The sequence below is a fragment of the Enhydra lutris genome, unplaced genomic scaffold (assembly GCF_002288905.1).
Source record: "Enhydra lutris kenyoni isolate GAN:26980312 unplaced genomic scaffold, ASM228890v2 scaffoldscaffold11, whole genome shotgun sequence".
Classification (NCBI taxonomy): domain Eukaryota; kingdom Metazoa; phylum Chordata; class Mammalia; order Carnivora; family Mustelidae; genus Enhydra; species Enhydra lutris.
This window is the reverse complement of record NW_019154095.1, coordinates 18412186-18484274: the sequence shown is the minus strand read 5'-3', so window position 1 is coordinate 18484274 and position 72089 is coordinate 18412186. Positions and strand designations below refer to the sequence as shown.

The following is a 72089-nucleotide window of genomic DNA, read 5'->3' as shown; positions in this document are numbered from 1 at the left end:
GTGCCGTGGGACTTTGAGGGCGGGGCTCAGAGCAGCAACAGGTGTCCCAGTAATGGTGGGACAGAGTTGTGACCCTCGAGATGGGGTTTGCACAGAGCAGTAGCTGCTCTGGTCCTATATGTGGCAGGTCACTGTGGCATCCCGATCTCTGAGAATGGGGCGTAGCCACAACTGGGGTATCTGGGGACAGGTCTCACTGCAGCCACCACACCACCCCCGAGGAGGAGATGCAGCCGCTGGAATCCGCATTGGTCAAGACTGGGGTCCTCAGTAGCCAAGGCTGCAAGTGTCCACAGCAGTGAGGCTCTCTGGGGTTCCCCTCTCCTTCCTGTGGGGTGAAGTCTCCGGGAATCCCTCCCGGCACCCTGCCGCTCTGGAGAGGGAGAGGAGCTGCAGCTGAATGAGTCCTGTGGCTCTCTAGGCGGCTTCCCTTGGTGTTTCAGCTCTGGGGGGGTTTTGCTGCTGTTTGGCCGTCCAGAGTTTTCCCTGTTTCAGGGAAACAGAGCTTTCCTATTTTTGTCGTTTTGTAGTTGTTTATCATTTTTGTTGTTTTTTGTGGAGAGATGAGCCTGGGGCTGCTCCTGGCCCTCCCGGCTTGCACACACCACCCCTTCCTAACCATTTGTAATTGCTCTCTGGTCAGTCTCCGCCCTCCTCCCCGGTGTGATACTCCTCCGATCAAACGGACTTTTTGTTTGGATTTTGCTGAGACTAATCCTGCCTCTTCTGGTGAGATGTTCTTAAACACCAGGAGTACTGCTTTCCACTGTTTGAGTTTTGTTGTGTTCTGTTGTCTTTGAGGTATTCAGTTTTGCTAATTCGTGCAAGGAAAATGCTGAAGAGGTGAATGCCATTTAGTATTTCCCCAAATCAGCAATATTAGTAGTATTTTATTCTTGTCATTTTATTGTTAATAACATTGTTTTAATATATACTGTCATGATATTAATATTTATTAATAATTATTATTTACAAACAACCCTGTGTTTTTTCCTTAATCGTTAGCTATGTTCATTTCTTCACTTTCTGATTTCCACTTGTTAGGACATATTGCCATACTGGTTTCTGCTATATTATTCCAGATCCACAGTCTTTAGAACTGAGATATATGCCAGAACAACTGTATTTTGTGTTTTATTTGTTTCATGTTCTTTTGGATAAAACACTTCAAAACATATGCTCGAAAAAGTGTTTTTCTGAAGTGTCATTTTTGCCTAATGATAGTCCTGTTTAATCTGCCTCCTGGGGACAAGTTGTACCTAGACTGAAATGAAAAACCGTAGGAGCCACTAATGCATTACCTGTTAAGAGGCAGATGTATCAGTGAAGACTAGGTTAAGCTGTCATTTTTTATAAAGATAGGACCAGTTGACTTGCCTTTTTTAGCACATCATCATGACTGTTAGCCCCAAAGTGGTCATGCAAAACAGTAACTGGGGGGAGAGGGACGGGGTGGGGGTTGAAATTATTGAGAGGAAGCAGTAAAGACAACTGCCGTTTGGTGCGGGCCGCAGGAGGGCCACTGAAGAAACTGCTTGCTGGGAGCGCTGATAGGATGTGTTGTGGTTTGAAGGCAGACTTTCAGTTTGTAAGCTACTGTGGAGAAGTACAAACTCCTTGAGAGCAGGGACTGGGACGTCTCCATTTTTTATTCCAACACAGTGGGATCCCACAACTGTTCTGCACATAGTTGAGTCCAGTGTTAGTGAATGGCAGCATTCGTTTTTTTTTTTTCTTTTATTATACTTAGAAGTCCCCTCTTTCTTCTGCATCACAAACCTGTATTTCAAAGCTCCTCACCCCCACAAAGCTTCCAAAGCCCATAAACTTATGAGCCTAGAGCAGGGGTTGGCAAGCTACCATCCATGGGCCAAATTCAGCCTGCTGCCTGTTTCTGTATGGCCGATGAATTGAGTACGGTTTTTACATTTTTAAATAGTTGGGGAAAAAAAATCAATATTACTTTGTAATGTGAAAATAATAGGAAATTTCGGTTTCTGTAAAGCCTCACTGGAACACAGCTACCATGCTCATTTGTGTCCATATTCTCTCAGGTGGTTTTCGTGTTGCACTAGCAGAATTGTTAAGTAGCTGGAATAAAGGCCATCTGGCCAGGAAGGCTGAAAATATTACTGCCCGGCCCTTTGAAGAAAAAGTTTGCCAACTCTGCCCCCCTGTTCTATAGAAATGTGTACATTCCATCAGTCCATAAGAAATCAGCTGTGGTAACATGACAACCCAGAGCTGGATGGTCAGGCACAGTGAGAATTGCACCTACCAGTGACCACCGTGAAAGCACTTTAATCCATTGTTGATAAGAATCCTGTAGGGTAGTCGTGATCATCTCCATTTTACAGATGGAAAAGTTGAGGTTTAGAGAGCTTACGTTGTTGGCCAAGACTAAGTAGCAGGAATTTCACATTTAGGCATTCCAACTACCCCTCTCTCTCTTCTATGCCACCTCCCCTTAGAGACCTCAGCTCATTTGAGATTCTAAGAACAGAAAGGTTATCCTAGATAGTATGAATGTCCCCTTGCTGCCGCTTAAACTAGATGTTTTCAATATTTCCTGATAAATATTACATGTCAGGAAATAATATGATGTTCCTTTTGAATGGCATGTATGAAATACTGTTAACTTCAAAGGTAACAAGCTTCCAAGGCTTGTTAGGGATGGGAGTCAGTGGGGGAAATTAAAGGTTTTATTTTAAAAATTTTTCAATGTGTTCTGAAGGTGAGGGCTGCAATGAGGCTGGCGAGGGGCTGAGAGGTAGAGGTAATTTTTTTTATGGATCCTATATTAGTACTTGAGTAAAAGGCTGATAATTCTGAGACTTAAGTTGAATCTGCTTCTGAACTTCTAAGTGAGTGTTATCAGGGAAAATTTATCTGGATTTCTTTAGGTGAATATGGAAGAATCATTGTGGAGTCACATAGTATGATCAACAACAAATTTAGAATGAGTCCTTTTTTCTCCTATTGAACAAGAAAATAAAATAGGGGGAAAGATATGCTTCTCTCTGTAGCCAGTGATGGCAGAAGAATCGGGGATTGGACCCTCTCCTCCATGTCTCCATTTCTGCTTGCTGACCCTGCTCCTTCGAACATAAACCTTTCCTTTAGGATTTATTGTTGTCAGCAGGTCCATGATTCTCCCAGTCATGTAGGCTTGAAGCCTTGGAATTTCTTGTTTCCCCTCCCTACTTAGCATTATGTCCTTTGAATATTTTCCTGTCACTGTATCCTTACCCCAGTCTGCTTTCCTCCTGGCTACCCAGACTATTGCTAAAATGTAACAGACCCTTCTGTCTTGCTTTCTCTTCCTCTGTACTACTGTCATTAAAAAAGCTTCCTAAAATGTTGCAGATTGATCTCAGAAACCTTCCCGTGTCTCCTAGGGTAAAATGCAGGTCTCCACTGGCATTTAGGCCCCTCCACAGTGTGGTTTCCAGCTATCTTCCAACTCTTTTAGCAGCCATCTGCTCTGGACTAATCACTATTCTACTCACCATCATACCTGCAACACACTTACACCAGCCTGCTTCAGTCCCCAGCAAATGAGCCCATCAATCTTGTGCTCTCGCTTCTGGTTTTTTTTAAGACCTACCTTGATTCCAGCCTTCTCCTTCCCCCAACTACCCAGACCTTTGGCAATAAGTTCCTCTATTCGTTCACTCATTGCACAGATTCATATTTATCTCCACGTTTTTTTCTGTTCCTCCAACAAGATAATAAATTATTCAAGTGCAGGTTCTTACATATTGTAGCCCCAGAACCTAACACATAAGGGATGCTGTTAAAAATAATGAATGGTGGTAAACTGCATTCCATAAGATCAGTAACTTTTTCTGAAATTGCAAATGGTGGAGAGTTTAAGTGTTGACTGTTCTCTGAGAAAGGAGTTGCTGTGTAGACGCAGAGTCAGAAACATGAGCTGTTCCCTTCCCTGTTACTATGCACCAGAAATACATGTTCAGAGACCGACTCAGTAGCAGTAATGCTTAAGCCCTGTCTATACTTGGCTTTCCCTCTAGGTGCCAGGAAAAGCAAACGAATGTTAAGCTGTCCTTCCTAGTTCAGACCATGCACTGCTGATTAAAAAAACGTGCTACTATCTTTGGCTTTGAAAAGGTCATTGCTTACTTTTCCTTTGTCTGGAGCAGTGATTTTTCAAACTTTTATGCACAAGCACTCCCTAATACTTTTTTAAAAGCTAGTTTTAAAAGGAAACTATTAACACTGTATATTTAAATCTGTCCCTAAGTTTAAATGTTGGCAAAGGTATATAATTTCCAGTATAGTATAAATATTGACATTTTAAAACAAGTGTTCATTACTCTTTCAGAAATGCCCAATGGAGTGGAGACATAGAAATTCAGTACCATCAGCCACTACAGTAAATACACAAAGGAAAATACACAAATATTTAAAATTTTAAATCTTTCTTTTTTCTTGAACATGTGTCTTCACTGCAATTTCCTCACAAGATTTTATCATAATGCAACACAGCAAAACCCTACCACAATACCTAGATGGGACCCCAAAAAATGGAATTGTGAAAGTGTGAGATCATATTATTGCAATAATAATGGGTGTAGGGGGAAGTGCATGTTTTAATCTGTACTGTCACACAGGACAAAAGTAAAAGTAATGAGACTTGTACAAACTGCCCCATCACTAAGCGAAGTCCCAACTGATCACAAGGCGATCGCTTTCTAACCACCAGCACCAGCACATGCCTTCCCCAGAGCAGCTTAGAATGTTTGGGAATAGGAGGCTGGTTTGAGGAACAGGGGTCAATTCCATTAGATCAGATTTTCATATTCCTGCAGTTGGTTGGTTGCCTTAGAATTTTACTATATATTCTTAAGCTTGAAAGTCATATCAATCACACTGTCACATATCTTTCAACAAAAATAGGTATATATGCTTAAATTTTTATTTTCTTATGATCTTAAAGCTGTGCTAAGTTTCTTCTGTATTGAGTTTAGTTTATGTAATTGATCAAAATATAAATACATTTAAAATTTGATACTTATTTAATGTAAAGTTTACGGAAGTCCTCTTTTAATGAGATGATTTTTCTGATTAGTTTGTTTATCCTTGGATAAATGGCGTTGCTAGAATGAAGGAGGGTTCACCATTAATTCTATTTCCGTCTTTCATTTCTATGTCAATGCTGAGAACAGCCCCTAAATAGATGTTCTGGAAATAAATTTCCGGAAATAGCTTTATTAAAACAATGTCACTCAGTTTTTAAAATTCCATGCTGAAAATCACATTGTGGTTTTATTTACTTATTTATTTTAAAGATTTTGTTTGTTTATTTATTTATTTATTTATTTTTAAAGATTTTATTTATTTATTTGACAGAGATTACAGGCAGGCAGAGAGAGAGGGGGAAGCAGGCTCCCCACTGAGCAGAGAGCCCGATGTGGGGCTCGATCCCAGGACTCTGGGATCATGACCTGAGCCGAAGGCAGAGGCTTAACCCACTGAGCCACCCAGGTGCCCCAGATTTTGTTTATTTATTTGACAGAGATCACAAGTTGGCAGAGAGGCAGGCAGAGAGAGAGGGGGGGGGGGAAGCAGGCTCCCTGCTGAGCAAAGCGCCCAATGCGGGGCTCGATCCCAGGACCCTGGGATCATGACCTGAGCCAAAGGCAGAGGCTTTAACCCACTGAGCCACCCAGACGCCCCACATTGTGGTTTAATCATTCTTCAGAACTAACAGCATGATTAGTTTATTGTTCATTTTTTTTTGTTGAAAACAGAAAATTGTTAGCTGCCTAACATTTAAAGGAGTTTGTTATTCTCAAATTTGGGGATATAAACCCAGAAGGCTTTACCAAGACTATCAAATGACTGTTAACTGTAATTTTTACTCTTTAATTTAGAAATATTTAATTCAGTATGTTTAACCTCGTTGGGAAATCCAGCCTGTTACTTTCAAAACACCTTTCAGATATATTCTTTTGATAGAATTAGTGCTTTAAATATATTTTCATTTCATATTTCATTATGTTTCATTAAATAATATATGTTTCATTAAATATATAGTTCATGAAGACCTTGGGACTGCAGATTTAATCAGTTTATGGTGAATGTCCACTACATATAAATTCAAGTCAAAGATCTACCATTTCATCATTAAATCAAACAACCAAATCAGACTTCCTTTCTGTCTGGAAAAGTCTGACTTGAAAACTCAAATGTTGTGTTAATGAATTTTGAAGACTATTATAAAAATTATCAAGAACATCACTGAACACTTATTGTAAGAGATTACTAAAAGTGGTCAAGGCTTAAAGTCATATAGATTTAACATAATTTTTTAAGAAATAAGATAAATATACTATTTCTCATTATTTAACTTGTAGAATCATAGTTATCTGTAAGCTAAAATTAAAAGTTATACAAAGCAAGTAGGGTGATAAGATATTCTTTCAATAAACTGTGTATATTGAACGAAGGTAGGTGTTTGGCTTTTGGTAAAATTAGGAATCAAAATATAACATTAAATTTATTAGATAGGATCCGACTTCTCCTGTAAAATGTTAATAGTCTGCTAAAAACTAACGGTGTGGCAGCTAGAACATATTTTGTGTTACGGGTGGTAGGAAATAATAATCATCTCATGAGATTAAATAAATTGAGGTTTGACTATATTTGGAGTAAATATTTCATGATATGATCAGGAGAAGTTTTCTTTGCAGTCTTTTATTCAGTGCATCGTGAAAATTCTAGTCATCCTGAAAAATATTTCAAGTTACAATTAAAACGATCAGCATCACCAAACTATTCTTGTTTTGACTTCTCAAAGGTACTTTACTTTCCAGTTAGTGATTGTTCTAAAGAAGAGTATTTTAAATAGCAAGAAAAGTTACTTGTGTGAAAATCTGTAGCATTCAGTGTTTCTTACGGGTACTTCCTGCTTTGCTGGTGGGGCTTCCTAGAAGAATCTGTTTCTTCCTTGGCAAGAATCTGAAGATAGAAAATGGCCAATTTGTTAAATAAAAATCCTCCTTACTTTCACTGGACCCCGCTTTTCACCACATATCCAAATTTTGAACACATTCTAATTACCCAAATGCCCTGTCTCTCAATCTCCAACTGGAATATAGAATAGGAAAAGTCAGGAAGCCCCAAGGACCCTCACTGTGTATGCCTTAGACATTAATGCGTCGGGCGGTACAGCTTGGAGTAGGTGGGGAAGGTGAGCGGTGTGCCTCTAAATGGAAGAAATAGAGTGAATATAGTGTTTTGCTGTTTTTCAGACTGCTCAATTTGAGAGGAGAGAATGTGGAAGAAGATTCCTTTAAATTACCCTTGCTCAAGGACCCCTTGAGAAGTTTTAGGGTACCCCTCTTCAGGTTAAACATAGCCCGTATGAAAGCCTCTGGTCCAGAGTGTTGAAAAGTTCTACCCTTCTATCTATGTGTTTATAAAATGTTTCCATCAGTGATACTGTGGGGTTTTTTTGAGTCCACATTTGATAAAAGTTCTTATTTAAGACTTTTTAGTGAGCCCTGAGAAAACTGGGTTAATCTTTTGTTAGGGGTGTAGAACAAACCAGCCTGCTTCTTGCCTCATTAATGTCATAAAGCTTATCCATCAACCAGCCAACACCAAGCCTTTTGAGTTCCCTTTATCAGATAATGTCAAGAACACCTGGGTTAGCGTTCTTCCCACCTCAGTCTAGTGCTTATTCAGTCCTGAGCTGTGTTGAAACTGCACACACACTAGGTAGAATGTTATGAAACAGTTTTCAGTGCAGACAGCTGAAACCCGATCACTTTCTCTGTTGAGTGTTTGAGCGATTACACTGTGCTTCTGCTCGCTTGCTTAAAATGTATCAGGGGCCCCTCAGGGAACAATGACCATGACTTTTGTTCATTCTGTGTGTAGAGCGAGAAAAATGTGGGAACTACAAACAGTCACTTAATGATGATTCAAGAAATTCAGGAAAGACAGGTAAAATGTAACAAATTAAACATTAAGTCTAACATTTGTGCTAAATCCTGCATTCCTTGTATAGGCAACTTCCTTGTGTCCTGTCAGGGTTTGGGGAGACATCATGGGAGGGGAGCTTTTTGAAAATTAGGTGTAGTAAAGTTCCAACTTGCAATTTAAAACATTCACGTAAGCGATTTTTTGCTCAAATTATAAGATCAGCGCAATAAGAATCTTAAACACTGTCTCAGATACCATAGTTCTTTCTTCTTGAGAAAGGTTATTAATACATTCAAACACTGCCGTCTACTACAACATTTTTTATGGCCTTGCTGAGTAAAGTCATTTATTGCAAGGCTCTATTTGACTGTCAGGTTTGGGGAGAAAATTTACTACTATTGCTCAAGGTAGAAGGGAAGAGAATAAGAGAAGCGTTAGGAATTTCTCAAGGCTAAAAGGAATCTCTATGCAAAGAAGAGGAAAAACTTGGGGACCGTACAACCAGAGTGCCTCGGCCAGTGTCTATTTCCCTAAGCTTGTGTCCTTGGTCCTCACCTTGCTTTACTGCCTCCTGGAGACGCACAAGATTTTATCACCTCCCCACAAAAAGTTCCTAAAATCTATTGCCCTAACCCCTCCTTTGAGTTCCAGAAGTTCTTTACCAGCTTGCTGGGTATTTCATGAGTGTCACCAGCGTCTTAAATCTAATACGTTAAGACATAAAACGTGGTTATCCCCCAACTCTAGCTTCCAGCCTGTGCTCCTGTCACCTGCTCATCACCCACATTCCAAATCGGCAAAGCTGCCGGTTCCCTGTTCTTCATGCTTGTGGGGATGCTCCCCTTGTCGCACTGCAGTGTGCTCTGGCTTTCTGCTCTGGGAGGAAGCCTAGATCTGATTACCCTTTGCATCTGGAATGAAAAGTTTGCTAACAAAGCTGGAGGAAAATGTTATGCTTTTAGGAGGTGGCACCAGAGCCTACTTGAAGCAGCCCTGCCCTCTATTGCTCCCAAGTATACAGGGTCGTGTATCTGTCTCGTGCATCTATCATCTCTACAAGTCTCTGGACTCGTTCGCTATAGCCCCTGGCGAGAAAAGGCTTGGTCACGGACTCCTTGCCACCTACGTTTCATCTCATTTGCTGGAATAGATGGGCTTTGTCTCTACTCTTAAGTTTTTGTTTAAAGTCTACTTAGAGGCACCTGGGTGGCTCAGTCGGTGGAGTGTTAAACTTGATTTTGGCTCAGGTCATGATCTCAAGGAGGTAAGGGCTGGTTGTGGAATCGAGCCCTGCCTGGGGCTCCACGCTCAGCGGGGAGTCTGCTTGAGATCTCTCTCTCCCTCTCCCTTTCCCTCCATCCCTCCCCCAGTGTGTGCACGCTCACTCTAAAATAAAATATATATATATATATTTTTTTAATTCCAGTTAGTTAACATGCAATGTAGTATTTGTTTCAGGTGTGCTTTATGTCCAGTGCATCTCTTGCTTGAGCATGGAGGTGGTACATAATTCTGATTAAACTTTCTTTCTACTTCCTCAGGTATAATTAGAGCAAATGCTTTCTGATAGCCCCTAGAACTCTTGTGTCTTCTTCTCAATCCCTCCTTTAAGTCAAATGATGCTTGTGCTCTTGTGTGGGCTGTCTGCTGTGTGGATGGTATGTTTGGGGGACCTGTGTATGCAGTGCTCTCCCCTAATGGCCCCGTTTCAGGCTTGGCTTGTGTGACTCTCAGGAGTCAGTTATGATGAATCTTCTGAGAGTTGTGGCTGGCCCCGTCACACTGTCCTCATCCAGCACTCACGCAGACCTCATGCAGACCCTGCCATGGAGGGGCCACACCTGAAAACTAAAGAGCTCCGTGGAAGGAGAGCTTCCTTGGAGTTCCATTGTTCTGTGGACAGCAGTGGAGAAATCTTCTCCTCAGCCGTGTTCAGCAGAAGAGGTGCAAGTAAGCAGAGTCTCACATTTATTGGAAACTTTTAGAGAAATACTTCTAAAAAATTATTCTGTACTTGATAATTGATAGGTCAGCCACTTTTTATTTAAGTTCAGATCAGTGATGTATCATCCATAATTGTGTATATTCAAACAACAAATACTTACTAAATATTTCATTCTAATTCAGAAAATAAGGCATAAATGTGGAAAGATAACTGACTATGTCAAATAAGTAACTAGCTAGCCAAGTGGCTGTGACATAAGTTTCAAAGGACAGCCTGGTGTTTAAGAGCAGAAGGGTTTGGGGTCAGATCTGGGTTTTGATCTTGCTTCTGACGCTGGTGGTGTGGCCGAGGCAGATTACTTCATCTTTCTACTCCCAGTTTTCCCATAAAGCTTTCTTTGTAGGCTTGTTGGAGTTAAATGAGCGAATATCTGAATCATGCCTGGTGAATTATGGCTGATTTAGCTCGAGTATCATAGAGTAAAACTCAAATAAAACACATTTGGAATTCATGATGGTGCTTAAGGGTGTCTTAAGCATGGCCTACTGGATGCAAGGCCGCAGGTTTAGGGCTTCTTAATTTTCTGACTAAGGGATGAGTGATTCCAGAACCTGGAATGGCATCGAGATTGGAGGCTCTGGCTGTTCAAATAAGGGACGTGCGAGGGACAGAAGGGAAGCCAGGGGCCAGATCAGCAGACACATGGCTACATCTGTTCAGTAGAGGCTGGTTCACACCAACCCCCAGAGAAGTAGATTTAGTAGTAGATTTAGTTACCCGTGATTTAGAAGTAGATTTAGTTACCCTTGAAGTGGAGGTGATGGAGAAGTTACCCGATTACCGTCCATGCTATGATCATGGTACACAGAAGATCTTAGAGAAGCAGAATCCAAGATGAAGAGACTACGAGCCAGAGAAGACTTCCTCTAAGTGGAAACACAAGTGAAGTCTTAAAGAACAAAGCAATAGAAATTAAAAAAGAGAAGAGGTAACAGTTCATCAAGCGGCAGAAGCAGCATGTTGTAAGAAACAAAAACATGGGAACCAAAAACCAACTTGATTCCCTAGGATGGTGTTTGTTCCCAACGGAGTTCTACTTTTTTTCCCCTAGCATGAAATCCTAGGTTTTAAACCTGGTCCGGACTCTCACACTGACCACAGTAGCTGCATCACAGGCTTGGCTATCGCTGACCCAGATTGTCCCTGATCAGAAGCGTTCTTGAAATTTTGTCTCGAAGTCCTGACCACAAAGCCTTTAAAAATGGTGATACCAGATCCAGCCCTGAGCTGTCTTCTCAGATTTCCACCAGACTGGTTCTGCAGCAAGGGCTCGTAGGGTAGGGAGTTCCCCATCCCACTCACGTATATTCGCACTGAAATGAATTGCTCTCTCTAGCCTCCAACAAACAGCAGCTATCTTAAAAGGCAGTCTTTCATCAGACCTTTGTAGAAAAATTAATAGATACCAGAGAGTTCCGTCCCAGTGGCTCTCAATCTAATTTATCATCAGAATTGCTTGAGGAATTTTTAATGCAGAGTCCCAGGTGCTACAGCTACAGGTTCTACAGTGAACAGGTTCACAGTGGAGCCTGAGTCTATAGGAAAAAAAAAAAAAAAAAAGTCTCCCACCAGGAACCCTAATCATTGGCCAGATCTGGGAACGTTGGTTGAGAAGACAGCCCCTGGATTATCTGTCCATTGACCAGAGCTGATAGAATCTGACCAGTCACCCTTCCTGAGAATCGGTACTGCAAGCCACGAGTCACTTTGGGCACGTTTTGCATGGAAGTGATGAGCGCCGTGCTCGGGGACAGCAGCATTTCTGCTTGTACACAGAGGTGGTAAAAACCAGTCTGCAGAGAGACAGGAGCCACAAACACCCAGAGCTTCGGAGAGGAGACGGAGCAGAAGCGTGCTGGCAGCTTTCCATTCCCCCTGGCTCCCTGAAGCCTGGCACCCACTGTCTTTGCTTCTATGAGGTGTTCCTTTATGCTGGAATAAATTCCCCTCGGGCTAAAGCCAACACAAGCTGGTTTCTGTTACTTGCAGCTGAAGACCCCAACGACCACCAGTCCCATGAAAATCACTTCTCTAATAGAATAACCAAAGCGCCCACTGCAAACACGCCATGGTATGAAATCTCAACTTTCTTCCCAAATGCGTCTGGAAATGGGCTCAGGGGAGGAAGAAACAAAACCCTCTCACTGTCGAGTAGCTTATTCAGTGATTACCTTGGTACAAGGCGTACTCCTTTACGAGAAAAAGAAAAAGACACTGCATTGATTGGAAGAAATGAAAGGCAGCGGCGGAAGGCACATGAACAAACAGGGCCCAGATGGGCCTCCCTAAGGGAAAAGGAAATTTGGGGGCCCAGATGATCGCTGAGGCAAAGCCAACCTCAGTTACGCCGACCCCAGTCTGTACCTTCTGCCTCCCCCTCTCCGAATCAGCCTGCGGCTGGCAGAGGTCTCTGAACCGGGCCAGGGTTTTTGACCGGTTGGGTTCAAACAATCAACACTGCCTAAGAAACAAATAGAGCAGGGCGCCTGGGTGGCTCAGCGGGTTAAGCCTCTGCCTTCGGCTCAGGTCATGATCTCAGGGTTCTGGGATGGAGCCCTGCATCGGTCTCTCTGCTCCGCAGGGAGACTGCTTCCCCCTCTCTCTGCCTGCCTCTCTGCCTACCGGTGATCTCTCTGTCAAATAAATAATGCATAAAAATCTTAAAAAAAACCACACACACACAAATAGAGCACGGCTGTTCTCAAACAGGAAAACAGGCCTCTATTCTTTCCCAGAGAGAGCCGTCCTTGCCAAACCTGGGCTCCATGAGAGTGTCCTGCGCCAGGCGCTTCACTGTTCCTCTCCTCTAGAACAGGAATCAAGTTCAGCCCTCCTGGCCCCCACCACACACCTAAAAACCAAACGGAGACGTTCACCCAGCCAGGGGACTGGGAATGTCGCTCACTCGTCAGCCTGAGGCCAGGAAGGCCCCTTGGACCAAGCAGCCCTGCACTCCCAGGGCCTGCAGCCTGAGAGCAGCCCCAGAACCCAGCCGGCTGATGCCTGCCACTGAAAATGAGATCAGAAATGGGCCAGCGCCGTTCTGAGGCCAAAAAAGCCACCCCAACAGAGAAAAATTGGGTTCAAAGTGTCGTTACACGCCATGCTGGTGGTCTTCAAGTTATGTCCCAGAATCAGTGGTAACACGCTGGAAGAAGAGAGTGGGGTCTGAGTCTCCTCCCAGTGCTGGTCTCCAACAGAGCAGTTCTGCCTTTGTTTGTGTACTTGCTGGGCTTCCCGCCCTGTCTGCAGGCCAGCCGTGGAGCTAATAGTACCGAGAGCTCCTCCCGAGCGTGTGGGCGCATGAGGACACGTAGCCACACGCACAGCAGACACTGCCGGCTGTTTCAGATGCCGCAGCTCGATTCCATCCAACAAGTCCGAGGGGTAGATTCTGTTACTATCTCCGGAGCATAGTTGAGGAAACAAAAAGGGTCTTGTCCAAGGTCACAAAGCTACGCCATGGGAAAGTCAGGAATTGCATCTAGCTTCCTCAGACCTTGGAGCCTTGATTGAAACTGCCCCTGGGATAGACCTCCGGAAAAAAACCATCAGAGGGAGGAAAATAAAAAAAGTGAGCCTTTGGCCAGAGCGGTCATTCTCAACCTTGCCGGCACATTAGAATCTCCCAGGAAGCTGACAGAAAGAGATCACAAGTAGGCGGGGGGGGGGGGTAGGCTCCCAGCCGAGCAGAGAGCCCGATGCATATGGGGCTCAGGGCTTGATCCCAGAACCCTGGGATCATGACCTGAGCCAAAGGCAGAGACTTTAACCCACTGAGCCACCCAGGCGCCCCTTTCCCAGAGCTGTTTTGAAGGATCTGATTGGCAATATATATAAAAATACCAACAGTACTATTTCATCGTTACTGAAAGTATTTGCTAAGTACATCAAAGGAACAAGTTTTCCTGTTGTGTTTGGATTGAGATTTGCTAAAGATAAATTTTATACTGAAATGGGTGAAATAGAAAGCAAAGCCTCAGAGAGCCTGGAATTTTCGAACTAACAGAAGCACCTACATAAGAAAATAATCAGTCAGTTGACATGTGCCTGGTGAGTTCATTTACCGTAGTAAGCAAATTCCAATTTCTTCAATCAATATAATCTACAGAACAAAAAATTAATTCAATGTTTTTTTATAATAGTGTGGTCATCGCTTATTTTGTGGCTGAAAATCACATTTCCAAGAAATTGAATGAGAGCTAGGTTTTTAAAGGTTAAGTATCCCATGGATTATCTTGAGAAAGTTTGTTTCTTCTCAATAAATACAAGTGATAGATCCTGCATTAAGATATAAACTTAAATAGGACAGCTGAGTGAGGAGACAGTAGGGTTCTTGGAAATTGAGAGAGCATGGCGGGGATACAGGAATAAGCACACAACTATATAGAGAATAATGGGAACTGGGTTTTTACTGTGGGAATAAGAGATAACATATATGAGAGGGAGAGGAGAACTCTGAGGTGCTGGGTTAGAACTGGTGGTGTTGATGTGAACTCATAGTTTATATAGATAAAATAGGTAAACACAGAAATAGTTATATAGATTATGTGTATATCGTCTAACTCTGTTCATGACAGGGCTCATACACTGGAATCCCAGTAGAAATGAGTACATGGTTTCCAAATATTATTCTTCATTGAAATGAACCAGGACTCTAATTTAGAGAAATTGCTGATTCCAGGGCCAGGGCAGGTAAATACACAGAGTACTTGAAACATTTTGTTGCACAGAAAGTTGGGGAAAACAATGGAAACGTGCCAAAAAGGACATAGAACTGGCTTAAAGGGAATCCTTTGGGCAAATGTGGGTCAATTTTGGCATTAAAACGTTGATAGGATAGATTACAACCCCTTGAATAAAATAGAAAGCCACGAGTTCCCACCGACGTCAGTAAACAAATACATCGGTTTGGTACAGTCATGGAAAATAGTAACACAGTATGGGTGTTCCTCAAGAAATTAAATAGGATTACTAAATAACCAAGCAATCCCACTCCTGGTTATATATCCAAAAGAAAAGAAACCACTATTTTAAGACAAGATCTGAGTGTGTTCTTGTTGGGGTACACATTTATGCATGTAGAAGTGCTGGAGCAGCTCATCTGAAGCTCGCACTCACTGGCTCAAACATAGACTGAAGATTAAAGGGGAGCGGGGGAGGGGGTGTCCCAGGTTGCTCAGTTGGTTAAATATCTACCTTCAGCTCAGGTCATGATCTGGGAGTCCCGGATTGAGCCGCAAGTTGGACTCCCTACTCAGCAAGGACTCTGCTTCTCCTTCTGCCCCTCTCCCTGCTTGTGCACTCATGTGCTCGTGCGCTCTCATAATAAAATCTTTTAAAAAGGGGGGGGCATGAAGAAAGTGAGAGAAAAGGAGTGAAACTGGGGAATCTAGGTGAAGTGGAAGATGCTTCTTTTGTTTGAGCTTATTTGTTTTGATCTCTATCTTTTATGTAACAGACTCTCACCAGATGTCTGGTAATCTTTTGTGGTCTAGTCAAAAGTAAGAGTGAGGGGGCGCCCGGGTGGCTCAGTGGGTTAAAGCCTCTGCCTTTGGCTCGGGTCATGATCCCAGGGTCCTGGGATGGAGCCCCATGTGGGGCTCTCTGCTCAGCAGGGAGCCTGCTTCCCTTCCTCTTTCTCTGCCTGCCTCTCTGCCTATTTGTGATCTCTGTCAAATAAATAAATAAAATCTTTAAAAAAAAAAAAAGTAAGATTGAGTATGTGAGTTTCACTATAAGGAGATGTTGGTGGGGAGGCCACTGGGGAAATCCTGATGTCAGTATCTTTAAATATTGTCTTTTTCGATGGCCAAATTCCTCCAGGAAAGAGTCTACTAATCTCCCACCTACAGGGTAAAGGTCTAACTGCTGCCTTCTGGGGACCAAGTTGGGGGAAAGGTCTCTTAATCCCCATCAATGAAAATAAGTATCCAGACTTCTGCCACAATGAAGGAGGGTCTAGGGCTCTTATTTCTTTTCAAACAACTCTAACCTTGGTCTTCCTGATGTTAGGTCTTCTCTCCTTTTACCTGCAGTCCTAGACTTGCCGTCATAACTTAAAGGGCCTAGGAATTGTGCCCTTCGCAGATTTTGCTTTGTAAATATAGTTGGTTTCTCAACTTTCTCATTGACCGCCTGGGATTTTGTTCAGTCACTTACCAGTGATCCATCAGTTCTTCAGCTTCCAAAAATTGTTGTTTCCTCTCCTACTCGCTGAATCCTTGTGGGTTTAGGTCTTAAAACAAAACACTTCCTATTTTTAATGTTTGCTCAAGAGGGAAGAAAATTAAATTCACATGTTCAAGTCACTGCTGTAATCTGGAAATTCAATGTGCCTACTCGTTTTCTAAGGTTCAGTTCTTCTGTGAAACATTCTTCTCACTTATTTGCCTTTAGCAGAGTTAATCCTGTCCTTCATTGCACTCAAATATTTTGTGTGGTACAAAACAAACTGGATCCTAATCCATTTGTTTACGTATGCCTCTTTCCCCAGAGAAAGTATAAATTGTAAGAGGTTAGGACCCCGTTTTATCAACTGCACCTATCACAACAGTAAGCGCTCCAAAAATGTTTGCTATATTCAGGAATGTATAATTAGGTTCCAGAAAGGGTAGTAATGAAATTTTTAAAAAACTTAAACACTTATTCAGATACATGTTCTACCAAACACATTTCAATTCCTCTTTTTTTGATGTCTTCCCAAACTAAAACTGAAAATTCTTAACATAGCCACAGCATACAAGCCGGTTCATACACGATAGAGTAAATTTTGGTTTGACCGCCCTCTGGTGGCATTTCAAGAAACTAACTTCTTTCACAGCCTGTGTGTGAGTCATCAAGAAAGTAGGAGGATGTTTGGTGCTATTGTTATTAACAACTCAATGGGATGCATGACTCTATTTTCTCAACTGAGCATACATGAATTTTGCAATCAGAGAAAAGCTATAGTTTTCAAAATAATATGATGAGTTTCTCATACAATATAAGGATATTAGGAAGTTAACAAAAGTATAAATATATGTGTTTTTAGGATATAATCTGTTTCTGTTGTTTACTATATTTTTATTATTTCTCAATCTGACTCAGTTGAATTATGATAACCCTCAAATGAATTATTTATAATTCAAATGGTAAACATGTGAAGTACTTCGTAACAGAACATCTATTTTATTTTACGTACAAAACACCCAAACTGATTATCTTCTGCTCAATTTCAAAATAAATCTGAAATCTCTACTATGCATGCTTAGGCATGTTTATTTAAACAAAGACATTTGGGGCACCTGGGTGGCTCTGTGAGTTGAGTGTCCAAATCTTGATTTCAGGTTAGGTTGTAGGCTCAGAGTCTCGAGATCGAGCCCCATGCTGGGCTCTACACTCAGCACACAGTCTGTTGGAGATGCCCTCTCCTTCTCCCTCTGCCCCTCCCATGCTCCCCCTCTCTCTCTTTCAAATAAATAAATCAATTCTTAAAAAAAAATAAAGACATAAAAAATGTGCAAAATAAACTTTCTTGTATGATCTGTTTAACAAAAGTGGCAAAATTTGTACATACCTCCCCTGTCACTGAGTTGTCATGCAGGTCAGTGCTTGTCAGCAAGTATACACATTCCTATTCTGTGGGTAGAGCAGAAGACCCTATTTGCTTTGTACTCAAGATGAGACAGGACATGATTTAACCAGGTCACACAAATGCTTCTAAGTAATTACATGATACTATGCAAGAAGAAAAAGGAACAAGGAATTAAACTATAAATTATATATATATAAATGTGCATACATATATAAAGTATATATATGTATAAAATTATATGTTGTTTATGTAATATATAAAGTAATTATAATTTGGGATACCTGGCTGGCTCAGTTGGTAGAGCATGCAACTCTTGATCTAAGGTTTGTGAGTTCAAGCCCCATGTTGGGAGTAGAGATTACTTAAAAATAAAATCTTAAAAAAATAATTATTTGTCTAATAAGTTATATAACTATATGCAATAATATATATTACATCTAAATAACATAGGTAAAATATAATTTATTTATATATACTATATATGCATACATACATATTGAAACTGAATAAAATTATTTAAACTTTAAATTTTTTCTATAGCAAAGGAGTTGTGTCAAGCAAATATAAGGAAAGTGGGTATTATCAGATCGGAGTCACAGAAGATAAAGATAATAGAGACAACCCCCACCTCTCCCAGTCCTCCTAAGAGCAGAAACAGCACTTGCACAAGTTTAATCAATCTGGGCCCAGTTTTTCAGTTCCTGCACAGTCAAAATTGGTCATTTTTATGGCCCAGTGACTCTATGTTTTCCATTCTTCTTATTTTTCCAAATAAGCATTTTTATTCCAGTTATCCTGGTCTTGCTCCTACTGTTTTATACTGGAAATGGTCAGAGCAGATAACTTATCTTTTGGTTTTTAACCGGTTGAACCAAGTAGAGCCCCATCTGAGCCTGATGGACAGGACTGCATACCCCCCAATTGCTGTAAGCATTGAGCCGGATGCACTAGCTGAATAGGATCTAGGGGCTGTCTCCACTGGAAAAAAGATGAGCGTGCTTTATACGCAAAGAAGGGTGTGCATGGATATCTGTGTTCACCAGGATTGTGGCAGAGACTATCAACTGACCAAATATTTGACCTCCTCTTTTTCAACAAACAAGACAATATTTTTGCCAGCCTCTTCTGTGACTAGTGTGTGGTTATGTGACTAAGTTTCAACAGATGGCATCTAAGCATAAACAATATGCATGACTTCTCGTGTGACTTTAAAAGGAAATGCACACTCTCCCTCTCAATTTCTCCTTTTCCACTGGCTGGAAGGAATACCAAGAACATGGGGATGAGGTCAACATACTCTGAATGATGGAGTAACAAGATAGAAGGACCCTGGGCCCTTGATATCTTTGCATTATAGAGCCAAACTTGAATTTCTTCGTCGTCGTCTTCTTCTTCTTCTTTTTTTTTTTTTTTTTAAGATTTTAGTTATTTATTTGAGAGAGAGAAAACATGAGTGTGTGGAGGGGAGGGGCAGTGGGACAGGGAGAAACAGACTCCCCGTAAGCAGGGAGCCTGACATGGGGCTCAATCCCAAGACCCCAGGATCACGACCTGGGGCCAGAGGCAGGCGCTCAACTGACTGAGCCACCCAGGCACCCCTTTGAACTTCTGAGAGAAATAAAATTTTATGTCATTTTAGCTACTGCTATTTAACTGCTATTTTTCCTTACACAGTCAAATCTTTATTCTAACAAACATGCCAAGGAAGGAAGCAGAGCTCATAAAGGGCGGAATCTAACAAAGTCTGGCAACTCGTGGGAAACATTCTGGAGAAGTGAAATTTAATCTCTAACCTAACAAATGAGAGAAATTAGCTGGAGAATCCCTGAGATGAGAATCAGCACAGAGGTACTGAAAGAAGTTAAGTATGGGAAGGACAGAGAAGATATTTCATGCTAAGCCTACAGAGATAACCAGGTCATTCTGTGCTTTGTAGCCATCTTAAGGGAGGTGAAGAAGATGAAAAGTCAAAAGTAAATCCCTTGTTTCTGGTCAGAAAAACTGTGCGGATTGTAGAACCATTTATTGGGAAAAGAAATGACAGAGAAGTGGCAGGTTTTGGCTGGAAGATGATGAATTCACTTTTCGAAATGTTGAGTTTGATGTGTTTGTGAGTAGGTAATTAGTCACGTGGATCTGGAGCTCAGAATTAAGGACTTGTGTAGAAATGTAAGTTTGGGAATCACTGGCAAGTAGACAGTAAATAAAGCTAGAAGAATGCTAAGAACACTTAGGGTGAGAATCCATACTGAGAAAGGAATATAAGAGAAAAGAAAAGGGCCTAAGATCCAGCCCTGACAGAATTCCTGTTTATTTTTTTAAGATTTTATTTATTTATTTGAGAGACAGAGAGCAAAAGAGAGAGAGTGAACGGGGGAGAGGCAGAAGGAGAGAGAGAAGCGGACTTCCCACTGAGCAGGGAGCTCTATGTGGGGCTTGATCCCTCTGGGATCAAAACCTGAGCTGAAGGCACTTAACCCACTGAACCACCCAGGTGCCCCAGAATTCCTGCTTTAAATAACTGAATACAAGAGAGGGGACTGACCAGGGAGATTGAGAAGGAATGGATGAAGCGAAAGGAAGGAACCAGGCAAGTGTGTTGTCATAGAGAGAAAGCAAGAAACTGTTTCAGTAAATAGATAATGGACAATAATTTTCAATGCTGTTGAAAGCTCATGCAGGATGATCTCCAAAAAAAAGCCTATTGGGTTTAATTTAACTACAGGGAGACAACGGGTGACCTCAAAGGAAAAGTAAAAGCCCTAGACTATAGGGTGGAATCCAAACTCTGGAAGATTATATAGTGAGTGGACAGTGTAGAAAAAGAGACATTTCTTTCAAGAGGTGTAGCTCCAAAGGGGGGGGGGTTAAAGACAGAGAGAGAAGGAGGGCAGCAGCTGTAGGACTTCTGAGTTTGAGGGAACTTTTTGGTTTGGCTTGGTTTGGTTTCTAAGTTGGAAAATTTTGAGTTGAGTCCATTTAAATACAGAAGGGGAAGTTTCACTTGCAAGGAAAAGATGGAAAACACAGAAGAGAGAATGGATTATACAAAATTTAAACTTTCTGAGAATGTAGGAGAGGAAGGGAATTCAGACAACATGTAGTGGTATTCACTCAGAAATTGAGGAAGGGAAGAATGGATGGATGGATTTTTCAGGGCTGGGACTAGGGTGAAGCAAATGAGACACTCAGTCACAAAATTTAAGGAAGCACCAAAAGTTCAATAATTAGGATAGACATTATTTCAGTGTAATAAATAAAAATTAATGCAAAAAATCTATGATGAACAAAATATTAAAATGTTAAAGACAAGATCAGTTATGGGTAAGTGAAGATTTCAAGGAGGAAAGCTAAAGTTGTTTTCTTCAGAAGGTTTCTACTGTCTTTGTGAAGCAGGAGGTGAGTGTAAGCAGGAAGTAGATTGGAGGTTGGAGGTGAGAGCAGAGGTTTACAGTAGGAGTTGTGAAGACAAAAGGCAAGATGACGTGAGAAACATGCTAGGGTTGCCAGGGAGTACTAGCACTCAGATGATGGGGTGATCCTTAATTTACCGTAGCACTGATCTACCTGTTGTGTGACCTCTAAGGTATCTCTCAGAACTCAGAGCAAGTATGCAGAAGGTAGACAGATTTATCACCATGGGGTTTTTTTTTAGGGAAATGAATTTAAGATGTTGCAAAGAGATTTAATTATGATAATGGACCACAGAGCCTTAGGTGATGAGGGAGATAGTCAAAACATGAGAAGTAAGCTAAACCAGACATGAAATTATAGCTCCAAAATAGAATGTAAATGCCATTTGTTGTGGGCTGAATTGTGTATCCCCCAAATTCATATACTGAAGTCTTAACTGCTGTCTTCCAAAATGTAACTGTTTTAGAAGGCAGGGGTCTTTAAAGAAGTAATTAAGTTAAAAGAAATTCATTAGGGTGGGCCCCAATCCAGTATATTTGGTGTGCTTACCAGAAGAGGAAATGTGGACATAGACATTTAGAGAGGAAAGACCATGTGAAAACATATGGAGAAGATGGCACCTACAAGCCAAGGAGAGAGGCCTCAGAAGAAACCAAGCGTGGCACACACCTTGATCTTGGACTTCTAGTCTTCGGAATTATAAGAAAATAAAGTGCTGGGGCGCCTGGGAGGCTCAGTGGGTTAAAGCCTCTGCCTTCAGCTCAGGTCATGATCCCGGAGTCCTGGGATCAAGCCCCGCATCAGGCTCTCTGCTCGGCGGGGAGCCTGCTTTTCCCTCACCCCCTGCCTGCCTCTCTGCCTACTTGTGATCTCTGTCTGTCAAATAAATAAATAAAATCTTTAAAAAAGAAAAGAAAGTGCTGTTGTTTAAGCCATCCAGTCTGGGATATTTTGCCATGGTGTCCCTAGGAAACTAATACACTGTATATCTTACTATTATAGAAATAATGAAGTAGTTTCATAACTCATTAGCTTCCTTCCTTTCCCATGAACCCCAGAAAAATTCTAGAATTAAGAAAAATGCATGGCTCTGAGAAATGAACAATCACAACTACAACAAAAGGAGAAATTCCTTGGGAGTCTGAAGGTAGTTTTGAAATGGTGTGGGAGGCACATGTGTTTATTTGGTGTGTGGGGGAGTCATACTGGGGTAGCGGGCAACTGGGAGCAGCCATGGAAGGCTTAGACAACACCAGCAGCAACATCCTAAGCCTGCCCATGTCTTACATCAGGCTAGAAGCATCAGAGCACCTGGCAGGGAAATAGACTTGATGAAAATAAGACATGCAGTCCAGCTCACTTGAGACATTGACTTCTTCACCCTTTTCTTGCACCCCAAGTCCCAGAGTTGATGGATTATGAACTGGGGAGTTGGTCTCTCAAAGATATTTCTTCCCAACAGATTAAAGGTAAAACTTTCAAAGAGTAGTTGCTTGGTGGAGTGGCAATAAGTGGAAGTGATTAGCACTAATTTTGTGGTGACTGGAGCTCAGTGACTTTCTTCTTAAATTCACCTGGAGGGTCACACATGCCTCTTCCCCAATTTCATATTACCGAAGTTCCCATGGGCCCATGAGCTCACAAGCCCAAATAACTTGAAAAAGTTATTTTGGAGGAGCAAAGAGACCATAAAATGAAGATAAACTGAATCACACATACCAACTGAATTATTAGAACAGATGAACCAAAAATTTAAAATATGCATGATGAGTATACTTAAGGAGGTAAAGGAAGATATCAGCAATATGAATAAGATATCATTTGAAAGTGGAAATATAAGTTATGAAAAAAGAGAAATTCTGAAGAGGGAGATGGTGCAGCTCTGGTCTCGACAAGGTGGGGGTGCTGCCACAAAGACACTGGCAGGCATGACAGATGGCTTGGTATACAGGCTCCTGACTAAAATTCTCAATGTTTTCTAAAGATCTACAAGCCACTAATATTGTTCTCTTTGATTCTTCTATTGTTTTATTCAAGCTGCTGGCTAACCATATACCCCAAAACATGTGTACCAATCACTCTTTCCAGAATGTCTCTGGCCTTTTCCCTCTCTCTAGTCTTTTAAGTTCAGTTTTTTGTTTCTTAGCAATAATCTAATGACTGCCTTCCTCATATAACTAAATTCCTGAGGCAAATTAACTGAAGGTCCCCCCCCACCGCATTAATCTTTGACTAAATAGAATAATAGGAGGGAAAAAATAAAAATAGGAAAAATGGCAGGGTAGATGCAGCTGGAAAACAAGTTAGAGATTTATAAAATCAGATTGAGGAGTTTTCCGAGAAGGCAGAGCAAAAATATAGATATCAAAAATGTAAAAGTAAAGATAAGAGATATGAAGGCATGGAAAGTAGAAGCAGAATGCCAATATCCGGATATATTATGAGTCCCAGATAGGAGGAAGGAAATGGGTAAGATGATACATTTAAAGAAATAATGGAGGCTAGTTCTCCTAAATTAAAGAAAGATGAAAGGCCTCTGGCTAAAAGAAATCACAGAAAACGAAACAGACAAAAAAGAAAAGAAAAGAAAAGAAAAGAAAATCCTTATCTAGATTCACTGTATGGAATTTTTTTTTTTTTTAAGTGCTCCAGTGAGTGGTGGGTGGCAGAGGGGCAAGGAAGTTGGAGAGAAAAACTTTAAGCAGGCTGTACACCCAGCACGGAGCCATGTGGCGGGGGCCTGGATCTCAGGAACTGAGCCAAAATCAAGAGTCGGAAGCTTAACCGACTGAGCCACCCAAGTGCCCTCATTGTGGAGAAATTTAAAAACATCAATGACAAAAATAAAATATATGAAGTTTCCAAAGAGAAAGAACAGATCATTTAAAAAAGAGCAAGAATCATGTTGATATTCAAGGCAACATTAGATGTAAGAAGAAAATAAAGTATTATATTTAAAATAATGAAGAAAAGACCTTGGAACCTGCAGAAAACATTATACTAAATAGAGATGATTTATTTACATGCAATTCCCATGAGATCAGCACTAGTACCATTACTGTTAACAAATTATCAAGCCTCTGGCCAATGCCATAAGAAAAAGATAAAAGCGGTTCAAGTGTAGGACAAGCAAAGCTAAAATATTTTTTGCAGAAATAGTCATCCAAGTTATAAAAAAACCAAAAGAATTCTGAAAAACTATTAAAATTCATAAAAAGTTTAGGAATTATAAAAAATTAGTAGTTTTTTTCACCACAAACAACCAACCTAAAGTAAAAAAAAATTATACCATTCATAATAGCAACAAAAATCATAATGTATCTAGGAATTAATTTAACCAAAATGTAAAGACTTTTATGGACAAAATAAAAAAATTGTAAAGACTTATAAAATTACTTGAATAAATAGTTATCCTTTTGAATAGGATGACTTAATACATCAGTTCTCCTCAAATTAATTTAGTGAATTCAATTTTAATAAAAATTTTATGCTGAATTTTTGAGGAGCAATAATCTTGTCCTAAGATGTATGTAAAACATCAAAAATCCATAAATAGCTAAGTCAATCTTGAAAAAAAAAGAGTAATTTCTTTTAGAAGATATTAAGACATAACAGACCTAAGCCATAAAAACAGCATGGGAAAGGTATAAGAAAGGTACAAGAAGGTACAGGGAAAGGTATAAGAACAGATACCACCTATAGAACAGAGAAGGGTGCTCAGATACAAACCTAAACATAGAACAAAAAAATATAACTTTTGGCACCAGGCAGAAATGGGCAAATGACTTAGAGACAATTAATTCTGCAAAGTTCACGTATTTAGTTCAGCCTAGAACAATTTACAAACTCCACTATCTAACAATACCTATACACAGATCTGTCACTGACAGTGGGTAATCCAGGAGCAGGTACTTTTTTTTTGCTGGGCTTTATAAGAGAATTGCCAACTCTAAAACCTCTCTTTTATCTTACCATACTGCAAACATTCAGGGAGGCTTTCTTCCCTAGCTATCCAACTACAGCACATATCTTTTTAGGCAGAAGGCACTAGAATCACTGACATTTCTACCTCAATGTTATATGAAAGTAATAGCAAATTCAACATTTAAAAACATCTGTGTCTCCTAACATGCAGATATCACATAATCAAAGAAAAGTATGGGACACTGTGGTACTTCTTGAACATTCCAGGTACATACTAAGCTCAGGGCCTTTTTTTTGTTACTTGCTCTGCCTAAAATTCTCTTAGCCAATATCCTCACAGTTCACTCCTTCATTCCTCACCTCCTTCAGGTCTTTGCTTAAAAAGCACATCATCAGGGAAACCTCCCATAACCACTCTATTTAAAATTGCAAACACCAAAAATAAAAATAAAAATAAAATAAAATTGCAACCACCTCCTGTCCTCCACCCCAAGGACAACCCCATATTCTCCTTACCTGCTTAATTTTTCTCCATAGAGTAAACATTGTACTCATTTCTTTTGTTTATTGTCTAATTCCACTTCTTGAACGTAAACTCCACTAGTGCATATATTTTTTTATTTTGTTCAATGCTCATTCCTGGCACATAAAAGGTGCTCAATAAATATTTGTTGAATAATTGAATGGTTATTGTATCTTACTCCCATACATACAGACAACTGTACTAAGGTATAAGCACCTCATTTGCAATGTAGATAAACTATAACTCCTTGATGAAACTTCTTAACAGCTGACATATATACACCAAAAAGTTCAAGTGGAACAGTTTTAACTAGTGCTTATTAATGTTAATGTAATATGGATCCTGACACTGTTTACTGGGTTTTCTTCTCCTTTGAGAGAAAAGCATTTTCTAGGTGACAGAGAGATTAGTAAATTTCATCAATTTCTGCAGTTGTGTGTCAGGACTCAGTCATAATCTAAAAGAAAATGAACAAATCTGGCAAAAGAGTATTGGTTCAGTTGTATCTTAGAAATCTTTGTAATTTCTGAGTCTATAACTTTAGCTTGTAAACACAAAGGTAGATCTGTAGTTACGAGGAAAAACATGCAGTCCACGAAGGAGGAAGCTGGTGATAGCAGAAATAAAACATTTGTAGTAGACTTCCAATAGTGTCCCTTTTTCTGTTAGGGAATTTTGTCTTTACCAAGGCCAAGTGACTTGAATTGATGCTGTACTTTATTTCTATAATAATGCTGAATAACAAACCACACCAGTGGCTTACAAAAAGCATTTATTTTTCTTCCTCACAGGTCTGCAAGTCGGCTGGGATGACTCTTATTTCAGGATGTGGCTTTCCTGAGCTTGTTGGAAAAAGTCTTTGTTTCACCCTGCTGAGTGTAGTATTCCAAGCTGACAGTGGTTTTGTTTTTGCAATTTAAAGTTACCATTTCATTACTTTTGGTTTGTAGAGTTTCTAATGAGAAGTCTATAAAAATTCTTATTGTGCTCTATGCCTTTTTTTCTCTAGCTACTACTAAGATTTTTCTTTTTATTATTGTTTTTATCAGTATGATTATGATGTGGCCTGGTGTAGTCTTTATACTTATCTGGGGGTTGGGAGAGGGTCCCAAACAGACCAGGTTAGGCCACTCACCACTGACAAAATCCAAAGGCAGAGAAACTAGCAATGGTAAAAGAAGAAGGAAATTTATTTCAGTGAGGCCAACAGGGAGTCTTCCCAGAGTCTTGATGCCAGTGGACTAATATCTCAAAAATATCTTCCAAGTGCTGAAAATACTTCTAGGTTTATAAGGAAAATGTGGGACAAAGGTGGGCAGTGAAGGTCAATTCAACCACTGTCTTGGGGTCAATCATGGGTGGGGTCTTGCTGGCTCCAGGCAGTCCTGCTTGAGGGGGTACTTTCAGTTCCCACCAGAGAATACTTTGCCCTCAGGGTTTTCTGCCTGAGTTAAGAGGTAAGCTGGCAAGAACTTACTTAGAAAGTTTGAGGACAAAAGGGAGGCAGTTGAAGTCCTCTTCCAAAAATTATTATTTTTTTAATATTGTCCCATCGGTCACAGAGGCTCTGTTAATTTTTTTCCATTTATTTTCTCTGTGTGTCATTTTGGATTGCTTCTCCTGCTAGGTCTTCATTACTTCTTCTTTTCTTCCTTTTTTTTTTTCTTCACAGTGGTAAATGTGCTACCCACCCTCTCTAGAGATTTTTTTAAAAATTTCAGACATTATACTTTTCATTTCCAGAAATTCTGTTTGCTTTAAAAAAAACAGCAACAACTCTTTCTTCTCCTACCATTTCCCCCTTTAAATTTTTGAGCATATTGGGTGCATTAATAATAGATGGTTAAAGTCTTTGTCAATGCCACCATTTGTGTCATTTCTGGATAGGTTTCTATTGCCTGTCTGATATATTTTATTTTCCTCCTTACTTGGCATGTCTATAAATTTTTAACTGGTGGATGCCTGATATTTTCAACATAATGTTGTTGAGTCCTGAGTTTTATTGTAGTCTCTTAGAATTAGCCTCTGCTCTGGTAGGCAGTCAGGTGAGTTACTGAGCAGTTTGATCCTTTTGGGGCTTGAAGGGTCTACAACAGCTTTTACTCCAGACCCCAGAGTCTAAGGCTAGTTTACCTCACAACTAAGGCACGACACTTCTGGGGTCTCTGCACAAGTATTCAACAGTTTCTTCACTCTGGCTGCGGGGCACTCAAACGAGTCCTAGTGCTGGGTGAGCTTTGAGAATTGTTTGGCTTACTGTTCCTCGTAACTGCTCTTTCTGGGCCTTGTGGAGTGTCACATGACCTACCCACAGATTTTTATTCAGCTGAAGATTCAAGGGTATTCCTCGCTAGATTCTGAAGCTCTTTCTCCATGAATTCTGCCTCATACACTCCAACCAGCTTGGCCTCCCCCAATTCCCTAAACTCCGGTCCTTGTCTTTTCAACTCAGTTAAGGCCTCTGTCTGTCTTCCTAGGGAAACCCAAGGTTTGTTCGGAGTTCCCCTTCCCGGCACCTAACTAGAAATTGCTTTCGGGCAGAAAGCCATATAAGGTTCATCTTGTTTGCTTTTCTCTCAGGTCCAACAGTCCAGAACTTCCTATAGCCCAATGTCTGAGAACAGCTGTTTTAATATATTTTGCCCAAATATAGGTATTTTTTAACTAAGTCCAGTCCCATCTTCTTTTGCCAGATGCGGACGTCTTAAACTCCTCACGGAAAATGTAAAATTGTTGTAGAGATGTTTTTTGCCACGGTTAAAGTTCACCACTCTCCAGGGTACGCCTCGTTTTTCTCCTTAGGAAATACGGCGATGAGATCGTGTACTCCGGCGGTATCTTCCAGTGACTAGTCTAGGCTCTTGCGAAATGGCAAAAGACACTCGCGGGCTCGCCGCGCCACGACACCAACACCCATACTGTCCCGCGCGCGCCTCCCTCACTTTCTTCCTCCCTCCCGCGTCGGCCGACGCGCGAGCGTTCCCCGCGCGCCTGCTCACTGCGCCTGCGCGGCGTGTGGACGCCACACGCTCCCGGAAGTGGGAGGTGTCCCCTCGAGTTTGTGTGACCGCCGCCGCGGGAACGCGAGCCCGGTAATTTTTCAACGGAGAAAGGCGAGGCTTTCGGGCTTGGCCGAGTGAGAGTGAGCGAGTGTCGGGCTCCAGCCCCTCTCTTTTTACGTGACAGCCGGCATGGAGCGTGAGCGGAGCAGACAGCCTAGCAGCGAGGCCGTGGCTCCCGCGCGGCTGGAGTCGCCCCGGTCGGAGTGTGGGGAGGAGCCGCAGCATCCGAATCCCGAGGTGAGTCCGCCTGCTCCCGGCAGTCGGTGTCCGGCCCTTCCATATGCCCGCGTCCCTGTCTTCGAGGGTGTCCCGCAGAAACCTCAGCCTGCGTGCCCTTCCACCCCAGCCCCGGCAGCTTTCCCTGTCCCCACCTCGGGTACCATGGTTGTCACTGAGCCCCCTCTCGCCTGAATTACCCTCGGGATGTGAGGAAATGGTCAAGAAGAGAAGTGTGTGAACTGTGGTTTTATAAGCTCTGCTGGGAATTCTGCTCTGTGCGCGCTGTTGCTGTGGTCATTCTCTCCAGCCCTTATAGGTAATTGATAGGTTATGTTTTAAAAAGCGCACCCTGTGCTCTACGTATGTCATTTCTTAAGACCTGAAGCCCTTTGCCTCCCAGACTTCACAGAAGGTGGTTGTACCTGTTAGTTGGAGATTTTGCCCATTTGCTACTATTTCATGTCGACCTATCGTATCACTTATTTTCCATAATAATTTTAACAACTCATTGGTAGATCTTAGAGCAAAAACTTATTTATTCGTCCTGTTGGACAGAGATATAAATTATTGTTGACCAGCGCTGCAGATTGTAAAAAATACTAAAATTGGTTATTTCATTTCAGGAATGTATTTTGAGCACTTCCTAGAATGGGTACTTGCAGGAGGCGTCCTTGTTCTTGCTCTTGGATCTGGTTAAGGTCTTTATATAGTTGCTAGAATGATCTTAATAACATAAATCTGACTGGGTTTCTTCCCTTCCTAAGTTTTCAGTTTGCTGTCCTGCAAGACCTGGCTCCTGCCCCCAGTGCTGAATTCATCTCACACAGTTCTTCCCTTTTGCTCTCAGAGCTCCTGGCTTCATTGTTTTTTTTTTAGGGTGAATGGTCTTTTTCATTAAGGATCTTTGTATTTTCCCTTTGCCCTGCATGCTCTTCTTTGGGATCTTTGCATAGTTACTGCATTCTCTTTAAGATACTACTTTCAAAGAGGCCTTCCAGGCCCCTTCTCTCTAAAGAAACACTTTTCCACCCACTTCCCTCTTCAATCTGAGATCTTCATCATGTAAGTTGGTTTAGAAATATTGACTATACTTCATTATATTTGAAAGTCTTAAAACTTTGAGATATAGCGACTTAAAACTTAGGTCTATGTTCCAAATTGGTTTTAGTGACTCATATTTGTTAAAAACATATTGTTGGATACCATTAATAAATGGTGATAATTTTTTTTTTTCAATCTCAGAGTATTTTGTTGGAACTCAGCTAAGTACATTTTCATTATCCCTAATATCCATTGTTTTTGTAAAATAATAGGGGTTGCATTTTTATGTTTTTAAGCAAGTAGGTTCCAATTTCATCAGAACTCTTCTTTTGGAAGAATTTTAATCAAGCTAAATTATACTTCTAAGGTCTTTTTTTGTGTGTGTAGTTGCAGAAGTTTTTTTCTTTGTTTTGTAGATAATGCAGTTTTGGGCAATAAAATAATGAAAACATTCCCAAAATAACTATTTTTAAAATGTTCTTGCCACAGAGAAAAGTTTCTTTTTATCATGTTATTAAAACATATTTTATTTCATGTTGAAATAATAAGTTGTGTTTGTTAAAAGGAATCTTCTGAATTTCAAGCTATTAATCCCTTTCTCATCACAGAAAATGACAGCAATTTTGGAATACCTGTCTTGTAAATGAAAATATGTCACTTGAAGTCGAAAAACATTTTTAAGTACTTAAGGCAAGATAGTAAGCCTCTTTTTGGTATAAAAGATTTTTATAATCATTTCCCATAATGTAAGTATCTTCTTATTTGGGATAATATAAATCATACAGCCATTTACTTGAATACCGGAAAATTGCAGAATGCCACAACACCGAAAGTGAATTGCAGAATGCAGAATGCCACAACACCGGAAGCATTGCATTTCCTCCCCATACTATGGAATCTGTCCACCCTTTCCTCATTGTATGTCCAGGACTTTATGTGAAGTGGTTCAGGTGGACATAGACATTGGGGAGTATCAATCTATGTATTATTTAGTATCAATCTATGTATTATCAATCTATGTATTATTTAGTATATCAATCCATGCATTATTTAGTATCAATTATTTAGTAAACTAATTATGCGTTTTAGTAGATTAATAATACAGATGAGATTTTTAATATTTTCTTTCTGTCCCTTAGTGAATTGACTTGAGCACCTTTGGAAACCATTAGTGTAGACCTTAAATTTGGGAGAAGGCACTGATCACTGAGAACTGGACCCTGATGCCCTGAGCTTCACTGAAAGAGCTAGAGTTGGATCTGGGAGAGGAAGCAGATCTTCTGTTACAGAAATCACGATTTATAGCAAATTTACAAGAAGCCTTAGTGTTCTTTGTAGGTAATTTTTGTAGCTACAATCTTAGATAAGAATTAGGCAGGTGAATCAGAGAGAGAGGACTTAACCAAAGAGTAAATTTGCTTAAATTGACTGAGCCTTCTGTTTTGGTAGACAAACTGTTAACTCGCTGTTGACCTAAATTTTAACCTGACTGAAGATGAAGTTTAAAATTCAATGTAAATTTAAAGACATGAGATAAATTATCTTGATTAAATTCTAGTGATAAAATAGCTAGGTATTATAAATTTAACATATTATCAAAAGCTAGTTATTTCCTCAGTTTTAGTCAAAGATCAGTGTAATAAAGTTTTTTAAAGAATTTGTCAACAAGGAACTTCAATATAGTTACTCTTATTTATGGACAAGTCAGATATTGGGATTGCTGATATCTTCCTCTGACGAGATAGGAGTAATTCTTGAGTACTCTAGCATAATACCAAACATTGCATTTCTAGTAAATGTGTGTCATACTAAATTGAGAGCTTTGAGTGGGAAATAGTTCCTGACCATTAGGATTAGTGCTAAGTCAGGGTCTTTGGCCTTTCCATGGCTATCCTTTCTTAATCTGTCATTAAAGTTCATGTGGGGACAATGTGGTAAATTATAACTAAGTTAACAAATTTTAATATAGATTAATGGTAAGTTCCAAAGTCTTTTTGAAATTCTGAAACATACCTAATATTTGTGACGTTGCATTTGGAAAATAATTAACTTATAAATGGAACTCTGTTACTTAACATATTAATAAGTTGGGACTACCTGTGGAGTGATTATAGTTATGTTTTTTCATACAAAGATTTTGATTTAAGGAAAGAGGGAGGATTTATGATACAGTAACTGTAGTTCTTCTGAATAATTGGTACAATGTGAGTTTTAGAAATTGTGTGTTTTGAAACCGAATACATTTCCTCCTTTGCTTTGGGTTCTAGGAAGTTTTGAGCTAGATTTCTATCTAGTCCATTTTGTTTTTATATTGGGCAATTTCTGTTAAGTTAGTGAAATGAAGTCAGGTTAAAAACTTCTGTGGGGGCACCTGTGTGGCTCAGTCTCTTCAGTGTCAGACTCTTGATTTTGGCTCAGGTCATGATCTTAGGGTTGTGGAATCAAGCCCTGCATCAAGCTCTGCTCAGCGGAGGACTTTGTTTGATATTCTCTCTCTCCCTCTGCCCCTACCCTTCTCACACATGCTCATTCATGCTCTCTCTCTCAAATAAATAAAATCTTTTTAAAAAAATTCTCAGGAAGTCACTGACTTAAACATGCATAATGCTGTAAAAGGAAAAATTTGTTTGTAAATTGTAGATTGTCATTTGTGAAAAGGTCTGTTCTATAGTCTATGATACGGTAATAAAATTTCCATTAATTGCACAGTGGATATGGTGTTGGGAGCTGATATACATAATCTCATTTAATCCTTATAATAACCTTGTTTATTTTAAAACAGTTTTTAAAGATTTTATTTCTTTATTAGAGAGAGAGCTTACGGGGGGAGGGGGCAGAGGAAGAGGGACAAGCAGACTCCCTGCTGAGCAGGACACAGGGGAGCTGAAGTCAGATGCTTAGTCGACTGAGCTACCCAGGTACCCCTATAATAACCTTGTTTAAATACTGTTTACTATTACCAAATGCCAAGTGCCACTTGGAATAGTTATTATTATTCTTTATTTTATAGATAAGGAAACTGAAGATCAGAGGCTAATAAGTAACTATCCAAGGTCTTGCTGCTAGTAAATGGTCAGCTAAGGCTCTGTTTTGAAGTGCTCCCAATACCAGTGCTATTTTTACTTAGCTTCATTTCCTTTAAGAAATCTCATGACTCAGAATAGCAGGGTAAATTGTATTGGAAACACGTCTTTCTTCTTTCTGTGTACTTTTCATTGCATATGTAGCATGAATAGGCCTCAGGAGTTTGAATCTTTAAGTTGTTTTTATTAATTATATGCTGTACCTTTTTTTTTTGGTAGAATAAGCAACGATGTAGATTCGATGGCCAAGAAACAAAAGAGTCTATGTTCATTACCTCCAGTGCAAGTGATTTCAGTGACCCAGTTTACAAAGAGATTGCTATTACAAATGGATGCATTAATAGAATGAGTAAGGAAGAACTCAGAGCTAAACTTTCAGAATTCAAGCTTGAAACCAGGTAATTAAAAATAACTTTTTAAAAATTTAAAAGTAGTACATGTTCATTGTAGAAAATCTTGAGAACAATGAAAAACTAACAGTCATCTATAATCCTACCATAAAGAGATAGTCATTATTAACAATTCAGATAACAGCTGTAATTTACATTCTTAAAGTGTATTTATGTGCAACTTTGATTACTTCTGACAGTCTCTTAGGTGATAGACTAAGATTGCTGAGTTGAAGTCTGAATATTTTGACAATCTACCAATAATGTGTAGGAGTAGCTATCTTATTACTACATGTATTTTAAATCTTTTTAGTTACTCATTTGGTTGATGGTTAATTACATCTCATTAATGCGATTGGAGATATATGTGTGTGTGTGTGTGTGTGTGTGTGTGTGTGTATTATTTTGTGTTATTTTTATAAAGAGGGTTTCTTTCAAACCAGGTAATTTAAAAAAATCACTTACCAGGAAATATTTTTTCCTGTTTTAGTTTCTGAAAGTATGCAGAATGATAGTATATCTATGTTTAACTGTATATTAAAAGAGAAAATAATGCAGCTTAGCCAATTCTGTGTGTGTGTGTGTGTGTGTGTGTGTGTGTGTTCGGTGAGATGAATACAGACTCAGTTTTTTTTTTTAAAGATTTATTTATTTATTTGACAGAGAGAGAGATAACACAAATAGGCAGAAAGGCAGAGAGAAGGGGGGAAGCAGGCTCCCTGCTGAGCAGAGAGCCCAATGTGGGGCTCGATCCCAGGACCCTGAGACCATGACCTGAGCCGAGGCAGAGGCTTAACCCACTGAGCCACCCAGATGCCCCCATACTCAATTTTTAGTAATTTTTTGCAAATCAAATCACTTTATTTCAACTTGGGGCATGAGGTAAGAATGAGCTTTGGAATCCAGAAAAGCATGCTTATTTTTGATGGACAATTCAGTTGCCAGGCATTAATAAAAAAAATTGACTGCATGCAATAAATGTTATTTTTTATTGCATGCAATAAAAGTTATTGTTTCTGGGTCCTCCTGTATACTTTTTCTCTTTTAGGCAAGATTCCTCTTCTTTGCTTTGAAATAGAGCTTCACTACTTTTCAAAAGAGCACACATGTACTTTTTTCCCTTTTAGATTGTCTACATGATAACTTGTGAAGAAAGATTTTACTTCATTTCCCCCTGACTCTATGATGAAGATATAGCTTGTGAAGATTTTCTGAGCAAAATTTTTGTCGTTTCCAGAAGTGAAGATCACTTGCTTACTTGTGACCTTGCATGGCAGTTAGAGATCTAATTATATGTTTGTACATTTATTCAACTAGCACTTACTGGTTTCTAAGCACTGCACTGGGCATTAAAGTTATAAAAGTAAAACGGATATGTACGTTCCCCACTTTGGAAAGCAGACAGTCTTTTGGGAATACACACAGACAATCACAGTACAGTGTGACCAGTGCTGTGTTGGAGGTCTGGCCAAGCACAGCATGCAAATAAAGAAGAGAGTGTGTCTTAGGAATTCAGGAGTGATGATTGAATTGATAGGCCATACAGAAAAGGAATGGAGGGTAATTGAGGCAGAAGGAACTCAAAACTAATTTCTGTAGGTATGTTTTCTGCTAAATAATCCTGCTTTTTCATCAGCTATTGTATGACCAAAGTTACAAAACAAGAAAGCGTATCACATATTAGATAGTGGCTCATGCAGTGTTTTGTCTGCAGTGTTCGATGTACCATGGGGAGTGGGAGCATCTGAAGATGATACAGAAATGATAGGTCGTAGGCAAGTTGTGAAGGAACTGTATGCTGAAGTCTGTTTAACGTGTAAGTACAAGGGAGCCACTCAGGGTATTATAGCAGGAAATTGGCGTTAGTGGATAGTTCTCAAGTGGGGTAAAGAATGAAAAGGAGGGTTGTGGCGTTAGAAGCATTTGACAGAGTCCAGGGAGCTCATGGGAGCCATATCAGAGACAATTCAGGAGAAGCAGATTCGGAATTTTTTTCTGAGTTAGAATTGGCAAAAGTGGTGATTATTTGGATGTGGATGGCAAAGGAGTTATTAAAGACGACAAGTCTCTCCCTGGAGCACCTGGTTATTGTTCCTGTTGCCACTAGGTTTGCAGGCACCCCTTAAAGTAAGTGCAGCTTCTCCAAGAAAGAAAAAGAAATTAAGACGAAGGAATCCAGAGCTGCCCCATGACACAGAGGTCACTCACAGCACCTTAATATGAAGGGGCTTAAGGGATTTCCCTCCTAGATTTTGGTAATTTAGAAAATCTCAAGCAAATAAACATATTAAAACATTTTGCCTTAAAGCAATTGGTTGTCAGTATTCTTATGAATAGGATTCCTTTTCATTGGTAGTTTAGAAAGGAAAATAAAAGATTAAAATTTTTTTTAATAGTCACTAATCAGTGATGTGACCAAAATTCCCGAGTTGTTGCTGCGCACTAATTACCATTTAGATCCTCTTATTTTTACTGCCATTTTGTATATATGAACTGTTAACATAAAGACTCAAACAAGTAACACTGAAAGAAGTCAGCACTGGTCATGGCTTTTAATTTTTAGAAGTACATATAGTTTGAAGAACATGACCACCATTACCAACCATTGTTATCTCTTTAGAGCAACCCTTTCTCCACCCACCAGTTGTGAAACATATACTTTGAAAATACCTATAATCTCCTGAAATGAATTCTACTCATGGTAAATGAAGAAACCTACTTCCAGTTAAGAACCTACAGAGTATGACAAAGTTCTTCTAGAAGTGTTTTATACTAGGATATCTTCTAAATGAGTTTTCCTAGTTAAGTAGCTAATAGACATTCAACTTTACATACTAGGCTCATAGAGCTTTCATAATCATATGGATATCTTAGTTGTTTAACCTATAAAAGCCAAAAGAAAGGTATGAGACAACATAAATGTTCCATATACCTGAATGTCCTTACTCTGAAATTTGTGTTTTGGCCCACAGAATAGTTCAACGTTAATTTCAGTTTTTGTAATGTGTGTATCATCTTGGTGTATAAGGCAATGCGGCTTTGTAGGTGGTGTACGCTAACCAGGCTTATGGTGTGAAATACTAGAATAGGAGAAAGCTCTTATGTACTACAAAAATGAAAAGTTACTTGGGAAGGAAAATACTGATGCTGTATTACATTTGATTTTAATTCTTTGCTAATTTAGCCTTAAGTCTTGCTTTCTTCACATTTATTTTAGCTAACGTTTGCTAAATTATGCTGCGACTGTCAGTGTTCCACACAGTGCCAACAGGTAAGACTTCAGATTCGTGATGGTAAAATTCCCTGAGAGTTCATTTTCTTCTTCTTTCCTTAGAGGAGTAAAGGATGTGCTAAAGAAAAGGCTGAAAAACTATTACAAGAAGCAGAAGCTCATGTTGAAAGAGGGCAGTTGTTCCGACAGCTACTACGACTACATTTGTATCATTGATTTCGAAGCCACTTGTGAAGAAGGCAACCCACCTGAATTTATACATGAAATAATTGAATTTCCTGTGGTTTTACTGAATACCCATACCTTAGAAATAGTAAGTGAATTGTTGTATTTCAGTTTTATTCTTAGCAGCAACTCTCCTGGGGTTCTCAGTAGAGCAGGCATCTCATTTGCTATTTTAAAGCTAGAATGAGAATTCCAAAGTTTCAGTTTTATTCTTAGCAGCAACTCTCCTGGGGTTCTCAGTAGAGCAGGCATCTCATTTGCTATTTTAAAGCTAGAATGAGAATTCCAAAGTGGGCTGTTTGCTCTTGTGTACTTCGTATCAGCTTGATTGATAGAAAAGCTGTAATGAAATAATTTCAGAGGCTACTTCTCTCCTTTTCCAACAGCTAAAATTATAGTGGTTTTTTTTTCCCGTTTGCTTGGAACACATACTTGGCTGGCCGTCAGAATCTCCTAGGGAGGGGGGGGAAATGCCTGGCTCTCATCCCAGAGGTTCTGATTTAGTTGTTCTGTGGTGGAACCCCTGATATCAGCATGTTTTTAAAGCTTCTTAGTTGACATGCAGTCTGGGTTGAGAACTGGCGCTATAGATGACTGTATATGCTGTGATCTCTAAAAATGGCAAATTATGGAAATCACCTTTCAACTTAGAACTGGCCATCTTTCCAGTGAGAAGTCTAGGGTGCGATGACACTCCTAAACCTTGGCCTCAAGACCTATAATGTATGTGCTTTACGTACTTGCTGTCACTGCACTATTAGTTCAGGAAGTCAGCAGGAATTCCCCAGATACTACTCTTTGCCGTGTAAAATCCGAGCAAGGTTGTATCAGCATCTCATCCATCCAGAGGTTGTATCAGCATCTCATCCATCCAGAAGTTACTTCTGTGCTGTTCCCCAGTTGGCACCAACACGTTGGGAGCAAGTATAAAAAGGCTTATGTATTAAAATGCATAGATCTTTTTCGTAGTGTTGCTCAGAGCCTCTTAGTTATAATCAGATTATTAATGTAATTTCCTTGTCCAAAGAAGATTAAAGTCAATAAATTAAAAGGAAAAATGACAGCTGTGAAGGTAATAATCTTGTATAACTCACCAGATTCCACTTTCTCTTTCTTACTCAAGGACATTACTCTTGCAATTCTTTTCTCTCATTTAGACAGTAATGATTTATTGCTTTCTACTGTATTGTTCCCATCACATACAGACCTGTTACTTTTCACACCATGAAAAGCTTTCACTCTATGCCACTTCCCTGCCAGCTACCCTATTCGTTTGTTCTAAGGTACCTACTGCTGTTTCCTCTCATTCTCTCTTAAATCCACACTGTCTTCAATCCCATCACTCCATTAAAATCACTCATTAGTGTCATCTTGGATCTCTACCTAAGTCTTGGTGTGAGAGACCACTCTGTCCTTGAAACATTTTTTGCAAGTGACTATCAGTACACTTCATTCTCTTGATTTGTCTCCAGTGTTACTCAGTTCAAAACCTAGGAATCATCCTTGACTCCTGTTTCTCTCCCATCATACATCCAGACCAACAGCGACTCCCGTTTGCTCTGCCTTCAGAATACATACAGAACCCGGCCACTTAACTGCAGCGCTATGACTGTAGTCTGAGCCCCCGAATTTCTTGTCTGGATTTACTGCATTCACCCTCAAACTGGTCTCTGTTTCCTTCCATGTCTCCTACAGCCAATTCTCAACATAGTGGCTAGAGTGATCCTAAAAAAGTCAAATCATTTCCCCTCTCTGCTTAAACCTTTAACCTTTAGTGGCTTTCCATTTAACTCAGTAAAAGCCATTTTCTTTAACATGAGCTATCTTCTCATTACCTCCGATCATGCCATATTGACCTGCTTGCCATTTCTCAGAAATGCCAGGCATTTCTACCCCCTCACCTTCCAGGGCTTTAGTTCTAATTCCTTTCCTCCAGAGGTTTTGCTGCTAGTTCCTCCCTCCCTCTCTTCCTTCCAGGCCTTTCTTAGTTCTCACCTTCTGCATAAAGGTGATGACCTATTTAATAGTGTAGCTGAACCCCCCCCCATTTTTCTGATCCCACTTACCTGCTCTACTTTATGTTTAATAACCCTCATCACCTGTTAATTTACTATGTAATTTACTTAAGTTATTGCTAAATATTTGGTCAACAAGTGCATAGTTCTTCTCTATAGCGTCATTCTGATAAAAGTGTTAAATACTGATTAAAGTTTTATTAATAGTGTGTTTAATATTACCTGCCTGTATTGGGAAGGGAAGTTGCAGCATATTTTTGAAAGGTTTTCATTGAAAATTATAAAAATATTGATACTTGAAAAGTTTTCATTTATCTATGAAATTCAATTAAGTAAAATTTTTCCTTCTGCAGTGTGTTTGGTAACTAAAGAGCATCTGACTTTTGAAGTTCAAACATTCTTTGTTCTTTAATTTTGCTCTTTTATAATAATAATCTTTATAACTCATTGGCTTCATACACTTGTGTGAAGAAAGAATTTATTATTGGGAAATAAAACATTTACTTCTCTTAATTTTTTAATTTTCTGTCACAAAAAATATTCTTTGTCTTTTTCTCTGCATCTACCTGGTATTAATGATTGCTGTCTTTAGGCTTTGAAATTGTCATTAAGTTTTAACAAGTGACTTAGCATGTTCTAGTTTAGGGAGGCAGTATTAGGTTAGAGGAAAATTTGCACTTTGAGATCTGAGCTTGGTGATAACAGTACTGGCCTACGAGTTCATAGAGTTGTCGTGATTATAAGATGGGAAGGCAAGCGTGAAGGCTTCTCGAAGAGGTTAAAATTGCTACAGAAATATAATATTATCACCCTTTAAACTACTCCATCTCATGTTTAATTTTGACTATTCAGTATTCAGTTTATTAGAATCAATATAAAAATTAAGGAGTAGTCAAGAGAAGATGAGAGAGTAGTACTCTAGAGCTAATTTTTTATAACTAAAGATTGGCATTTCCTCAAAGAATTTATTATTATTTAAAAAGCTGTAACTTGAAGTTGAGGTTGCATTATTAAGCTTTACGATTTCAAATGTTATGAGCAAAATTATCAACATTTTGCTTCTCAAGAAAATATTTAACCTTTGGTTTGAACACTTGCTTTTAGATACTTGCCTTATCTTAAAATTTTTTTTGAGATTTATTTATTTTAGATAGAGAGTGCACCCATGTGCACACACAAGTGGGGGAGGGGCAGAAGGAGAGGATCTCCAGCAGGCTCCATGCTCAGTGTAGAGCCAGATATGGGGCTTAATCCCACGACCCATGAGATCATGACCTGAGCTGAAATGACGAGTCAGTTGCTTAACAACTGAGCCACCCAGGCACCCCATCTTAAATTTTTTTTATTTTTTGAAGATTTATTTATTTGAGAGAGAGAGAGTGTGTGTGCGCATGTGAGTGGGGAGAGGGGCAGAGGGAGAGAATCTCAAGCAAACTCTTCACTGAGAAGGGAGCCCCACTTGGGGCTGGATATCATGACCCGTGAAATCACACCTGATGCAAAACCAAGAGTTGGATGCTTAACTGACTGAGCCAGCCAGGTGCCACTCTTAAAATTTTTTAAACTATAAAATAATTAAAATTAAAGTGCTTTGGGAGTAGAGAATTATCCTTAAATTGTTAAAATTCTAGAAAGGGCTATACCATGAGCACCTATGAAATTATAGTCTTCCGTAGCTTAATGTTTTATGTATTTTGTGTCCTGTTTCTGAAGTCATAGAAAATACTTTAACTTGTTCTCCTTGTTCTTCCCTTGTAGGAAGATACATTCCAGCAGTATGTGAGACCAGAGATTAACACACAACTTTCTGATTTCTGCATCAACCTAACTGGAATTACTCAGGTTCTAATTCTATGTTCCTTTTTCTAGAGTTTGAAAGAAGTTCTGAAATTAGGTTTTATTTCATAGTTTAAAAAATCATTATTATTGTAAACAAATTAATATGGTACTTTCCTTACTTGGTGAAGATTTTTCAGATTATACTATTAAAAAAGTAGAAAAGCAAATTTTATACCTGGTAAAATCTTTCTCAGCCTTTCCTCTTAAGGACTTGTAGTGATAAAACTAAAGGCTGCATTTATTTAGATCATTAGTAAAGCAAGTGTGACCTTGATGGACTTGGAGAGGAAGTTTGGAAATGTATCTCTTTATAACCTGACTGGATACATAGCTTAATGTTTTTTTAAGTCTCTGACTTTTTATTGTATTCTAATTGCTCTTTGTTCATTAATTTGGTTCCTTTATTCATTTACTCATTCACTCAACAAGTATTTCAGTGCCTTCTACAGTGGTTGCCAGGGTACTGGGGATACAGAGGTGGTCAAGTCAATCTCCTTGGCTCACTCAACAATTTATAATCAGGAGGACAGACACACTAAACCAGTGGTGACCATATGGTTAGGAAGACTGACAAGTCAGTGTTTTATCTGGGTATTGTGGGTATCTTATGGCAGAGGAAATAGAGAGCCGGCTAGTGTCAGACTTCTCAAGTTAGTGAACTTGGGCTGAATCATGATAGCTCAATGGGCAAGAAAGCATAGTGTGGCATTTCAGGTTTACACTACCGATAGCTCAGCTGTGTACGGACTGGTAAGAAAGTGGTTGAAAATAAAATGGTAGGCAGAGGGAGGCCACACCATGAAGAGTCTATGTGTCTTATCCTGAAAGCCCTGGGGGATGTTTGGAGGATTTTAAGTATGGAAGTGATGTGATGGATCAATTTAGGAAGATCAGTCTGGCAGCGGTGTGTCATCTGCTGTGGAAAGATCTGAGCTTTGAGATAGGGAGACCATGGTAGTGGGCCATGGCTTTTAGCTGGGAGATTTCCCTTTTTTTCACTCTGGAGAAATAGTAAGCCACTGGATTGAGATCTTAAAAAAAAAAAAAAAAGAAACACCGGGGATGATCTCAGATCTTAATTTTGGGAGGATTACATACTTAAGTTGAAAGCGTCCCTAATGCCTGGCTGGGAACAATTTTTTATTATTTTAAAAATGAAATGTTAGGTGGACCTCAGCTAAGGAAATCATGTAGAATTTAAAATATCATAGATAAGACTTTCTCTTCGTTTTCCTTTTGACGTTTCTGTTTGGGTATTTGCAGGACTACATGTAGCTACTCTTATTTTTATAAATTTTACTTTTATATCCTCAGGATCAGGTAGACAGAGCTGATACCTTCCCTCAGGTACTAAAAAAAGTAATTGACTGGATGAAATTGAAGGAATTAGGAACAAAGTATAAATATTGCATATTGACAGATGGGTGAGTATTTAGGAAAATTATCTTTTTTATCTACTTTTTTTAAAGATGAAAGATGTTCATATCCACTTAACTTTTAGAATAACCACAAGAAAATATTTTCTGATAATTCTGGGGTCTCCCACAAGAGACCGTATTTTTCCTTTCACATTCTTATTTCCACTTCAACTTTGTGTTGTTTTCTTTTTTCTACTTAAGCTTTGCATCCTAAGGATCAAAAAAAGAGGAGGGAAAGAATGATAATAGTTTAATCCAGAACTAGATTCCTAGGGAAAAATAAATATTACTATGTAAAACTAAAATGACTTTACTAAAGTCAGTTTTTATCGTGACACTTCCTTGCTCAAAGACGTCCAAACTCTTCAGTCTGGCTTTCAGCGTTCTCTCAGCTAACCCACCCACCTGGGTAGCCTGATCCAACTGCCATTCTTGTCCACTCTGTGCATGCTGGCCATGAATCACGTGGTGTATCCTTTCTCTGTGCACGTACTTCTGCTCTCCTCTCTACTGGAAGGCTCTCTTCCTTTCCTACTACTGTATTATTATTCAAAGCCCTTCTTTTGTTTTACTCCATATACTACAACTCACAAGGATCATCTTTTTTTTTTTTGATGTCTTATAGTCTGTATATCTGAGCCATTTGTGCTGCCATCTAAGTATTCTGATATCTAAACTTTATGTAAGACTTGTTTGCAGGGAGATTAAAAATGCTTTCAGAGTAAGAGCTTCTGCTAGTTGAATGTCTTCCCTAACGCTTCCTATAGTCTGGACTCAGAATGTGTGCTCAGAAGCATTCGTTGGATGGAAAGCTTAGAGGAAAGATCGGGAGGGTTGAAACAAGGATTACAGGCACTGTGCCAGGGCAACTCCTATACCACGATGCTATTAAGATTGGAGAAGGAAGTCCCGATCAACTTGTCTTTCAAACTGTGGACAGATTTATACACTAAAACTGAGATGTCACTTAAATCTCTTACATCACTTGCAGTTTAGTGTCCCTTACATAGGAAACAAAGCATTGGGTGTAGTCACATTATAATTTTGTTTAAAAATAGAAATCAGAGAAAACTTTTGGAAGACCTCTTTGGAAATCTGTTGATTTTAAATGTGAATGAGCAATGTTCCTGGTCAGGAATATAGGTGTTTCTGTCATAACACAGTATGTGTGATTCTATAAATTATGTATGTGTGATTCCTCACATTCTGGGACATGGCTCATACCTCCAGAAATAATTTGGACAGCTCAGAGTTAAGGGAAGTTACCTCAGAGGTTATTATAAACGCACAGAAGCAGTAGGATCCTGGGAACAAGCACTCGTTTTTAAATTTTTTTTAAAAATATAGCTGAAAGTACTCTCAGCACTGTAGCAGCTGAATTGAGAACTTTTTTCTTTCCTGCTGAAGGTTATAATTTGTACGGCTGTTGTATCACCTCCCTTCCCTAGGAAAAAACCATGTGTGAACCAACACAATTTCCATATTATACAATCAGTATTTTCCTACTTAACTACATAAGTTGATTAGTGTCATAGAAACATAACGCTGTAACAGAGCAAATTGTATTCTCACCATTTAATACAGGCTACTTTCGTCTTTCAAATATTTTGTTCATTTGTTTTTTGTTTTATTTTGTTTCAAAGCATACCCTCAAAAAACTTTCTAATACAGTAAATCTAGCATTAAAAGTAAGCTTAGCAGTGTTATTTTAGGATTGTGAAAAAATAATCAGCAAGATAGAGGTCTGCCCGATTAATCAGAACCTTGCAAGTGATCATGATTAGCCTAGTAAGATTCGTTTATGAAGGAAGTCTGATATACCTGACTTCTACTTTCCTTTGTTGTTTATTTTTGAATTAGTATTTTGGAAGTAGGTTAATTTTGTAAGCTCGTTGATGTGTGTGAATATCAAAAAGGTGACATGTAAATAAAAAACAATTAGAATGACTTCAAACAGTAGACCAGTAGAGCATTTATTTTATCATTTTTCTACCCCTGTTTTTGATTTTACAAGTTCGTGGGATATGAGTAAGTTCCTGAACATTCAGTGCCGGCTAAGCAGGCTCAAATATCCTCCTTTTGCTAAAAAGTGGATCAATATTCGAAAGTCATATGGAAACTTTTACAAGGTAAAATTTCTCTGTATTATTGATTATACTGCTCTTAATGATGAATTTATTACATTTTGCTTTTATGGTAAGTTGTGATTTACTAGGTGCTCTTCGCAGGAAAAGGCCATATACTTTAGTTCTAAGTTTTTATAATCCAAACATGAGGATGATTATATGAATTTAGGAAGTTGAGCTATTTTTCTTTTAATCCATTATCATTATTTGAATAGGTTAACTGTAAGTACATGAGCTTTAGGAGAGGCTTGAAATTGTGGGGGTATTCAGTATGTGAACTGTTTGTGGAACAAATGCTCCCCACTGAGCTTTAATTTTATCAAAGTTAATACATATGTGTGGTGTAAATTTTTAAAGTAGTACTACAAGGCTTATGAAAAATGGCATTCATCCACTATGGCCTTCACCAGTATTGGTCCTTATTCTCCTTACTCTCCTGAGGCAAACACTTTCAACTTTTTGTAGCTATTTCTTCCAGTATTTACCTTCATACTTCTAAATGATATGTTTATCCTATTTCTTGAATTTTCAGTTTGAGTTATATATGGAGTCCTACAATGGAAGATGATATTTAGCTCTGTATGAAAGCCGTCATACCCGCATGTCCTTCCCCTCTATGTGTCTTCTTAATTAGTTACATTATCTTTATAAGCAAATCATTATTCAGTGCTTACGTTCTTGTAGCGATGGAGAGTGTTCACCACTTCTCCCGAGATTTTTACAAGTGCCTTCAGTTGTTTTCTTATCCTGTTACTTTCCATTCAAGCTGTAAATCATTCTCCGTATTCAAAACACTTAGTGGTCTGTTTTCTTTCTTTGTCCTTTTCTTTCTTTTTCTTTTTTCCTTCCTTCCTTCCTTTCTTCCTTTTCCTTTTTCCTTGGAGGCTACCTTCCTATAGCTTTTAATTCTGTTCTAATCTGAACTATTTGTTCTTCAGGCTTCTTCTAAAGTCATCCTAAGAGATTCTTTCCTTGCTTCTCTGTCATGTTTTAGACTTTGTGTCAGCTTCTTTTACAACCTCATCTTGGTGAAGCAAATCCTAAAGTAATTTCATGAGAAAAGGTACTGTCCCTTAAAAACATTTTTTGTAATTTTCCCATTTTTAAAAGCTGAGAAATATACATACAGAAAAGTGGAGTTTGATTGTTTTAAAGTGAAATCCCTTGTAACTTCCACTCTCTTAATTCCTTTCCTTTCTCCCAGAGCCCTCCACCACCCCCCCCCATATAGTTCACACTTTCATGGAAATCATTTTCTTGTTTTTCCTTAAAGCTTTAATATTTATGTGTCTATCTTATACTATATAGTTTACTTTTGCATCTTTTTGAACATGGTATAATTAACATTGTACTGGCTATATTGTTCATTTTGCTTTTTTTCTCAAGATTGTGCTTGAGATTCGTTGATGTTGCGTATGTAGCTGCTGTTAGTTTATTTTATTGCTGTGGAGAATTTCATTGTGTGAATATGTAGTAGTTTGTTTATCTGTCCTACTTTGGCCAATTTTGGGACTTTTAGATACAGTGTTGCCATAAACATTCCTGCACATGTCTTCTGGCACCTTTGTGCACTCATTGCTCCAGGGTATAAACCTACTAGTAGAATTGCTTGTTCATAGGATATGTGCATCATTGCCGTTAGGTAATGCAAAAATAGTTTTCTGATTTGTACTCTCCCCAGAAGAGTGGATGAACTTAAAATTGCTCCACATCTTTGCCAGCATCTGGTATTGCCAGACATTTTAAATGTTTATATATTTGGTGAATGTGGGATGCCATCTCATTAAGGTTCTAATTTGCATTTGCCTAATTACTCATGACTTGGAGCCTGAGCTTGTTTTCTTATGGTTCTTAGTCATGCGAATTTATTTTGTGAAATCCCTGTTTAAGTCTTCCCATTTTAAAAAATTGGGTGGTCTGTCCTTTTGTAATTGTAGATTACAATTTGTGATTGTTTATAGATATTTATCTTGGATAATAGTCTTTTGATTATATTTGGTAATTTTTTTTCCTTTTCTGTGAATTTATCTTTTCACTTATTTTGTGATCTTTTTCAAAAAAAAATCTGTTATGGATAATTACAAATATATGCAAAAGTTGACAAGTGTAATAAGCCCTCATGACCCAGTTTTAACAGGCCAGTTTTAATAGGTATAAGCTCATGGCCAGCCTTGTTTCATCTGCATCTCTACCCACTTTTCCCTTTCCTTACTCTTTTGAAGCCAATCTCAAATGTTACTTCCTTTTTTTTTTTTTTTTTTTAAGATTTTATTTATGTGACAGACAGATCATAAGTGGGCAGAGAGGCAGGCGGAGAGAGAGGGGAAGGCAGGCTCCCCACCTAGCAGAGAGTCTGCCTGACTCAGGGCTTGATCCCGGGACCCTGAGATCATGACCTGAGCCGAAGGCAGAGGCCCAACCCACTGAGCCACCCAGGCACCCCTCAAATGTTATTTCATTTGATCTGTAAACATTTCATTATGTAGCTCCAAAAAACAAGGAACTGTTTTAAAAAACATAACCATCACACCATTATCACACTTAGAAAATAATCAACCATAATTCCTTAATATCATCAAGTGGCTATAGCTTTCTTTTTAAGTTTAATTTAATTAGTTAATTTTAAAAATTGAAGTATAGTTGACATTTATTAGTTTCAGGCATACAACATAGTGATTGGACAGTTCTGTACATTATGCCATGCTCACCACAGTGTGTCACCGTTTGCTAGCATATGTTGTTACAGTTATTATTGACTGTATCCCTGTGCTGTACTTTTCATCCCCATGCCTTTTTTTATAACTGGGGTTTATACCTCTTAATTCCCTTCACCTCTTTTTTTTTCCTTTTACCTTTTGTGATTTGAATCCGGATCTGAATAAGGTCCACACATTTAAAGTTGGTTGACATGTCTCTTTTAAGTTTTTTAATCTCTAAATTCGTTTTCCACCTCCTTTTTTCCTCTGGCAATTTATTATTATTTATTTTTTTTTTTTTTTAAAGAAATGGAGCCATTTTGGGATGCCTGGGTGGCTCAGTTGGTTAGGTGTCTGCCTTTGGTTCAGGTTCTGATCCCAAAGTCCTGTGATCAAATCCCACAAAGTTGGGGAGGGGTCATTGCTCAGCAGGGAGCATGCTTCTTCCTCTGCCTGCCACTCCCCCTGCTTGTGTGCTCGCTCTCTCTCTCTCTCTCTCTCTCTGTGTCTGACAAATAAATAAAATCTTTAAAAAAAAAAGAAAAAGAAATGGAGCCATTTTTCCATTTTCCCAGTCTGGATTTTGCTAATTGTGTCCTGTGATATTAATTCAAATGCCTCTACTCTGTTTCTTTCTTTCTTTTTTTTTAAGATTTTATTTATTTATTTAACAGAGACACAGCGAGAGTGAGAACACAAGCAGGGGAGTGGGAGAGGCAAAGGTAGGCTTCCTGCCAAGCAGGAAGCCCGATGTGGGGCTCAGTCCCAGGACCCTGAGATCATGACCTGAGCCAAAGGAAGATGCTTTAAGACTGAGCCATGCAGGCACCCCACATCCTCTGTGTTTCATGTAAATTGTAGGGGCTCAGTCATCTTTAGGTTTGCTTTTTTTTTTGCTATACCTCCCAGGCAACAATGCATTCTTACATTAGGGTGTCTTTCTCAAACCTTTAACTCTATTTATTTTAAGGATAATTACTAATAATTAATAAAACCATAAAATAATTTTTAAGTCTGCATAAAAACATCCACAGCTCACAATACATCACAATACATGGAGTGTTCAGAAAGTTGTAGGTATATAGTAAGGTAATAACATTGTCAAGTGCTCTTTTGTATATAGTATTTTTTTTGTGGATCTGTTTATGTTGACCAATTTATTAGGCTGCTCTTCTCTTTTTTCTTTTTTAAAGATTATATTTATTTATTTGCCCGAGAGAGAGCGAGCAAGAGTGCACAAGCAGAGGGAGTGGCAGGCAGAGGGAGAAGCAGGGTCTCTCTGCTCAGAAAGGATAGGATGCTCTTTCTATATGGTTTTCCCCTATTCATAATAGTTATCAACTTTAATGCCAGTTAGTGGAAGTTGAGGAAATGTAACCTTTTTCTTTTTAAAATGTTGCCTTCTTTTGTTTTGTTTTGTTTTCCTTATTTAAGTAGGCCTAAAAGTCTTAACACAAATTTTTTCTGTGTAGGATGCTACTGGTGTATAGTCTTCGGTATGTACAAAGTGTTCTTTCTCCTTTTTAAAACTATAGAAATGACTTTTTACCCACTCTTTCTTGGGAGTGGAGATAGATCATTAAATTTGAAATTATCTCTTTCCTTTTTGTATGTTTAAGAAACTTACAGGGCAAGCATAATACTTTTCTCTTTAATAGCTGGCTTAAACTTACAGTGGGTTTGATTTTTCTGTAAGTAAGCTGAAACAATATGAATAAAAATACAGGCTACAGATGCAATTTTATACCAGATTTTAGGAAATAAACTTATTTATCTATGGCATGATCATACTCAAATGTAGGTTCAGCATTTACAAAATCATACAAACATGTTTATTTTTTTAGTAGTTTTGTATATGCATTAAAATGTTATTTTTGAAGTATAAGTAAAGAATGAAATATGCTTTGGGAAGGTGAAAGCGATGTTTGTTTTTGTTCTTTTGTTTTTGTCTTTTTATTTTCCTGTACAAATACTCAGTTCTGGGTTGGATTTGAGTTAAGTTCTCATGGATTTCGTTTTCCACTGGAAATAGACAACTTCTGCCTGTGTTCTTCATCTTGTTAAATAAGAGGCTTACTTACACATACAAAAGGTTGAAAGCTGTGGCAAAATGTTCGTTGCTTTTCTGTGAGTGACTAGACCCTCTTCTTCTTTTTTTTTTTAAGATTTTTTATTTATTTATTTGACAGAGATCACAAGTAGGCAGAGAAGCAGGCAGAGAGAGACAGAGGAGGAAGCAGGCTCCCTGCTGAGCAGAGAGCCCGATGCTGGGCTCCATCCCAGGACCGTGGGATCATGACCTGAGCCGAAGGCAGAGGCTTTAACCCACTGAGCCACCCAGGCGCCCCTAGACCCTCTTCTTATGCAGAAATTGCAGCTCTTCTAAAGGCAGATCAGTAACTCTCATCTCTACAGTATGATCAGACCGTGCGTTACAGAGCTCTTTTCAGAGTCAGGTTCTGTGGCCAAGCAGAAGATTTTGAGAAAGGTTGTTGTTGTTGTTGTTGTTTTGTTTGTTTTTGTTTGTTTGTTTGTTTGTTTTTTTACCTAGCTATACTCTGTGTTCAATGGGAAGAAAAATACTGTCTAATTTTCTACAGTTTTTCCAGATGGCTTTCAGTAGGTCTTGAGACTCGCAAATAACTTTCTCACTGCCAAGCCCAAGCAAAAGTGTGAACATTTCATGTTTTTGTTTTTTTTTTTTTTGCAATGTGATTTTTCCAAAGACTTAATTTTCTTCAAAATCCAAGAATCTTGTCACTGGAAGTTAAATGTTTTCTACAGGGTCTTACAGAGATTTCTTCAATTGGTTTCTGTAATGAAAATGTCTAGGCTAGTTTTTGTAGCCCTTCTTCAAACCACTCAGCAAATTTTGGCCTACTGTTTTCCTCCCATTCACTTTTCAAGTTAGACATCTTGCCGGGAACTTTTCTTTGCCAGGCCAGAGGAAGTGTGAAGTTTATGTGTTCTTTATCCAGGTTTTCACACAGCTATTAAATTTTAGACATGATCGAGTGAATTGGTCTTTGTTTAACAGAGTTAATCACTTTGCTGGCACTGTCCAGGACTTTTCATGTTAACTCTGATTCATTTTATGGTAAAATATGCATAACAAATTTACCATTTAGCCATTAAGTACACAGTTCAGTGTCAAAAAGAACATTCATACTGTCATGGAACCATCACTGCCATTCGTTTCCAGGGCTTTTTCATCTTCCAAACCTGAAACTATACCTTTTAAAAAGGGACTCTCTGTCCCCCTTCCTTTGGCCCCTGGTAACCACCATTCTGCTTTCTGTCTTTGAATTGTACCACTCTAGGTATCTCGAGTAACTGGAATCATACAGTATATTGTCCTTTTGTTCTTGGCATATTTCACTTAGCATAATATCTTCAAGATTCAGACATGTGGTAGCATGTGTCAGAATTTCCTTCCTTTGTAAAGCTAAATAATAATTCCATTGTTTGAGAAGCTCCTTCCTTTTGAAGGTAGAATAATATTTCATTAGATTTATATCCCATTTTGTTTATCCCTTCATCTTCTGTAGACAGGTGGGTTCTTCCACCTTTCGGCTGTTGTAAATAATGCTCCAGTGAATGTGGGTGTGCAAATAACTGAGTCCCTGCTTTCAGTTCTTTGGGTACATACCCAGAAGTGGAATTGGATCATATGGTAGTTCTGTGTTTAATTTTTTGAGGAACTTCCATGTCACAGCTACAGCACCATTTTATATTCTCACCAGCAATGCACAAGGGTTCCAGTTTCTCTGCATCCTTGCCAACACTTAGTTTCCATTTTCTTGCCTTTTTTTTTTTTTTTTTTTTTTAAATAATGGCCATCTAATGGGTTTGGAGTGGTATCTCATTGTGGTATAAATTTGTACTTCCAGAATGATTAGTAATGTTGAGCAGTTTTTTGTGAACTTATCAGCTAGTTGTACGTATCTGGAGATATGTCTGTTCAAGTCCTTTGACCAGTTTGAAATCAAGTAGTTTTGTTTGTTTTTTTTTTTTTAACTATTATCGTTGAGTTTTAGGAATTCTTTTTTTTTTTTAAGATTTTATTTGAGAGAGCAAGCATGAGCACTGGCAGTGTAGAGGGAGAGGGAGAAAAAGACGGCCCGCCAAGCACTGAACCTAAGGTCAGGACTCAAACCCAGGACCCTTGGGGTCATGACCTGAGCTGAAGGCAGATGTTTAACCAACTGAGCTATTCAGGCGCCCAGGAATTCTTTATATTTCTGGATATTAATCCTTTTTCAGATCTGTGATTTCCAAATATTTTCTTCCATCTGTTGGCTGCTTTTCTCTGTTGATAGTGTGCCCTTTGAGATACAAAAGTTTTAAATTTTCATGAAGTCCAGTTTATCTGGTTTTTCTTTTGTTGCCTCTGCTTTTGGTGTTATATCCGAGAAACCATTGCCAAATTCAGTGTCATGAAACTTCTCCTGTAGGTTTTCTTCTAAGACTTTTAGAGTTTGGACTTAGGTTTAGGTTTTGATCCATTTTGAGTTAATGTTTTATTGTTTTGCATTTATAGATTATGTTAGATTGATAGCTGAACAATATTAAATCTTTCAATTTATGAACACAGATGTCTTCCCATTTATACTGTCTTTAATTTCTTTCAGCAACATTTTTTAGTTTTTGATGTACAAGTCTTTCACATCTTTGGTTAAAATTTTTTTTTTTTGCTACTGAAATGGAATTGTTTTCTTAATTTCCTTTTTTGGATTCTACATTATTAGTTTATAGAAATGCACCTGATTTTTCTGTATTGATTTTGTACCCTATGACTTTGCTGTCTTTGCTTATTAGTTCTGACAATTTTTTGGTGGAATCTTAAGGACTTTCTCCATATAAGATCATGACAGCTGCCAACAAAGATCACTTTACTTCTTCCTTTCCAATTCAGATCTCTTTTATTTCTTTTTCATGCCTACTTGTTCTGGTTAGAATTTCTGATGTTATTTTGAATGGAAGTGGTAAAAGTGAGCATCCCTATCTTGTTCCTGATCCTAGAGGAAAAGCTTTCAGCCTTCTTACCATGATGTTCACTCTAAATTTTTTTATTTGGACTTTATTATTTTGAGGTAGTTTCTTTCTATTCCTGGTTTGTTGAGAATCTTCTCATGAAAGAATGTTTAATCTTGTCAAATGGCTTTCTGCATCAGCTGAGGTGATCATGTGTTTCTTCCTTCATTCTGTTAATGTGGTTTGTTACATTGATTATTTTTTGTATGTTGAACCATTCTTACTTTCCAAGAATAAATCTCACTTGGTCGTGGTGTATAATTCATTTAATATGCTGCTGAATTTGGTTTGCTAGTATTGTTGAGGATTTTTACATCAATATTTATAAGGGATAATGGTCTCAAGTTTTCTTGTAGTGTCTTTGGCCTCGATATCAGGATAATGCCAAGCTTATCAAATGATTTAGGAAATGTTTCTTCCTCTTCAGTTTTTTGCAAGAGTTTGAGAAGGATTAGTATTAAGACTTATTTAAATGTTTTTGTAGAATTCACCATCGAAGCCATCAAGTTCTGGGCTTCTCTTTGTTGGGAGGTTTTTGATTACCAGTTCAGTCCTCTTTACTTACTGTAGGTCTGTTCAGGTTTTGTTTTCTTCAGGATTCAGTCTTGGTAGGTTGTGTGTGTCTAGGAATAGTTCAATTCACCTAAGTTGTCCAACATGTTGGAAAAGCACATTTTTCTAGGTGATACTTAATGAAAGGACCAGAATGCATTATGGTATTACAGTTTAGGATAATTATTAATTTTTATCATGGTGCTTTTATATCATTTGCTTTGTGATTCTCCCAATAACCCAGTGAATAAGGAGTATAACTGTTAGTCTTATTTTACAGATGAAGAAGCCAAGACCCTAAGGTGTATAGGTGACATATAGCTATGCAAACTACAGAATGTAAAACTTAACATGTGTAGTAGATAGAATAGTGGTTCTCAAAAGTGGAGGGGCATATTGGAATTTGGGGAGTGAGATTTTTACATTTACCAAATTGGAGCAGGTGTTTAAATAGTGGTTCTCAAAAGTGGAGGGGCATATTGGAAATTTGGGGAGTGAGATTTTTACATTTACCAAATTGGAGCAGGTGTTTAAGTACCACATGATAATTTCTTTCATGCTGGATCTTCATTATCTTCAGTCATAGAAAGGCTGGATGAGTTTGTTTGTTTGTTTGTTTGTTTTTTGGTGTATCTGTCTAAGGAGTCTGTCAATACATTATATACCATATATGTATATGGTGTATAATACATTATACACTGTAATACATTATAGTAAAATACCATGGAAAAGAATGTTTGGATTAAAATGGTAGAGCTTTGGGGTGCTTGGGTGGCTCAGTTGTCTGAGTGTCTGACTCTTGATCTTGGTTCAGGTCTTGAACTCAGGGTTGTGAGTTCAAGCACCATGTTAGGCTCCACACTGGATGGGGAACCTACTTTTAAAAAAAATGGTAGAGCTTCAACTTAGATATCCAGAACAATACATTTCCTTTCATAAATGTGATTTGTCAAATTACAGAACTGCAAACTCTTTAGATGTCTTGAGGATTCTACCTATTTATATGTATTTTCATTTATAACTTGAGAATTTTTTTAAAGTTCTGAAGGTTTAAATTATTTATTTGCTTCATTTGACTAAGAGTACTTGCCTTTTGCCTAACTTTAGCTGTTATCATTAATTTTTATTTTCTTATTTTTCACAATGGCTTACAGAAAACTAAAGAATTATTTACTAAGCTGTTTATTTTCCAGGTTCCTAGAAGCCAAACCAAATTGACAATAATGCTTGAAAAGCTAGGAATGGATTATGATGGGCGGCCTCACAGTGGTCTTGACGACTCTAAGAACATTGCCCGAATAGCAGTTCGAATGCTTCAAGATGGATGTGAACTCCGAATTAATGAGAAAATGCATGCAGGACAGCTAATGAGTGTGTCTTCTTCGTTACCAATAGAGGGCACTCCAGCTCCACAAATGCCGCATTCTAGAAAATAACAGCATTTTTGCCCTTTGCCCACAGATCATTCACTCTAACCGGAGTTGCTACAAAGAGGTAGCAGGTGAATACTTAATAAATTAGTCCTGTGGTGCAATATTTAAGCACCTTAAACATTTACATTCTTACTACAGTTATATATAAATGCGTGTGAACAGATTCTGTGGGGAGGGCATATTGAATTTTTTGTCACCAGCACTTTTGATATGAGCAGTATTTGTTACACAGTAACAGTTCCTGCTTAGAATTGACTTTTTAAATTTAAGGTGTCCAAGACGTGTTCCTTTTGGTTTTAAAATGCAAAGGCTTACTGGCGCTCTCCTTGAATGTAATATCTTATTGATATTAAGATATATAGTGTATTTCTATATTAACATCATTAGATCAAGTCGTTTCTTACAGTGCAGGAGAGATTGGAAAGCCTTATCTAGGCTTTGGGTTTTAAGACTATCACAGTCCTTTTGATTTTTGAATTCTGTATGTGAAGTTCAGCTGTGCATGGTGAATTTCATAAAGTACTTGGTACACATATCTGCCTACATTTCTTTTCAATTTGTAGTTGGAAGACTTGTGGTAGATTATAGGGTCTTGTTAAGAAGTCAGTTACTGATGAGGTTAATGGAAAGTCAGAAGGAAATACCATTTAAAGGAATATAAGGGCTGTAGCTCAGACTTTATCATACATAAACATATCACTGGGGTTCTTTGGACTTCATTTTTTGATTCCCCTCCCTCTTGTGACATACATCTACCCTAATTCTTAAATCTAAGAGACCGTGCTTTGATATAGACTAAGAATAGGGTCACCACTTAATTTTGCATTTGTATTCAACATTATGAATAAGATTAATAAAGTCAAATAATGCTTTTTAACATCTTATGTTTTTATTACAGGTTGGTTTTACATAGTGAGTGACCACTGAATCTTGATAGTTAATTCTTAACTAATTCTAAAAACGTAAGTGGGTTTATGGAGTTGAAAAAGCAAAACTCTTACCTAGATGATAAAAACATTTTCTGAATTGAATTTCCCCCTATAGCTTTCATGAACAATTTGCCTCTTCTCTTTTCCTTTCTATTAGTAGTTGTGATGCTACTTTATTTTAACGATTTACATATTAACTAAATGACTTTTATAGAGGCTTCCAACCCTGGTGCATAGGAAAAAAGGAGGCATTTTTCTTGGTCTGAGAATTCTCTCCCCAGTGCTGTAAAAAGAATGGATTTGCCTTTGAGCGGTAGTTGTAGAATAAGAGTAAAGACTAACAAGTGGATAACAGAAGGCACAAGGGATGTGATGCCCTTAGACAAACTGATATGGATTATAGTAAAACAAGGAAATCTAGATGTTTTATATTTATGCAGTAAACTTTGGGGGTGAAATGGATGTATGCTGAGATTTTTGTGAATCCTAAATAGCACCATAAAATATACTGTAAAGTATTGCTGTAAGTTTCAAAGAATTTCCTTCAAATCCTTACTGAGTTGCTGGGCTAGGGCAGAGCTGTAGAGAACAACAAATCACTGTTGAGATGTGGATGCCAGGAAGTCCACTGGCACTCTTTTGAGGTGATTTTTTCCCACGTAGCCACCTTAACCTTAGAATTCAAATTTGTGCCACAGCAAAACCATTAATTAATTATCTGTTGCCAGCTTCTGTCGTTGCTACTTAACAGCTGAAATTGCAGTGGAGAAATCTGAAAATGTCAAGGAAATATTGCTTCTCGTGTTGTTTGTTTTTAAATCAGACTTCTAATTTCTGTGCCAATTTGTCCTTTTTATGAAATAACCCAAGTACCAACATCCAAGTACCTAAGTCCTATTGTATTTCTTTTTAAGATCTTCAGCCTTACAAGCTGTCAACGTCCTTTTGGCTCTGTCAGGTATTTTATTTGATGTTTTACTGTTCTCATTTTTTAAAAAACTACCGAGGGATAATTGACAAATGTAAGTGTACATATTTAAATTATTTAAAGTGTAAATGTGATGATTTGAAGTACATTGTGGAATGATTATCAAGATCACATCACTTCATATAGTCAACTTTTTTTTTTTTGGTGGTGAGAATGCTTAAGGTCTACTCTAGGCAACTTTAAAGTTTATAATACCCTGTTATTAGCCAGTCAACACAGCTGTACATTACATCTTCAGAACTTACTCTTCTTATTACTGAAAATTTGTACCCTTTGCAACTACCATTCTGTTACGTTTCTATGATATTAGCTTTTTTTTTTTTTTTTTTAAGATTCTGCATCTAAGTGATACTGAGTAGTATTTGTTTTTGTCCATCAACCTTAGTTCACTTAGCTCTCCAGGTTCATTCACACTGTTGCAAATGGTAGTATTTCCTTTTTCTTCATGACTGAGTAATAATCCATTGTATATGTACTATTTGTTTCATTTTTTGAGTTCTCTTGATTTCTTCTGTGATCCATTGGTTCCTCAAAAGTGTTTTGGTTTCCACATATTTGTGAACTTTTCCAGCTTTCCTCCTGTCATTGATTTGTAGTTTTATACCATTGTGGTCAGAAAAATAATTGATATGATTTCAGTCTTCTTTAATTTTTTGAGACTTATTTCATGAGCTTATATATGATCTCTCTTGGAGAGTGTTCCATGTGTGCTTGAGAAGAACATGTATTGTGATGCTGTTGGTTGAAATATACTGTATATGTCTGTTAGGTTCGTTTGGTCTAAAGTATCACTCAAATCTGTTATTTCCTTGTTAATTTTCTGTCTGGATATCTGTCCATTGTTAAATGTGGAGTACTGAAATCCTCTACCATTATTGCATTGCTGTCTATTTTTGCCTTTAGATTGTTAATAATCGTTTTAATATATTTAGGTGCTCAATACTGGGTACATAAATGATTGTTATATCTTCTTGATGAATTGGCCTTCATTATTATATAATAACCTTTTTTGCCTCTTGTTTACAGCTTTTGAGGTAAAGTATATTTTGTCCAGTGTAAGTATAGCTATTCTGTTCTGTTTTGTTTTCCATTTGCATAGAATATCTTTTTCTATCCCTTTACTTTTAGCTTATGAGTGCCCTGAAAGCTTAAGTAAGTCTCTTAATGGCAGCATATAGTTAGGTCTTGTTTTTATATCCGTTTAGCTACTCTTTCTTTTAATTGGAAAATTTAAACCATTTATCTTTAGTGTAATTATTGATAGATATGGACTTAGTATCTCCATTTTGTTAATTGCTTCTGATTGTTTTGTAGTTCCTTTTTTCCTTTCTTCCTTTCTGTCTTTGTGTGTTGATGGTTTTTTGTAGTGGTGTGCTTTCTTTTTATCATTTGTATATCTATTATAGGCTTTTGCTTTGTGATTACCATGAGGCTTTCATAATATACCTCACAGTTACAACAACAGTCTTGTATAAGCAAGCTGACAACAACTGAACTCAAAAGTTAAACATTTCTTAGCATTTCTTCTAAGGCAGATCTAGTGGTGACACATGCCCTCAGTTTTTGTTAGTCTGGGAAAGTCTGTATCTCTCCTTCATTTCTAAAGTATTATTGGTTAACAGGTGACAGTTTTTTCTTTGAGTACTTAGAATATATCATCCAACATTCTCCTGGCCTATAAGGTTTTTGCTGAAAAATATGCTTTTTTCTTTTGCTGCTTTCAAAATTCTCTTTTTATTTGATTTTTGAGATTTTTTTTTTTTATTATAGTGTGTCTCAGTAAAAGTTTCTTTGGGTTGTATCTGTTTGGGGATCTTTGAGTTTCATGTACCTGGGTGCATGGGTGACCATATCTCCTCAGATTTGGGAGACTTTCAGCATCATTTCTTTAAATCAGTATTCTATATCTTTCTCTTTCTCTTTCCTTCTGGGACTCCCATAAAGCAAATATTGTTTCAGTTGATATCCCATAGTTCAAATAATCTTTCTTTACTCTTTTTTTTTAAATGTGTTTATATGAATGATAGTTTTTTAAAGATTTTATTTATTTGAGAGAGAGAGTGAGAGTTGGGGGTGGAACAGAGGGAGAAAGAGAATCCCAAGCAGAGTCCCCACTGAGTGTGAAGCCCAACACAAGGCTTGATCCTAGGATCCTGGCATCACGACTTGAGCCAAAATGAAGAGTCGGCTGCTTAACTGCCTGAGCCACCCAGGTTCCCCTATAAATGCTATTTTTTAAAAGTGGGGGGCACCATTTAAACCTGGTGAGGAAGGCATTAACAGTGGTACTTGCTAAATTGTGAAGCTAAAGTGGCTGAACCAAAGACATTCTACTGTTGGTAGGAATCAAATCCAGGTCCCCTTTTCCAAGTTTTAGGGCCTATAAGAACATAAAAGTTCCAGTCCTTCAGTCCTGTGGGCCCAGAGCAGAGACATCCAGGGGTTGCTGGGTGTGGGTTGCAAAGAGAAGGGCAAACTGCACACTCTTGAGATTGAGGGTGGAAAAGAGGCTCCCGCTTCTCCAAAGTCCTTGGTGCCCAGCTCTAGCAAAGGAGGTGGGGGTGGGACAGTGAGACCCAAATGGGAGAATCCCCAGTGCCGCAGCTTCTGCACCTTGTCCCTACCTAGCATGGTGCGTGCACCAGTCTGCACACCAAAGGGTTCTGCACTCCCACCACATTCTGCTCTGTAGCCCAGACCAGCAGGCCCTTGTCCTGAGCTCAGGGGCCTGGAAGGGAGGACATCTGGCCCAAGGTGGTCTGAGGAGGGCAGAGCACTCTGCTTTGGGGTACCCACCTGGGTGCAGGGTCGCTGAGACGGCTGGTCCCTGGTGGGCAGTGCCGTTTCCACTGCAGGAGGAGGTGTAGGTTGCCTAAACCATGAACTGCAAACATCTTTTCTCTCCCCAGCAGTGGTGGTCCTTGCTGACCTTCCCCACTGTGGGTGAGCCTGCCATCCAGCCCATAGGTTCTTTCACCCTCTGCTGGGCTGAGTCTGTGCTGTCCTCTCTCCACTCTTTTTCTGCTAATGTTTTTATTCTCTGGATAATATCAAGAGACCTGTCTTCCAGTTTTCATTTTTTTCCTTCTGTCTTACTGAGCCTGCTGTCAAAGTTCTCTATTGCATTTTTAATTTTATTCATTGTGTAGTAGTCCCCCCTTTGTCCAGAGGGTGCATTATAAGAGCTCCAGTGAATACCTGATACCACAGATAGTACGGAACCCTATATATACTGTTTTTTCTTCTGCACACTTAACTATGATGAAGTTTAATTTCTAAGTTATGCACAGTAAGAGTTTAGCAACAGTCACTCATAATGAAGTAGAAGGAGTATAACAGAGTACTCTAATAAGTGGTGTGAATGTGGTCACTCTCAAAATACTGTACTCCTATTTCTTCTTATGATGATGTGAGGTGATACAATGCCTAAATGATATGAAGCGAGATGAATGACATAAGCGCTGTGACGTAGTCATAGCCACTGTTGGCTTTCTGACAGTAGGTCAGAAGGAGGATCATCTGATTTGGGTGATCCCGAATCATTGAGCCATGACAGTGTCAGTGGTTGGATGTCAGGAGCAAACAGTGTCCATGGTTGGGGATCCTCCATAGTTGAAGGTTTTTCTGAAATCTTTTGGAAGAGCATTATAATCAGAAATGGTTTTCTTTGTAACTCATCAGAGTATTGCTCAGAGGTAGTAATCCTTTGGTGATCATATGGGTGACTTGAATGCTGCATTCCATCTGAGGATTGTATTCCATAATTTTATCCTTTAATGTCTGTACAGTTCGATATACGTCAGCAAATTTTGGGAATGTCTACATTGCTGGTTCTGCTTCAGTTTCTTCTTCATCTTCCTCTTCTATACATGATTCCAAAAGTTCTTCTAATTCCTCATTTGTTAACCCCCCTTGATGGCCTTCAACCTGTTCTTCCACTTCGTCAAGAGTGTTGGCAGTTCCTCTCTCTGTGTGAATGATTCTCCTAACTTCTTCATCAACCCCTGGGAAGCCTTTAAATTTTTCCACAACTTCACTTGCTATGTTCTAGGAGGCATATACAGTTTCTGGTTTTAATTCATCCACTGCAGCTTTGGTGACTGTTACTGCATCAGTAGTAGTGCATGATTTCTAGCCCTGCATCATGTTCAGATTAGGGTCTGCACCAACTGATGACTGAATGTAATCAAATATGAGGCAGGTGTTTGCAGCTTTCACAAAGCAAATGATGCCCTGGCCATGGGGCCTGAAGCTGTGAGATATTTGGAGGTTACAATTCAACTTCAACATTTTCATTTTCATAGCAAACAGATTCAGGATGGCCAGGTACTGGCACTGTTATTAATAGGACTTTAAATTCCAGCCTTTCCTTTTCCAAGTATTTTTTTTCTTTCAGGATGAAGCACTAGTGGAACCATTCCAGAAAAAAGATGGCTGTTACCATGCTTTCTGATTATGTTGCCAGAACATGGGCGGATAATTTTTGTTTTTGTTTTTGAGAGTGCATGTGTTCTTTGCTCTGTACCCTCGGCCTGGGTGTGTCATATACCTTGTATATGTGTAGTAGGTGGGTACAGAGTTAACCTGCCCTCCTATGTTTTATGCCCTGGTACCCTTCTTGCACTTTTAAGAAGGTACGTTCTTTTGGGTATCTTCTTCCAGAAGAGCCTGATTTCACTGCAGTTGAAGACTTTCTTTGGGTGGCATCCTTTCTCTTTTTGGGGGGCTGGGGGTAGAGGGCAAAGGAGAGAGAGAATCTTAAGCAGGTTCCATGTCCAGTGTGGAACCTGATGTGGGCCCAATCTCATGATCCTGAGATCATGACCTGAGCCAAAATCAAGAGGTGGATGCTTTACTGACTGAGCCACCCATGAGCCTCAACTATCCTTTCTCTTTAATCAACTACTTCACCTCTGCCAAAAATGTAGCAGCTGCCTCTTCAATGGTAGTCTCAGCCTTTCTAGTGATTTTTATATTTTTTAGTCCAAACCTATTCTTGAATCTGTAATAAGCATCTGTTACTTGCAGTAAACGGCTTGGTGTCACTTGTTTTAAGAGATCCCCCAGCATTGGAGGGGCCAGGCTCCCACTGTTCTTTCCACAGAGGTCCTCGGGGGGCAGTGGTGGTGAGGGCTGCTGGGGTCCTCAGAGGCAGAGGCTGCTGGGGTCCTCCACGTCTCCTAAAGCCTTCTACAGGCTCAGTGCTTTCTGGCGCAACATGCCGCCATCAGCCAAAACCTGCTTTCTGTTTGTGTCCTCCACCCATGAACTTGATGCCTTTTCCATCTTAACTGAGGACTTGTCACATACTGTGGCTGCAACATCTGCGGTGTCAGGTGCAACAGCAAAACTAACAGAAATTTCTTGTTCCTTCTTCACTATTGTACGGATGGAAGATTCACTCTTACTGTAGAGCTTAGCAACTTCAGCATATTCTTTTTTCTCAAGTTGAAAAATTTCCCCCTTTCACTTAGGGGAAGCACTTTACGGCTTTTCTTTGGCTTCTCTGAATTGCCACTGTCACTAGTTTTGCCCTTTGGGACCTTAATAAGGAAAATAAGCACTACTCAGTGACTAATGGGCAGGTAGGGTGTACCATGTGGCTACGCCGGACAGAGGGATGATTCACACCCCAGACAGGACAGAGCAGGACAGCTCACGATTTCATCACACTGTTCAGAACAGGGCACAATTTAAAACTTGGGAATTTTTTATTTCTGGAATTTTCCACTTCATATTTTTGGCCTGTAGTTAACCGCAGATAATTGAAACTGAGGGAGCAAAACTATGGATAATGGGGGACTACTGTATTCTTCAGCTCCAGAATTCGTTTGGTCCTTCTTTATGATTCCCATCTCTTTGTCAAACTGTTGTTCTTATGTTGCTTTCCTGAGTACATTGAGTTACCTACTTGTGTTCTCTTGAATCTTGCTGAGCTTCCTTAAAATGATTATTTTGAATTCTTTTTCAGGTAACTCACAGATCTGTATTTTGGGGGGCTCAGTAACGGGAAAGTTTTCGTGTTCCTTTGGTGGTGTCATGTTTTCATGCTTTTTCATGTTTCTGATGGCTTTCCATTGAGGTCTGTGCATTTTAAGGGAGTGGTAACCTCTTCCAGCCTTTTTTTTTTTTTTTTTTTTTGGGTGGGGGGGCCAGTTTTGGTGGGAAAGACTTTCACCTGAAGGTCCTATGAGCACCTGGCTGGCTGGGATGCAGTGTCTCTGGTTCCTGGGGAAACACAGTGGCTTACCCTCCATGCAGCCCTGTTAGCTGAGGTTAGTGTTGGTGTGGACTTGAGGAGGTCTTCTGTGGCCAAGACTGCAGAAGGTCCCGTGGGTGGAGAGGGCTGTTGGGATCCTCATAGGCAAAGGCTACTGGGGTCCTTCAGTTCTCCTTTTTTGCCTGTGGGAGAAGTTTCTAGCCGAGGGGCTACCCCCTGGCACTTGGCCTGGCCTATTGGCCCTCAGAGCAGTAGTGAGGTGGGGTCCTGGGGTCACGTGTGTGTGTGGAACTACCATGGTGCCTGGGTCTGTGGGCACAGGTGTCTGACGTGCAGATAACGGGCTGGCTGCTCCATGATACCAGACTGTGAATCTCTGCGGCTCCTCTCAGTGACTCAAGTGGGGTGGTCGTGGGGAGATAGAGCAGCACAGGCCCGGGGACAACAGGGTGCAGGGGTGGTTTTGGCCCACGGGGTAGCGTGCAGTCGCAGCGCAATCTGGGGATGGGCTCTGAGTCCTCCCTCTGGTCCCAGGGAGCAGTCTCAGAATAGCAGCAGCACAGTCCTGTGGAGGCCCACTAAAGCCACATGTCGGGACCCGGGGGGAAGGTTGCAGATGAGTGGGAGCTTGGTGGCGACAATGTGTTAGAGCCATGAATTGGAACCTACGGGGATGGGTCTCAGTAGTGGCAACCTGCTCCCGGGGATGGCAGTGAAAAGAGTGCCGTGGGACTTTGAGGGCGGGGCTCAGAGCAGCAACAGGTGTCCCAGTAATGGTGGGACAGAGTTGTGACCCTCGAGATGGGGTTTGCACAGAGCAGTAGCTGCTCTGGTCCTATATGTGGCAGGTCACTGTGGCATCCCGATCTCTGAGAATGGGGCGTAGCCACAACTGGGGTATCTGGGGACAGGTCTCACTGCAGCCACCACACCACCCCCGAGGAGGAGATGCAGCCGCTGGAATCCGCATTGGTCAAGACTGGGGTCCTCAGTAGCCAAGGCTGCAAGTGTCCACAGCAGTGAGGCTCTCTGGGGTTCCCCTCTCCTTCCTGTGGGGTGAAGTCTCCGGGAATCCCTCCCGGCACCCTGCCGCTCTGGAGAGGGAGAGGAGCTGCAGCTGAATGAGTCCTGTGGCTCTCTAGGCGGCTTCCCTTGGTGTTTCAGCTCTGGGGGGGTTTTGCTGCTGTTTGGCCGTCCAGAGTTTTCCCTGTTTCAGGGAAACAGAGCTTTCCTATTTTTGTCGTTTTGTAGTTGTTTATCATTTTTGTTGTTTTTTGTGGAGAGATGAGCCTGGGGCTGCTCCTGGCCCTCCCGGCTTGCACACACCACCCCTTCCTAACCATTTGTAATTGCTCTCTGGTCAGTCTCCGCCCTCCTCCCCGGTGTGATACTCCTCCGATCAAACGGACTTTTTGTTTGGATTTTGCTGAGACTAATCCTGCCTCTTCTGGTGAGATGTTCTTAAACACCAGGAGTACTGCTTTCCACTGTTTGAGTTTTGTTGTGTTCTGTTGTCTTTGAGGTATTCAGTTTTGCTAATTCGTGCAAGGAAAATGCTGAAGAGGTGAATGCCATTTAGTATTTCCCCAAATCAGCAATATTAGTAGTATTTTATTCTTGTCATTTTATTGTTAATAACATTGTTTTAATATATACTGTCATGATATTAATATTTATTAATAATTATTATTTACAAACAACCCTGTGTTTTTTCCTTAATCGTTAGCTATGTTCATTTCTTCACTTTCTGATTTCCACTTGTTAGGACATATTGCCATACTGGTTTCTGCTATATTATTCCAGATCCACAGTCTTTAGAACTGAGATATATGCCAGAACAACTGTATTTTGTGTTTTATTTGTTTCATGTTCTTTTGGATAAAACACTTCAAAACATATGCTCGAAAAAGTGTTTTTCTGAAGTGTCATTTTTGCCTAATGATAGTCCTGTTTAATCTGCCTCCTGGGGACAAGTTGTACCTAGACTGAAATGAAAAACCGTAGGAGCCACTAATGCATTACCTGTTAAGAGGCAGATGTATCAGTGAAGACTAGGTTAAGCTGTCATTTTTTATAAAGATAGGACCAGTTGACTTGCCTTTTTTAGCACATCATCATGACTGTTAGCCCCAAAGTGGTCATGCAAAACAGTAACTGGGGGGAGAGGGACGGGGTGGGGGTTGAAATTATTGAGAGGAAGCAGTAAAGACAACTGCCGTTTGGTGCGGGCCGCAGGAGGGCCACTGAAGAAACTGCTTGCTGGGAGCGCTGATAGGATGTGTTGTGGTTTGAAGGCAGACTTTCAGTTTGTAAGCTACTGTGGAGAAGTACAAACTCCTTGAGAGCAGGGACTGGGACGTCTCCATTTTTTATTCCAACACAGTGGGATCCCACAACTGTTCTGCACATAGTTGAGTCCAGTGTTAGTGAATGGCAGCATTCGTTTTTTTTTTTTCTTTTATTATACTTAGAAGTCCCCTCTTTCTTCTGCATCACAAACCTGTATTTCAAAGCTCCTCACCCCCACAAAGCTTCCAAAGCCCATAAACTTATGAGCCTAGAGCAGGGGTTGGCAAGCTACCATCCATGGGCCAAATTCAGCCTGCTGCCTGTTTCTGTATGGCCGATGAATTGAGTACGGTTTTTACATTTTTAAATAGTTGGGGAAAAAAAATCAATATTACTTTGTAATGTGAAAATAATAGGAAATTTCGGTTTCTGTAAAGCCTCACTGGAACACAGCTACCATGCTCATTTGTGTCCATATTCTCTCAGGTGGTTTTCGTGTTGCACTAGCAGAATTGTTAAGTAGCTGGAATAAAGGCCATCTGGCCAGGAAGGCTGAAAATATTACTGCCCGGCCCTTTGAAGAAAAAGTTTGCCAACTCTGCCCCCCTGTTCTATAGAAATGTGTACATTCCATCAGTCCATAAGAAATCAGCTGTGGTAACATGACAACCCAGAGCTGGATGGTCAGGCACAGTGAGAATTGCACCTACCAGTGACCACCGTGAAAGCACTTTAATCCATTGTTGATAAGAATCCTGTAGGGTAGTCGTGATCATCTCCATTTTACAGATGGAAAAGTTGAGGTTTAGAGAGCTTACGTTGTTGGCCAAGACTAAGTAGCAGGAATTTCACATTTAGGCATTCCAACTACCCCTCTCTCTCTTCTATGCCACCTCCCCTTAGAGACCTCAGCTCATTTGAGATTCTAAGAACAGAAAGGTTATCCTAGATAGTATGAATGTCCCCTTGCTGCCGCTTAAACTAGATGTTTTCAATATTTCCTGATAAATATTACATGTCAGGAAATAATATGATGTTCCTTTTGAATGGCATGTATGAAATACTGTTAACTTCAAAGGTAACAAGCTTCCAAGGCTTGTTAGGGATGGGAGTCAGTGGGGGAAATTAAAGGTTTTATTTTAAAAATTTTTCAATGTGTTCTGAAGGTGAGGGCTGCAATGAGGCTGGCGAGGGGCTGAGAGGTAGAGGTAATTTTTTTTATGGATCCTATATTAGTACTTGAGTAAAAGGCTGATAATTCTGAGACTTAAGTTGAATCTGCTTCTGAACTTCTAAGTGAGTGTTATCAGGGAAAATTTATCTGGATTTCTTTAGGTGAATATGGAAGAATCATTGTGGAGTCACATAGTATGATCAACAACAAATTTAGAATGAGTCCTTTTTTCTCCTATTGAACAAGAAAATAAAATAGGGGGAAAGATATGCTTCTCTCTGTAGCCAGTGATGGCAGAAGAATCGGGGATTGGACCCTCTCCTCCATGTCTCCATTTCTGCTTGCTGACCCTGCTCCTTCGAACATAAACCTTTCCTTTAGGATTTATTGTTGTCAGCAGGTCCATGATTCTCCCAGTCATGTAGGCTTGAAGCCTTGGAATTTCTTGTTTCCCCTCCCTACTTAGCATTATGTCCTTTGAATATTTTCCTGTCACTGTATCCTTACCCCAGTCTGCTTTCCTCCTGGCTACCCAGACTATTGCTAAAATGTAACAGACCCTTCTGTCTTGCTTTCTCTTCCTCTGTACTACTGTCATTAAAAAAGCTTCCTAAAATGTTGCAGATTGATCTCAGAAACCTTCCCGTGTCTCCTAGGGTAAAATGCAGGTCTCCACTGGCATTTAGGCCCCTCCACAGTGTGGTTTCCAGCTATCTTCCAACTCTTTTAGCAGCCATCTGCTCTGGACTAATCACTATTCTACTCACCATCATACCTGCAACACACTTACACCAGCCTGCTTCAGTCCCCAGCAAATGAGCCCATCAATCTTGTGCTCTCGCTTCTGGTTTTTTTTAAGACCTACCTTGATTCCAGCCTTCTCCTTCCCCCAACTACCCAGACCTTTGGCAATAAGTTCCTCTATTCGTTCACTCATTGCACAGATTCATATTTATCTCCACGTTTTTTTCTGTTCCTCCAACAAGATAATAAATTATTCAAGTGCAGGTTCTTACATATTGTAGCCCCAGAACCTAACACATAAGGGATGCTGTTAAAAATAATGAATGGTGGTAAACTGCATTCCATAAGATCAGTAACTTTTTCTGAAATTGCAAATGGTGGAGAGTTTAAGTGTTGACTGTTCTCTGAGAAAGGAGTTGCTGTGTAGACGCAGAGTCAGAAACATGAGCTGTTCCCTTCCCTGTTACTATGCACCAGAAATACATGTTCAGAGACCGACTCAGTAGCAGTAATGCTTAAGCCCTGTCTATACTTGGCTTTCCCTCTAGGTGCCAGGAAAAGCAAACGAATGTTAAGCTGTCCTTCCTAGTTCAGACCATGCACTGCTGATTAAAAAAACGTGCTACTATCTTTGGCTTTGAAAAGGTCATTGCTTACTTTTCCTTTGTCTGGAGCAGTGATTTTTCAAACTTTTATGCACAAGCACTCCCTAATACTTTTTTAAAAGCTAGTTTTAAAAGGAAACTATTAACACTGTATATTTAAATCTGTCCCTAAGTTTAAATGTTGGCAAAGGTATATAATTTCCAGTATAGTATAAATATTGACATTTTAAAACAAGTGTTCATTACTCTTTCAGAAATGCCCAATGGAGTGGAGACATAGAAATTCAGTACCATCAGCCACTACAGTAAATACACAAAGGAAAATACACAAATATTTAAAATTTTAAATCTTTCTTTTTTCTTGAACATGTGTCTTCACTGCAATTTCCTCACAAGATTTTATCATAATGCAACACAGCAAAACCCTACCACAATACCTAGATGGGACCCCAAAAAATGGAATTGTGAAAGTGTGAGATCATATTATTGCAATAATAATGGGTGTAGGGGGAAGTGCATGTTTTAATCTGTACTGTCACACAGGACAAAAGTAAAAGTAATGAGACTTGTACAAACTGCCCCATCACTAAGCGAAGTCCCAACTGATCACAAGGCGATCGCTTTCTAACCACCAGCACCAGCACATGCCTTCCCCAGAGCAGCTTAGAATGTTTGGGAATAGGAGGCTGGTTTGAGGAACAGGGGTCAATTCCATTAGATCAGATTTTCATATTCCTGCAGTTGGTTGGTTGCCTTAGAATTTTACTATATATTCTTAAGCTTGAAAGTCATATCAATCACACTGTCACATATCTTTCAACAAAAATAGGTATATATGCTTAAATTTTTATTTTCTTATGATCTTAAAGCTGTGCTAAGTTTCTTCTGTATTGAGTTTAGTTTATGTAATTGATCAAAATATAAATACATTTAAAATTTGATACTTATTTAATGTAAAGTTTACGGAAGTCCTCTTTTAATGAGATGATTTTTCTGATTAGTTTGTTTATCCTTGGATAAATGGCGTTGCTAGAATGAAGGAGGGTTCACCATTAATTCTATTTCCGTCTTTCATTTCTATGTCAATGCTGAGAACAGCCCCTAAATAGATGTTCTGGAAATAAATTTCCGGAAATAGCTTTATTAAAACAATGTCACTCAGTTTTTAAAATTCCATGCTGAAAATCACATTGTGGTTTTATTTACTTATTTATTTTAAAGATTTTGTTTGTTTATTTATTTATTTATTTATTTTTAAAGATTTTATTTATTTATTTGACAGAGATTACAGGCAGGCAGAGAGAGAGGGGGAAGCAGGCTCCCCACTGAGCAGAGAGCCCGATGTGGGGCTCGATCCCAGGACTCTGGGATCATGACCTGAGCCGAAGGCAGAGGCTTAACCCACTGAGCCACCCAGGTGCCCCAGATTTTGTTTATTTATTTGACAGAGATCACAAGTTGGCAGAGAGGCAGGCAGAGAGAGAGGGGGGGGGGGGAAGCAGGCTCCCTGCTGAGCAAAGCGCCCAATGCGGGGCTCGATCCCAGGACCCTGGGATCATGACCTGAGCCAAAGGCAGAGGCTTTAACCCACTGAGCCACCCAGACGCCCCACATTGTGGTTTAATCATTCTTCAGAACTAACAGCATGATTAGTTTATTGTTCATTTTTTTTTGTTGAAAACAGAAAATTGTTAGCTGCCTAACATTTAAAGGAGTTTGTTATTCTCAAATTTGGGGATATAAACCCAGAAGGCTTTACCAAGACTATCAAATGACTGTTAACTGTAATTTTTACTCTTTAATTTAGAAATATTTAATTCAGTATGTTTAACCTCGTTGGGAAATCCAGCCTGTTACTTTCAAAACACCTTTCAGATATATTCTTTTGATAGAATTAGTGCTTTAAATATATTTTCATTTCATATTTCATTATGTTTCATTAAATAATATATGTTTCATTAAATATATAGTTCATGAAGACCTTGGGACTGCAGATTTAATCAGTTTATGGTGAATGTCCACTACATATAAATTCAAGTCAAAGATCTACCATTTCATCATTAAATCAAACAACCAAATCAGACTTCCTTTCTGTCTGGAAAAGTCTGACTTGAAAACTCAAATGTTGTGTTAATGAATTTTGAAGACTATTATAAAAATTATCAAGAACATCACTGAACACTTATTGTAAGAGATTACTAAAAGTGGTCAAGGCTTAAAGTCATATAGATTTAACATAATTTTTTAAGAAATAAGATAAATATACTATTTCTCATTATTTAACTTGTAGAATCATAGTTATCTGTAAGCTAAAATTAAAAGTTATACAAAGCAAGTAGGGTGATAAGATATTCTTTCAATAAACTGTGTATATTGAACGAAGGTAGGTGTTTGGCTTTTGGTAAAATTAGGAATCAAAATATAACATTAAATTTATTAGATAGGATCCGACTTCTCCTGTAAAATGTTAATAGTCTGCTAAAAACTAACGGTGTGGCAGCTAGAACATATTTTGTGTTACGGGTGGTAGGAAATAATAATCATCTCATGAGATTAAATAAATTGAGGTTTGACTATATTTGGAGTAAATATTTCATGATATGATCAGGAGAAGTTTTCTTTGCAGTCTTTTATTCAGTGCATCGTGAAAATTCTAGTCATCCTGAAAAATATTTCAAGTTACAATTAAAACGATCAGCATCACCAAACTATTCTTGTTTTGACTTCTCAAAGGTACTTTACTTTCCAGTTAGTGATTGTTCTAAAGAAGAGTATTTTAAATAGCAAGAAAAGTTACTTGTGTGAAAATCTGTAGCATTCAGTGTTTCTTACGGGTACTTCCTGCTTTGCTGGTGGGGCTTCCTAGAAGAATCTGTTTCTTCCTTGGCAAGAATCTGAAGATAGAAAATGGCCAATTTGTTAAATAAAAATCCTCCTTACTTTCACTGGACCCCGCTTTTCACCACATATCCAAATTTTGAACACATTCTAATTACCCAAATGCCCTGTCTCTCAATCTCCAACTGGAATATAGAATAGGAAAAGTCAGGAAGCCCCAAGGACCCTCACTGTGTATGCCTTAGACATTAATGCGTCGGGCGGTACAGCTTGGAGTAGGTGGGGAAGGTGAGCGGTGTGCCTCTAAATGGAAGAAATAGAGTGAATATAGTGTTTTGCTGTTTTTCAGACTGCTCAATTTGAGAGGAGAGAATGTGGAAGAAGATTCCTTTAAATTACCCTTGCTCAAGGACCCCTTGAGAAGTTTTAGGGTACCCCTCTTCAGGTTAAACATAGCCCGTATGAAAGCCTCTGGTCCAGAGTGTTGAAAAGTTCTACCCTTCTATCTATGTGTTTATAAAATGTTTCCATCAGTGATACTGTGGGGTTTTTTTGAGTCCACATTTGATAAAAGTTCTTATTTAAGACTTTTTAGTGAGCCCTGAGAAAACTGGGTTAATCTTTTGTTAGGGGTGTAGAACAAACCAGCCTGCTTCTTGCCTCATTAATGTCATAAAGCTTATCCATCAACCAGCCAACACCAAGCCTTTTGAGTTCCCTTTATCAGATAATGTCAAGAACACCTGGGTTAGCGTTCTTCCCACCTCAGTCTAGTGCTTATTCAGTCCTGAGCTGTGTTGAAACTGCACACACACTAGGTAGAATGTTATGAAACAGTTTTCAGTGCAGACAGCTGAAACCCGATCACTTTCTCTGTTGAGTGTTTGAGCGATTACACTGTGCTTCTGCTCGCTTGCTTAAAATGTATCAGGGGCCCCTCAGGGAACAATGACCATGACTTTTGTTCATTCTGTGTGTAGAGCGAGAAAAATGTGGGAACTACAAACAGTCACTTAATGATGATTCAAGAAATTCAGGAAAGACAGGTAAAATGTAACAAATTAAACATTAAGTCTAACATTTGTGCTAAATCCTGCATTCCTTGTATAGGCAACTTCCTTGTGTCCTGTCAGGGTTTGGGGAGACATCATGGGAGGGGAGCTTTTTGAAAATTAGGTGTAGTAAAGTTCCAACTTGCAATTTAAAACATTCACGTAAGCGATTTTTTGCTCAAATTATAAGATCAGCGCAATAAGAATCTTAAACACTGTCTCAGATACCATAGTTCTTTCTTCTTGAGAAAGGTTATTAATACATTCAAACACTGCCGTCTACTACAACATTTTTTATGGCCTTGCTGAGTAAAGTCATTTATTGCAAGGCTCTATTTGACTGTCAGGTTTGGGGAGAAAATTTACTACTATTGCTCAAGGTAGAAGGGAAGAGAATAAGAGAAGCGTTAGGAATTTCTCAAGGCTAAAAGGAATCTCTATGCAAAGAAGAGGAAAAACTTGGGGACCGTACAACCAGAGTGCCTCGGCCAGTGTCTATTTCCCTAAGCTTGTGTCCTTGGTCCTCACCTTGCTTTACTGCCTCCTGGAGACGCACAAGATTTTATCACCTCCCCACAAAAAGTTCCTAAAATCTATTGCCCTAACCCCTCCTTTGAGTTCCAGAAGTTCTTTACCAGCTTGCTGGGTATTTCATGAGTGTCACCAGCGTCTTAAATCTAATACGTTAAGACATAAAACGTGGTTATCCCCCAACTCTAGCTTCCAGCCTGTGCTCCTGTCACCTGCTCATCACCCACATTCCAAATCGGCAAAGCTGCCGGTTCCCTGTTCTTCATGCTTGTGGGGATGCTCCCCTTGTCGCACTGCAGTGTGCTCTGGCTTTCTGCTCTGGGAGGAAGCCTAGATCTGATTACCCTTTGCATCTGGAATGAAAAGTTTGCTAACAAAGCTGGAGGAAAATGTTATGCTTTTAGGAGGTGGCACCAGAGCCTACTTGAAGCAGCCCTGCCCTCTATTGCTCCCAAGTATACAGGGTCGTGTATCTGTCTCGTGCATCTATCATCTCTACAAGTCTCTGGACTCGTTCGCTATAGCCCCTGGCGAGAAAAGGCTTGGTCACGGACTCCTTGCCACCTACGTTTCATCTCATTTGCTGGAATAGATGGGCTTTGTCTCTACTCTTAAGTTTTTGTTTAAAGTCTACTTAGAGGCACCTGGGTGGCTCAGTCGGTGGAGTGTTAAACTTGATTTTGGCTCAGGTCATGATCTCAAGGAGGTAAGGGCTGGTTGTGGAATCGAGCCCTGCCTGGGGCTCCACGCTCAGCGGGGAGTCTGCTTGAGATCTCTCTCTCCCTCTCCCTTTCCCTCCATCCCTCCCCCAGTGTGTGCACGCTCACTCTAAAATAAAATATATATATATATATTTTTTTAATTCCAGTTAGTTAACATGCAATGTAGTATTTGTTTCAGGTGTGCTTTATGTCCAGTGCATCTCTTGCTTGAGCATGGAGGTGGTACATAATTCTGATT

The 72089-nt window shown here is 39.3% G+C and overlaps 1 protein-coding gene across 1 annotated transcript; it reads left to right on the top strand.

The window, feature by feature from the left end:
• The first annotated feature begins 28416 nt into the window (after positions 1-28416).
• On the top strand, positions 28417-54287 carry LOC111144532 (3'-5' exoribonuclease 1). Its single transcript, XM_022498851.1, has 7 exons — positions 28417-28694; positions 33020-33198; positions 36524-36734; positions 40420-40503; positions 41815-41924; positions 43933-44047; positions 53520-54287. The coding sequence occupies exons 1-7, from the start codon at positions 28587-28589 to the stop codon at positions 53760-53762; spliced, it is 1050 nt and encodes a 349-aa protein (XP_022354559.1). The 5' UTR covers positions 28417-28586; the 3' UTR covers positions 53763-54287.
• The last annotated feature ends 17802 nt before the right edge of the window (positions 54288-72089 follow it).

Coding starts and splice junctions, on each gene's coding strand:
- LOC111144532 (XM_022498851.1), top strand. CDS start 28,587: ATGGAGCGTGAGCGGAGCAGACAGCCTAGCAGCGAGGCCGTGGCTCCC. Junction 28,695..33,019: donor CGCAGCATCCGAATCCCGAG/GTGAGTCCGCCT, acceptor TTTTTTTGGTAG/AATAAGCAACGATGTAGATT. Junction 41,925..43,932: donor TATTGCATATTGACAGATGG/GTGAGTATTTAG, acceptor TGATTTTACAAG/TTCGTGGGATATGAGTAAGT.